At 35.5% G+C, this 72089-nt stretch overlaps 1 protein-coding gene across 1 annotated transcript; it reads left to right on the forward strand.

The window, feature by feature from the left end:
* Window positions 1-34530: 34530 nt before the first annotated feature.
* LOC101891223 (homeobox protein Nkx-3.2) lies at window positions 34531-41486 on the forward strand. The gene is made up of 2 exons (XM_011292975.3): window positions 34531-36185; window positions 40290-41486. The coding sequence occupies exons 1-2, from the start codon at window positions 35159-35161 to the stop codon at window positions 40742-40744; spliced, it is 1482 nt and encodes a 493-aa protein (XP_011291277.1). The 5' UTR covers window positions 34531-35158; the 3' UTR covers window positions 40745-41486.
* The last annotated feature ends 30603 nt before the right edge of the window (window positions 41487-72089 follow it).

Below are 72089 nucleotides of genomic sequence, written 5' to 3' on the forward strand. Positions count from 1 at the left end.
CTGCTTGACAACGAATGTATTCTCATCGGAAAAAACAAATTCGGCAGTTCACCACTTTCAGCCAAGCGAAGCAACTCTTTAGCTCTTTTGGGTCTATTTTCTTTTAGTTGCGGTGTAAGTTTCTTTAAAACATGGTTTATGCAGTTAAAATCATGGGAGGTAACCCTGCTTCGAGCAACGACAATGAGAGTGGACTCTGTCGCCACAGTCAACTTTGGCAATAAAACAACAAATGCAAAATTATGTAAATACCAACAAATCTCTGGCACGTTCATATATATCATTGATGATGATACCACTAAGACTACAAACCAATATCTCGCTCTCTCTCTCCCTGCTTTCGGTTCTATGAATAAAACGAGTGATTTACGGTTCCAAATAAATTTCAACGTTAATTAAGACATTTTTATTGGGTTTTTCTAATTAATTATAATTAAGTCGTTTAAGGTAAACAACAACAGCAATAAACGGCGGCTAAAAAAAACAAAAAACACATCGCTACCGTATTTAAATGAGCAGCTACCGATCATCGACCACCACCGCCGCGGCCCAAAACTACACAGATTCATTTCGAAATAATTAATTTTAATGGATTTTTCTAAAACGTTGATGTTGATAGTCGAACAACGGAAATATTTAAAGTAATCCAATTTCATTTCGATTTCATTGCCTCTTAGCTAATGGAGTTTTAAGTCACCCATCCATTTGGACGTGGAGTAATGGGGAAACTTAACTGATTTTTTTAAGCGCATTCATTTAGGGACTTGTGATTGATTAGAAGAAATTAAAAATTTGAAAATATTTCTGTAGCTTTCTATTCAATTAAGAATCGTTAAAAAACTGTTTTGATGACATAATGAACTCTTGAATGCATTCATATGTTGCCCTGCATAGGAGAACGAACCTAAGGATATATTTGTGTGTATAGGCGACTTTATCATGCACTATGCAAATTTCGACCCATATATGTTTTTTTTTTATATTTCACATTTCAGCTATTGTTTCATGCCTCATTCTTATCCTTGTTTTGTTTAGGTCTTGCTTTGGTTTTTAGGCGTCTTAAATAAAATTCAGTGGTTTTTATTATAGGCATATCAAAGGACTAACAAGTCCTGCAATATTTCCAAACATTTTTTTTTCAAACGAGCTGCTATTTTTAATTTTGCAATGCTCCGATTTCAAAATATCGTTTTGTTTATTGCTATTTTTCACATGCCTAATGAGGATATTTGACTCGTTGTTTCTAACCAAATCGACATAATTACATACATTCGACTGGGGTGGAGGGTAAAAACCCGGCATGTGATGAACTTCATTAGAGCGTTACGGCCGATAATATTTCGCATAATTTCTCTATGGTTTATTTATTTATTTTTCTATCTTCCACCTTTTTTCATTCATGTGATATGATTAGACTCTGCTAGACGTCAATCGCATATCACATGTAGCTGATTTTATTTTCGTAATAAAGGCGTAATTAATACGACTTGAAATTTCATTGGAATACCCATCTACACATGCCGCCTCAACGAAATACAACACATGTGATTTTTGGTTTTTAATGGCCCATCTAATATTTAGTCTTTAAATTAGAAAATATTTCAGTGCTTTTTTTATTATTTGTTAATAATTGATGGCTTTTTGCGGATTGGCAACAGATTGATTTCAAATTTAATATTAAATTTAAATATGACGTTTTATAAATACGAGAAATAGAATTTCATTTTTTTTTTAATTTGGATAATGACTCTAACTGGGAATTCTTAATTTGCAACACGTGCATAAATATCTGGAAGGTACTAATAATGCCCACTTATGAAATAGCAAGTTAGAAAGTATCAGTCGGCTTAACGACAGATATATTGTCCGCAATCTATTTTTTTTCCATCAGCGTTATTATTATTTGAAAGATAATTAGTATCATCCTTCTGCTGTACAAATGTGGTTGTGCATACGCTGGAAAATATCGCGACATCACTTTGAAAATCATGGTAAGGTTGCAGAATAGGTGTGAACGTCATTTTGGGGGGTACAGAAACCCCGCAGGCATTCATTGAAAAGCTAATACATCCAATACAAGTCGCTGTTTGGTGTGCATGTCTGTCCAGATATATAACTGAATCATTTTTCTTCTAAAAACAAAGTGTGGGCGTTACATTCTCAGGTCATGTTGAAGGAATTTTTGTTCACAAAAATTGAAGAGAATATTGGCAAAAATTTGGTTTCAGTATTGGACGGCGCTACGTGCTATATCCTTTTTATATATCCTAATCATAGGGTTCGGCCTATGTTTCTTTTTTTATTTTGCTATCATTTCTAATCCACTCGTCCGACAGCTGTTAACATTTTTCTAGTGACATTATTATTATTCCACTAAAAGCGTACAAAAGCATTTCGGTGAGAATTTTCCAGAAAAGAAGTTATTCGTGATGGAATTCAAGCGTGATAGTGTGTTTTATTTATATTTGTCTGCAAAACCACAAGTAGCTATCGTTAGAGAAATCAAGCATTGAAATGTGAACAAATCTTTTGTGTATCGTACCATCGTTTGTTACCGTGATACTGGTAGCGTAGCCCGACGTCAAGGAAGTGGACGGAAGAAAACAGAAACATCAGCAGAAATGGTTCGAAAAGTAAAGAAGCGCCTTGATCGAAACCCGCGTCACAGTGGCCGGAAAATGGTTCGTAAGCTGAGCATATCGCAATATTCCATTCGGCAAATATTAAAAAATGATCTCGGGATAAAGCCATTGAAATTCCAAAAAGCCTAAATCTAACACCGCAACAGAAAAAAAATAGACTCAAAAGAGCTAAAGAGTTGCTCCGCTTGGCCGAAAGTGGTGAACTGCCGAATTTGGTTTTCTCCTATGAGAAAACATTAATTTTCCAGCAGTTTGTAAACAAACAAAATGATCGCGTTTACTTGCCAAAGAGTTCAGCTGAAAATGTGCACCTTCAGTTGGTCACCAGAACTTAAGCGCCGGCCATGGTGATTGTTGGGCTGCCATAACAGCCGATGGTCGCTCTCCGCTCGTATTAATCGACCGTGGCATCAGAATAAATACCGAATATTATCGCGAAAATATTCTGGAGTGTTTATTAAAGCCTTGGGTACGCAAACATTTTGTCCGCAGACCTTGGACATTCTAACAGGACTCAGCACCATCGCACTCAGCACGCGCCACCAAAGAATGGTTACACAATGAGGTTCCTCGCTTCATTCCCAGCGCACAATGGATACCAAAATCTCCGGATACCAATCCGTTGGACTATTGTGTCTGAAGTATTTTGGAAAGCAAGGCTGGCACTAAAAACTACCAAAGTGTCGATCACCTCAAGCAAGCGCTTCGCCGGGAGCAACATTCGGGCAACATTCGGGCAGCGTGTGACGGTTTCATTGACAGTTTGAAGGCCATAATTCGTGTCAAAGGTGACCAATTCGAACAAATCTAAGCTTATTCTAAAATTTAATGCTATTTCCGGCATTTTTCGCTTTCATTCGATAAAATTAAAAAAAAAATGTAAAAATTATGGCGTTTGACTTTGTTGCAGCTTTTTATCTCACGCTGTATATATATATTGCACTTTTTTAGGACTGAGAACTCACAAAATCAAAATGTTTCAATTCATATTAATATTTGGGAGGGTTCTAAATGTTCCATTCGGTATTTTTGAGGAAGGCTATTAAACCAGCACCAATAATATTTTTCTCTTGAATCCGCCATCCTTAGACATATTGAAGCTCAAATTAAATTTCCGATATTATTGAAACTATGGTGTTAAGTGAATACTACTATTATTACGACTTCCTGAGGATGTGAGTTTTTTCTCTTTAAAATTTACTTTATCAATCCAACGCCTAAATTGGAACAAAATGTTAATAATTAACAGAAATTCAAAATACTCTACAGTGAATTTGTTTACACATTCAAACGGGCCATAATCTGTCAAGAAATAAACAAAATTGTTAATATCTGGGTATCGAATTGTATTCGCTTTTGAAATGAAATAACAAGTGCAATGCGGCAACAGATTATGGCAATTTTAATATTTTGTGGCCGTAATTGTTTATCGTTGGCAAGTGGCAGGCACACCAATGCCTCCTCCGCCCATGCTGCAACCACGCCAACCAACCAACCCATAGTGTCCACAAATGCCAAAGAACTTCGGAATATATCATCAGCGAGCACAAAAAAAAAATGTATAATTGCCGCTTATTTCGAAGGCAGCATGAATTTTTGCGGAAAATTTAACGTGACGTTGCATTGGCAATCATGGCGTGGCATACCGCACCGCCACTGTGTCTTTTCGTTGCAGAATAGCAGCCACTACATGAAACGTCGAATCATAGCATTGACTCACTGCCCACACACACAGTAGGTTGGTGTTGTTGTTGTCTGAAGAGACTCAGCTCGCCTGCCCCACACACCGTTTTTTGTCATTAGCAAATTTGTGGCGAATAAAACGGCGATTATCGGCACAAATGAAAATCTCTATTAAAACTTAGCACCAGCAGCAGCAATAACATCAAAAAAATAATAAAAAAAATAATGTTTTTTTCTCGGATTTGTGGTACAATGTTATAGCCACGAGGCAGACGGACAGACACTGACGAATCCATGCCATGTCACTGCACTGAATGTCGTTGGTTGGTTTGTTTGTTTTTCTTTGCGTATTTTTTACCGGCATTTTTATGCTGTTTGCATTTATTAATTAGCTGACAGAGTCATTAATTTAAATCAATGATTAAACCTCGGCAGACCAAAGCAAATGCAAAAAAATTAAAATAAAATAAAACAAAACAAATACTGCCCACCGAATTTCGGGTCCGGACAAAAGTGTTGCGACGACTATTTAGGCGGTAATTAACATGTTCGCCATTCATTGCCTGCAATTTGTGTCCCCCAATTATTTTGTGCAATATGTAACACCGGGGGTTGGCATACTTATAATACAACAAAAATATAGAGCTCAATTTACTGAGAAGTGAATGTAAGAAATAAATTGCGTTGGCTGATTTGCTAGGAAAATATATTAGGCAAATATTAAATAAAAAAACCGAATTCTTTACCACGTTATAAAATTTACAATTAAATCAAGTAGTTTCACCATTCCGCTTCATTCCGTCCAAGTGTAAAATTTTGAATAAATTTTGCAAAAAGTACACTATTTAGAATTTTAATTACGAAACTTCGTTTAGGACTTATTTTTTTGTACTCTACTGTCCATATTAAACCTTCTTTTCTCCTGTCTGTCTGGCTGGTGCTTACGACAATTCTCGAAGGGAATATCCAATTTGGTCCGAACTTGGTAAAACGTAATATTATTTTCAAACTTAGATCGAGTTCGGAGATGGGCAATATCGGTCGACTCCTTTTGGTACCTCTTCCTCAAAATTATGTCTGAAAATCCATAAAAGGAGTTCCATCCTTGCACCCTGGAAAAGTATTAAAGTATTATCCGCGATATCGTGTATCCCCCATACAATGGTACCTCCCTATATTTGGTATTTTGATGATTCCAGCTACATTTTCCAATGGAATTATCTAAAAATCCGTACATGAAGTTTTTTTTAAGCCCTTTACCCCCTGGAAGAGAAATGTCTACATACATAGGTCCACTATATTGTATAGACATTCGATGTTTTGACGATTTTAGGGACATTATTTACCGCACTTGTTTCAAATTCGTCATTAGAATTCGTAATGACAAGAAATTACGTATAGCCTCCATATAAGGGTACGTACCAATATTCGGTATTTTGTCGATTTTAGGTACAATGTTCACCGAAATAGTTTGAAATTTCGTATTTGAAGTTTCTAATAGGTACTGCAGCATGTGACATGCGGGTCCACGTCTTCGTATAACTTCCATACAACGGTACCTACCAATATTCGGTGTTTTCACGATTTTAGGTACAATGTCCACCGAAATTGTTTGAAATGCCGTATTGCAGTACCTAATACGTACTGCAGCCTGTGACAGAAAATTGTCCATGCGGATCCACGTCTTCGTATAGACAGTATATTTTACTTCTGACATTTTCGCACAATAATGGACCAATATCTAACATTACTGGTTCAAGCCTATTTCTCCAGCGTGTTTTTTGCGTATTCAATAACTTCTTTATTTACGTATCCCGTATTCTTGGGTATGTCACATTTCTCCATTCCGCAAAGTTATTTACGGAAATAGCCTTGTCCAGACAGCATCTGTGTCAGTTATTAATTGACTTCTCCCACTTTCGGTTTGTACCTTATTTCGGCATCTGGAATTATCTTGTGCTTTCATCTACCCTCAGCCATATGGCTACAGAGCCTTATCGAAATAAATATTTTAGGTCCTATGTGTCTTTGGACCAAATCAGTTTCCGTCTGTCTGGCTGGGGCGTACGATAACTCTCAAAATAAACGGGCATTGGTGGCAAAACCGGCTGTCACTCTTCGTGCCGTGTATAAAATTTGATGGGTTTTTTATACTTTGTTCTCTAAGATTACAAAATTACACAAAGACACAAAACAATGCAAATTGCTTTCTAACGATCGACAAGAGGTAGGGTTTTGAAATTTTGAGTGAGGGTCTCTCCTGAATGGTGTAAAAAGAGATTTTCGGAAATCCCTACAATAAAGTATTAAAGTGAAGAAATCGCTTTCATTAAATAATTAGTAAAAGCTTTAACATCGAAACTTTGAATTCGAAACAGAGCTTAAGAGACAAATTCGCTCTTTTTCAAGCGAGTAGCCTGGGAGTAGAAAAAATAAGTCGAGCATACTCTATTATGTGATGTTCTCGAATAAGAGGAAGTTTGTTTCGCTCGTTTGGATTGGGATCATAATTCGCTAGAAATCGTGTTGTTGCTTTTGTAGTTTTTGTATACAAAATCCACCAGTCCCTTGTTTCTGATGTATTTATATACACTCCAACATTCTATGATTGATATATTAACTTAAAGTAAATGAGCGACATTATTTACCAGAAATGTTTCAAATTTGTATTTAAAGTTCGGAGTCGTTACTATAGCCTATGATGTAGAATTACTTATATAGGCTCACGTCTTCGTAAAGCTCTCATATTACGGTTTTATTTAAGCAGTATTTTTCGACGTAATATTTTGAAAAATTGCAAGAGCTCTTTCACTTTTGAATTTGGTACATGTTCAGTACGTCACCCACAGTTCATATCAACCTCAAAACCGGTTGATGTTAAGCCCAAAATATTTTTTTTTCCCCTCGAAACAAACTCTTACTCTATTTGAAGCTCCCACTCTAATTTTTCAGCACGAAGTGACTCGGGAGCGCTCCCACATAAAACAAAAGAGTGAAGAGTAGACTCCGTATAAAAGTCCCACTCTTTTGGCACTCCCGCTCGCGAGCAAGTTTCACTCCCAAGTTAAACGAGCAAATATCAGTTCTGATTTGGCCTGAGATAAGACGGGAGTTTTGCACAGAATCGCCCTTTTTATACCCTAAGCCTCGGTCAAAACGTGCCTAGTCGAAATAACGGTTTTAGACCCCAGGTCTCTTTGGACCAAATCCGTTTCAGGACATTTGGAATCGATCTAGCGATGTCCGTCCGTCCGTCCGTCTGTCTGTCTGTCTGGCTGGTGCGCACGATAACTCTCGAAGGAAGTACCCGATTTGGTCCAAACTTTTTACATCGTAATATTTGCCAAACTTAGACCGAGTTCGGAGATGGGCAATATCGGTCCACTCCTTCTGGTACCTCCCCCAAAAAACGTAGAAATTTTTTTCTGCACAGAAAAAGAAATGATGATCCGATTTAGCTCCAACTTTGCGAATCCTAATATTTGCAACAGCACAAGGTCAGGTGCAAAAATGGCCAATATCGGTTCACTCCATCAAGTACCTCCCCCACAAAAGGTCGAAATTTGCAAAAAATATATTTTCTGCACAGAAAGAGAAAGGTTGGTCCATTTTTGCTCAAACTTTGCGAATCATAATATTTGCAAAAGCACAAGGTCAGGTGCGAAAATGGACAATATCGGTCCACTCCATCAAGTACCTCCACCACAAAGGGTCAAATTTTTGAATAATTATAACTCTTATAAAATGTGATGTAAGGATCCAAACTTCTTAAATTTCACACATCCCAATATTTCTATGAACCCAAGATCTGGTGTTAACATAGAATACATTGGTCCACTCCTTCTGTTACCTCCCCCACAAAATGTCGAAATTTTGTATGCCCATGTAGCTTATAAAACGCCAAATTAACATCCGATTCCATTTAGACTTGGCACATCTGAATATTTCTATCAACACAAGATCTGTTATAAAGATGGTATAGATCGAACCATTTCTTCTGGTACCTCCCCCATACACAGGGTTCAAGATTTTGAAAAACAAAACTCTCAAATAAAGCGAAATAAGCATCAAACTCTCTGCAAATTTCAAACATACAAAAATGTTTGCTAATACAAGATTTGTCGTGAAGTTTATATACACTTCGAACACCTTCAGGCACTTCACCCACATAGTGTCACAATTTTCAATAATTTTATCTGTCATAACATTCGAAACAATTTAGCAATTCTTTACTAATTGCTATGCCCAAATATTTCTCTCAATAAGAAGCCTGATATGAATATGAAATTTATCAGAATTTATGATTTCGCATAAAATAGGATATAAATATCCTTTCTTGTAATTTTACCCAATATAAAAACGGAATATTTCGGTAGACTATATCTGGTACATCACGCACATTTTAACAATTTCTACAATCATTACATTTTTATATAAGGTGAAGGTGTAAGTCAATATAATCCATACCAGGAACGTCGCAATATTTATATCATATTTTTGGGTCCGATACGAAATGGACAATATTGACCCATTCATTTGGAACCTGCTGCATAGAGGGTCAAACCTTTGAATAATCGTAACACTAGCCAAAATATATTTAAATAATCTAACGTAGCCTGAGGGTATATATCTGTCGGCAATACCGACTGATACTTTTTAACTTGTTCGTAGATTGTTCAAATATTTCTTATTTCTGATAACTTGATCAATCGATAGGACCTAGAATATTGAATTGTTTTCTTGATATATCATAGCAGTATAACTTTATTTCCTTTAGTGAATTAAAGAAAAATCTCTTGAAGAATATGTATTTAGTGAATTCTTACAAAATTGTGTTTTGATAGAGAAATTGTTCGTCCTCTTATTGCACATCCCCCCAAAGCTTTTTTTTTTTTTTTGGATTTTGAAGGATTTTACAAATCAGCTGTAATATAATATTATGAGTTCTGTATATTTTACAAATTCCAAATGAATCAATATTGCTAAAGCCCCTATATAATGGAACCTGTCCGAACTCAAAGTAGTTTTTAATTGTTACAGTTTCGCATAGAGTTTCAATAGAAACTTCCGACATTGTTAAATTATTTTATCTTATGTTTCAAAAACCTATTAGTTTCGAAGACTACCAAAAGTTGTAGCTACAACTTAATTTTGTTCGGATTCTTGAGCAATGAGGACAATAGTGAACGTCAAATCAGCGGCTGACTATTTCATTAAAACAAATCATTTCGAATGTTCAACAAATTGCAACTTCAAACACAGGGGAAGTGTAGTTGTAGTTGTCACTAAAATTAAGGGACTCTCATCGTTCTCTTTACTTTAGCCATACCGAATGTCGGCAAAGAAAAACTACGTTTCATTAACGTGCAATTACCAACGACAAGAGAAATAATTACCATACAAATATACAAACCGCCAAAGCTATGCTTAACACTGCTCAAATGAAATAGAACTTCAGTGATTTTTCAAGTTTTCATTCAAAAAAGACAATTACCGTGGCAAGGCTCCTTAAGATGTTTATTTCCCTTTTTTATTGTTTGGTACCGTGGCCGTTACTGTCCTGACGAAGATTGCGGCTGTGTGGCTTCGATTCAGCTCTCACTGCTGCTGCCGTTGTTGTTGTAGTTCATTTGGGGCTTGAGCGCCATCTCGTTTAATGCCTTTAAGGCGTGACGTTGGTATTTTATAATGTGATTTGATCAAAGGACGCCGCCACATTTTATCTTGACCGCCACCGATGAGTCAAATGCCTTTGATGCACCCAGGTCAGACGCCCTGTTTTTGGCGAACCACATACCACATAACTGCGATTGGAAGTAAATTGAAAGGAACTTATTTTCTTTCGTTTTTGCTTCCCCTTTCTTGTAGGGGGTTCTTTTTGCAGGTTATGCTTAGCATTCTATAACTTTAGAATTGGATGCGGTGCAAACGCCATAAAGCCCTGAACATAACTGGCAGTGCAAGTAAACTAGCAATTATTGCTGTGTCATGTTGTACGAATAAGTGTTAATACCTTTTTGGAGAGTCATATATTTAATAGTCTCTTTTTTGGCGGTGAAATTCCGAAAATACGGTTTGTGGAAACTTTGTATGTCCTTTAGATGTAAAGAAATCTTTCGAGGACTATCAAAGCCATAAACGCGAATTTTTTAAAAAGAATATTTCTCAGGGACCAGAAAAGCCATAAACGTGGATTTTTTAAAGAATATTTCTCAGGGACTATTAAAGCCATAAACGTGGATTTTTTAAAGAATATTTCTCAGGGACTATCAAAGCCATAAACGTGGATTTTTTAAAGAATATTTCTCAGGGACTATCAAAGCCATAAACGTGGATTTTTTAAAGACTATTTCTCAGGTACTATTAAAGCCATAAACGTGGATTTTTTAAAGAATATTTCTCAGGGACTATTAAAGCCATAAACGTGGAGTTTTTAAAGAATATTTCTCAGGGACTATCAAAGCCATAAACGTGGATTTTTTAAAGAATGTTTCTCAGGGACTATTAAAGCCATAAACGTGGAGTTTTTAAAGAATATTTCTCAGGGACTATCAAAGCCATAAACGTGGATTTTTTAAATAATGTTTCTCAGGGACTATCAAAGCCATAAACATGGATTTTTTAAAGAATATTTCTCAGGGACTATCAAAGCCATAAACGTGGATTTTTTAAAGAATATTTCTCAGGGACTATCAAAGCCATAAACATGGATTTTTTAAAGAATATTTCTCAGGGACTATCAAAGCCAAAAACGTGGATTTTTTAAAGAATATCAAAGCCATAAACGTGGATTTTTTAAAGAATATCAAAGCCATAAACGTGGATTTTTTAAAGAATGTTTCTCAGGGACTATCAAAGCCATAAACATGGATTTTTTAAAGAATATTTCTCAGGGACCATCAAAGCCATAAACGTGGATTTTTTAAAGAATATTAAAATTTTATATCTTAAAATTTTCAATGAATACGTCGCATGCAATTTAGAAATCCGGGGTAGCATTTTGAGTAGAAAACTTTTATAATTTCAAAATATATCAATCGACACAATACTTACCCCGCTCATCATGCCCAATAAAATAATTACTACTTCATTGCAAGCGTTAATGAAGTGCTAGCCAAGAAACATTTAATTTGAAAGCGGGACCTGGTGATAATGAATGCAATAAATTCATCATTTTTAACATAATAAAATTCAAATTTGTCACGCCTTTTGTCAAAGGTACTCTAAATCACAGCCATTGTCTTCTGCTGGCAGATTCTCAACCACTAAACCGCCATAGACCAAAGAACACTTCAGCTGTTTGTGCAACAAAGGCCGAGAACATGCCACAAACATGTAACCACCAACAGCCATCCACACGAAACTCTCTCTGACTCCCTAGCCAAATACAGAAACAAATTAATTTTTGTGATTTCACTCCCTCCCCTTGAAAGGGGCCAAACAATGTTTCGAGCGTTCCATCCACCCGTCTAATGGAAATAGTTGTCAGCAGAGGCCATCATCATCACAACATCAACATCACAGACACTAAAAATTGTAATTTTTCATTGTCACCCGGATAGGAACAATGAAATCTCGACAATAAAAATCTCAACCCTCGGAAGGTACTACAGAATATCCTCACAATGAAACATGAAAACATTTAAGGCTGTGCGACAGACTATGTTTTGGTTGTCAAAGTAATAAACTCATAATCATTTCACACTTTTGCTGTTGACTTTATGAAGTGTCTGTCTATGAGTCCCGGTCGCCTCAGTGATAAATGTTCATTGTTTGGAGAGTAGAAACGAAATTCGTTGACTGTGTCGGGAGAGCATCTGCTCTCAAATCAGTCTCATTTAAACTATTAGCCCGAGTTAATGAATTTTCGATGAATTTACCATTTTCGTTGCCAAATTCATGCCATTCATTTGTAATTAGAAGTGTTTAGAACACAATTACAAGAGATTCGTTCAGGTCCTTCGGGCAAAATGTTTTGAGTTTCCAGAAGAGTGACATATTTAAGTACATTTGCGAAAGTAACAGCTGGATTTGAAAGTCGTAAATACAGCAAAAGGAATATGAATTCAATACTTCTGCTAAAAACCCTGCAAAAATAAGAAATTATAGAACCATGTTGTAGTTTTTACAGTTTTTAGTATATTCTTGAAGTAGAAGAGTTTTCGGAGAGCATCATTATGTAATGTCCTTTTAAATGCCTTCTTATATTTGGAAGACCTTCTAAAGTTTTCCTACAGGTAGACCACTAAAGGACAAATCAAAGGATTTTTTTATTAGAAAAGCTTCTACATGTCTTCGATAGATATAAGACTAGATTAAGATAAAGATTTACCTAAATCTATTTTAAAGGCCATATAACCGCTATAACCGTAGATTTTGTTTTTTTCTTCAAAAATGCTTAAATAAATTATTTCAAAAAATATCAATACATATTTATTAAGGACTATTAGTACTATAATTGTGAATTTTTAATCTATTATTTTTTAAGCATGATTTTGTGAAATATAATTGTAGGTTTCTCATACAAAGTTCTTCACGTGTCTTCCAGTTTTATAATGACAAGAGATCTGGCATATGCCTGGCGCAGCCTTTCGCCTTAAAATATCGATATCGCCTTGATTCAGAAGACCTATTTTTAACAACAGAGTATCTAGGCTAAATGGTAAAAACTACAAAAAGGGGTTTCGACGCAACATATTATGGAAAGGTGAGAAACAGTATGGTGGCTAAAAGTAACTTATATCTAATAACTCTTTACAATTTCTGTAAATGAGACATCCCCAGCGTAAGGCTGGATGTAGTAATAAACTACTATAGATATCCTGACTCTACATGCCTTCTGAAGACCTGGACCCAACCTACTAAAGAACAAGTAAAAAAGCTGTAAGTTCGGCCGGGCCGAACTTTTAATACCCTCCACCATTTGGTACGAATTTGGCAATTTCCAAAAAATAAAATCCGTTAAAAATTCTGTTAAAATCTTAAGAATACCGAGTGCTTATACGACGACATGGACCTGCATAGGCTACTTTTGTCATAAGTTATTACAATAATTTAAATGTGAAACTTGAAAAAAAATCTGTTTATAATGTAGCTAAAATCATTAAAATACCGAATATGGGGGGTACCGTTATATGGGGGCTATTCGAAGACGTGGACCTGCACAGACAATTTTCTGGCATGGGCTGAAGTATCCATTACGAACTTCATATGCGAAATTTGAAACAATCCCGATAAATAATGTCGCTAAAATCATCAAAATACCGAAATATCGGGGGGTACGGTATATGGGGCTATATGAAGACGTGGACCTGCACAGAAAATTTTCTGTCTTAGGCCGTAGTATCCATTACGAACTTCAAATACCAAATTTGGAACGATTTCGCTAAATAATGTCGCTTAAATCATCAAAATACCGAATATCGGGGGGTACCCTTATATGGGGGCTATATGAAGACGTGGACCTACATGGCTCATGACTTAGGATGTAGTATCCATTACGAACTACAAATACCAAATTTGAAACGATTCCGGTAAAGAATGTCGCTAAAATCGTCAAAATAAAATCGTCAAATTTCGGGGGGTACCTTTATATGGGGGCTACACGAAGACGTGGACCTGCACAATTATTTTCTGTCTTAGGCTGTAGTAGTCATTATGAACTTCAAATGCCAAATTTGAAACAATCCCGGTGAATAATGTCGCTAAAATCATCAAAATACTGAATATCGGGAGGTACAGTTATATGGGGGCTATATGATAACTTGGACCTACATGGCCCATTTACGAACTTAACCTGCCTACTGGCAAAATATAAATGTGTGCAAAATTTTAGCCTTCTATCTCAATTTGTTCGAAAGATAGCGTGATTACAACAGACAGACAGACGGACATGGCTAAATCGTCTTAGAATTTTACGCTGATCAAGAATATATATACTTTGTTGGGTCTGACATGAGTATTTCGAGGAGTTACAAACGGAATGACAAAATTAATATACCCTCCATAGTATGGTGGAGGGTATAAAATGGGCAGTACATACGACGTTATTCTAGGATGTGAAGCAAACAACCATTACTTTTACACAGACGGGCTGGAGAAGCAGTGATATGAATGTTTATATTCATTTTCATTCTCTCAAAAATTTAAGAACTTTTAGAAGAAAAAATTAAGAAATTTTAGAATAGCGTAAGAGGGAAAGTCATTGACATCACCCTCTCAAATAAGGACGTCTCTGACATAAGCAATTGGATGTTATATGAAAAGTACACCTTCACACATTACAAGATAATATTCTTGCGGGTGACTAAATGCGGTGTCAGATAGAAAATTATACAAACCCAAGAATTGGCAAATTCAAATCCCTTACTTCAGGATTGAAACATGAATCTCGAGGTGTGAAATTAAGCAACGATGTGGAAAGAACTGTGAATGTTTTCACAGATTTCAAAAATGATGCATAAGTCCATAATGCTATATGTGAGACTTATAGGAAGGATGAGTGACTTATAGTAGGATTCCCCAAGATTATATGGGCTAACCCCACCTTACTTGGTCCTGATGGCAATATACCAACAATGTTGCAAAATGCATCTGAAACGATGCAGCCAATCTTGCAGCAGATTTTTAAGGCTTGTCTTAATAATGACCTACATTCTCAAAGCCGGGAAACCTAGTCACAAATTACTCAGAAAATTCAGAACGATTAGACTTTCTTCCCTTCTAATGAAGACCTTAAATGTGAACGACTTTTCAGGTTCAGTAAGCTTTCGGACCTGGAGATTCGTTCACATTTAAATGTAAATATAATAAGTACATCTCTATCTCCTATGTCAAGGGTCGGTCAGTGGAGACAGCACCACACGCAGTTGTCGGTACCATTGAGAAAAATATGGAAAACTCCAACTTTACTTTGGCAGCTTTCCCCGATATAGAGAGTTTTTTTTTTTAATGTGAAGCTTGAGTCGGTCCATATTGCTCTGTATGCATCTGGTATTTCATCTAATTTCATCCTAATTTCATAGATAATATACCCTCCACCATAGTATAGAGGGTATATTAAGTTAGTCATTCCGTTTGTAACACCTCGAAATATAGATTTTAGACCCAACAAAGTGTACATATTATTGATCAGCATAAAATTCTATGTCGATTTAGAGGTGTCCGTAAGCCTGTCCATCTGTGCGTCTGTAGAAATCACTCTATTGAAGTAGATTGATAAAATTTTACTTAAATGTATATTATGTCTACAGGACTTTTATTATTGGAAATGGGCCATGTAGGTCCACGTTTTGGTACAGACCCCATATAACGGTACCTCCAGATATTCGGTATTTCCATGATTTTTGCGACAGTATTCATTGGAATTGTTTCAAATTTGGTATTTGAAGTTTGAAATGAATTCTACAGCCTATGACAGAAAATGGTCTGTGCAGGTCGACGTCTTAGTATAGCCCCCATATAACGGTATCTCCGGATATTGGGTTCTTTGTTGATTTTAGCTACATTATTCACCAATTTTTTTTAAATTTCGCATTTGAATATTGTAGTGGCTTATGACAAAAGTAACCTATGCAGGTCCAAGTCGTCGTATAGACAACTACATTCGGTATTTTTAAAGAATTAAACGGAATTTTTAACGGATTTTATTGTTTTTGAGAATTGCAAAATTCGTTCCAAATGGTGGAGGGTATTCAAAGTTCGGCCCGTCCGAACTTACAGCTTTTTTACTTGTTATCACTAACTAACCACGAAATACAAAATTCCCCAATACAAAAATTCAAATGTTCCAAGTTTAGTACCATGTAGTACCCATAAGTAGGAATTTCTAAAACTTGCTACATATCCCGATCCCACACTCCGACTTATTTCTTATTTAGAAATTACAGAATTCCAACTCTAACGGTTATCCCAAAATTTAAATTGATCAAATTCAGTACACATATTTAGTACCTTTAATCTTATCTGACACTTTCGAACCAAGAGTGACCCGCACCCAAAAAACTCAAGATTTATCTTCAGTCGGGGCGTTGATGAATCATTAAGTCAGTCAGTCAATCACTTTACACTTTTATTAATATAGATTTTTTTCCAAATATATTCAATGTCTAGAAACGTGAAGTTTTTTTTTATTAAAAACCATCAGAGCTATAAACCTCTATAATTTCCTCGATATATCGTTCTTTGTGAAAATAAACTTCCAAAAACTTAAGCATTCGACAAAATAATTTACAATGCCAATAAATGTCATGGTCCTGCAAGCCCTAATCGGCGGATAATATCATTTGTCTCGGACACTTGTAATTGTTTTTTTTTTTTCTCGTTATGCTTCAATGCAAAAAACACTTGTCCTTATCCCGTAAAGGATGTTTCCTGCTGCAACAATAAAGAAGGGTTGTTTATTTTCCGAAATCCTTAATGGCTTTCACTTTTGGAAAGTTCATTTATTGTTGTGACTTTTTGGAGTTAATGAAAGCTATGGGTTTAAAAGTGCACACAGTTTAAAACACCTGCCATGGCATGACCAATAATGGGCGTTTCTTTACGAAACAATTGAAAATTTCAAATCAGCAATTTACTCATAAAGAGACGTTTTGGTTTTTTAGTTCTTTATGTGTCTCATGTGATTCTGAACTAACGAGAATACAAATTAAAAATTTCGAAAATTGCAAATTTGTTAATTTTAGTTGTTTTGTTAAGCAATTTTATGATATAAGACCCAGTAACCATTCCACCGGGACTTATTTCCTCAAAATATTTAATTAGATACCTCCGAGCATTTCACACTGACTTCAAACTCAATTTAGGAAAACAAAAGCTTTATATCAATCGTTTTTGCTTTATCAATTTACCTTTGCTAATGATTCGTCGTTTACCAGGTATTTCCAAACCAATCTAGTTTCCTTAATTCCATCGGCAATTAACATCTGACGGTGGAAGTTTTCAACATTAAAACTTTTGTTTTTGCCTTTGTTTTTTTTTTTTTTTTTTTTTTTTGTTATGTTCGAGTATCGAATAAACAGCGAGTAATTATCAATAAACAGCAACCACAGCAGCAGCAGTAGTACCAGCAATAACCATTTAGTAGAGAGATTTCACAACGTCAAATACATTAAAGCCAATGAATATACAAAACAAAGAAAAAAACTCAATATGTCTGTCTTCGGGTCAAATAAATAATAATAATAAAAGAAACAACAATTTAACAATAAATGCCACAACAAAAGAAACAATACACATTTCAGACCCATATATTGACAACTGACTGACAGCCAACCGCACTACCGACTCGCCGAGCAATGGAAAGGAAAGTTGGACATTACTACATAATGGGGAAAATGGGCTATTAAACAAAGCGAGAAAAAGCCCAATCGTGATAAACAACAATACAAAAATCTCAAGATGATAATTAATTTTTTTCCTTGTTGTTGTTGTTTAATATTAACAATAAACCGTGGTTTGTGGTTGGCCATAATTTATCAATAACCGAGAAGCGAGAACAGTAGGAACATTATAAGAGACAACATTAACTCTTTCAATTAGTGGAAAAATGTTCAAAGATACTATTTTCGGGCCAAAAATGTACTTTGCTAATTACCCCAGTTTCGTATGGTAGACAAAAACAATTACACATTTTTCGTAATTGTTATTATTATTATTATTAACATCAAAGAAATAGCAATTGACCGAATTCATGTCTTGGCTGTCGCGGCATCGAAATTTGTAACATTTAATTACTTTTTGGCAGTAAATTATCAGAACAAACAACATTTGAATAATTAATTTAGGTGTGGCTGTCGTCCCAACATCCACCCATGTCTATATGGCTATTCTAAAGTCTTTGTTCATTATATTTTTTGTGTGTAATATGTTCAAATCCACATACATGACTAGACTAGTGTGTACTTACATGCCTGCGTCATGTACAGCAATTTATTTCAGTCATCATTGCCGCTGGAACTGGACATGTCTCTAATGAGCTTTGACTGAGCATAAAATTTATTTATGCTATGTGTTTTCCATATATTTTTAGCTATGAAAAATCTGTATTAGGATCATATCTGTATATAAAAATTTTGTTGCAGATATTGCATCCATGACATAACTTAATTACAGACATAAATTCTACTGAATTTTATTCTGTTGTAAGGTATTTTTAAAAATATTCTTCTAAAATGCATATATAAAGTTTACTACATGAATTTCATATCCTAATGAATATATATTTTGACTTGCGTTATGATTATTCAGGATTTTGAGCCTTCATGGCGAGGTTCCGAAATGATGTGCAAAATTTAAAAAAATCGAACGCTTAATTACAATTCTATAGAGATGAAAAGCTTTATCAGAAGGACTTGACCGAAATACCTATTAGTTCTATGGTTAACACGAATATTAAGAAACACAAAATTTTATTAAAATCGCTGACTCGTATGTTATGAGAGTTATAATTATTCAAAATTGTAAACCTTTGTGGGGACGAAACCAGAGCAAATGAACCGATATCTACCATCTTCACAGCAGATCTTATTTCAATAAAAATATTGGGATCTGTGAAATTTGAAGGTATTCGGATGCTTATTTCATGACAGAAATTATTATATATAAGTTTGACCTTTTGTAGCAGAAGTGCCAAAGGGAGTGGTCCTATACATTCCATCTTCACACAAGCTTTTGTTTTGGTAAAAATATTGAAATGTGTGACATTTTAAGTGAATTGAATGCTCAATTCGCATTTTACGATAGTTTCGGTTATTCAATGTGTTGACTATTTTTAGGAAAGGAATCAGAAGGAGTGGACCGATATCTACCATCTTCACAACAGATCTTGTGTTGATGGAAATACTGAGTTGTAGCGAGACTGAAAAAAATCTAATGTTCATTCGCATTTTACGAGCTTAATTGTCATTCCCCTCGTTGTAGGGAAAGTACCAGGAGGAGTGGACCGATATATTCCATTTTCACACCGGACCTTGTGTTAACAAATACCTTGTGATGCATAAAATGTGAAAACAATCGATCGAAATAACAGAGTTAACAGAGTTAAAATTATTCGAAAGTCGTTGGTGTAAAGTCTGGATTTTTGGAAATTCGCACTAAAAGGGTAGGAAAAGTGAAACAATGTACTAAAAATTTAAAACTTAGTATTTTAAAAATGGAATGAGATAGAATTTATAGAAAACTTGGAATGAATTTAAATGATGGAGTGCAGGAGAGATGTAGATGTAAAGATTTTTTGAAAATTTGAACTTTAAGGTTACGGAAAATTCTAAAATAGTACATTTCTAAAATTATACAGTTTGGTAATATGTCAACGGATAAAGCTAACAACTTAAATTTTCTTTGAGAATCAAGGTTGGAAAACAAAATTTTTATATTTTTTCACTTTATTGAATGAAAGCAAAAAATGTCGAAATAGGATTAAATTTTAGAATTAGTTTAGCTTTGTTATAATTGGTCACCTTTAGCACGAAACGGCCTATGAAACCGTCACACGCTGCCCGAATGTTGCTCTGCGGCATTTTGGTTCATTCCCGAAGAAGCGCTTGCTTGAGGTGATCGACACTTTGGTATTTTTTAGTGCCAACTTTGCTTTCCAAAATACTCCAGACACAATAGTCCAACGGATTGGTGTCCGGTGATTCTGGTGGTCATTGTGCGCAGGAAATGATTTCTAGCTTCATTTCCAGCACAATGATCATTCTTGGGTTGCGCGTGCTGAGTCCTGTTGGAATGTTCAAGGTCTGCGGACAAAATTTTTGCGTGTCCAAGGCTGTCATATACCCTCCAGAATATTTTCGCGATAATATTCGGCATTCATTATGATGCCACGGTCGATTAATACGAGCGGAGAGCGACTCTTTGGCAAGTAAACACCATCATTTTGTTTGTTTACAAACTGCTGAACCGAATGTTTTCTCATCGGGAAAAACTACTTTCGGCCAAGCGAAGCAACACTTTAGCTCTTTTGAGTCTATTTTCTTTCTGCTGCGGTGTAAGTTCTTGCACTTTTTGGAATTTCAATGGCTTTACAACGAGCTCATTTTTCAATATTTTCCGAATAGAATATTACGATATGTTCAGCTCACGAGTCATTTTCGGCCACTGCGACGCGTGTTTCTATCAAGTCGCTTCTTTACTTTTCGAACGATTTCTGCTGATGTTGCTGAATTCTTCCGCCCTAATCGAGTTGAAATCAGATAAATATATATATATGGGAGATATATACATATCTGAACCTATATTGACCAAATTTGAGTGGTATTTCTGAACTGTATATGATATCTGGTACCAAATATCTCTGTTGTGGAATGCTTATTGCGAATTTGGGGGACTTCAACAACAAATCGGATGAAACGTGAGCTATATCTAAATTTGAACCGATTCTCACCAATTTCACTCTAGGTTACGAACGAATTGAAGTAGATTGACAAATTATTACAAATTATAGTATTAAAATGTATATTATGTCTGCAGGACTTTTGGTATTGAAAATGTGCCATGTACGTCCACGTTTTGGTATAGCCCCAATATAACGGTACATCCCGATATTCGGTATTTTTATGATTTTTGCGACAATATTCATCGGAATTGTTTCAAATTTAGTATTTAAAGTTCGTAATGCATACTACAGCCTATGACAGAAAATTGACTATGCAGATTCATTCGTATAACCCCCATATACTATACCTCCCGATATTCGGTATTTTGATGATTTCAGCGATACTTTTCACCGGAATTGTTTCAGATTTAGTAGTTGAAGTTTGAAATTAATACTACAGCCTAAGACAGAAAATTGTCTGTTCAGGTTCACGTCTTCGTATAGCTCACATATAACTGTACCTCCCGATATTCGGTACTTTGTTGATTTTAGTGACATTATTCGCCGGAATTCTTTCAAATTTGGTATTTGATGTTCGTAGTGAATACTACAGCCTAGGACAGAAAATTGTCTGTGCGGGCCCCTTCGCATAGCCCCCATATAACGTCACCTCCCGATATTCGGTATTTTTATGATTTTAGGGATATAATTCACCGATATTTTTAAGTTTCGCATTTGAATATTGTTATGGCTTATGACAGAAGTTGCCTATGCAGGTCCATGTCGTTATATAGACCCTAACATAACAGCTACATTCGGTATTTTTAAGATTTTAACAGAATTTCTAACGGATTTTATTGTTTTTGAGAATTTCCAAATTTGTTCCAAATGGTGGAGGGTATTCAAAGTTCGGCCCGGCAGAATTTACAGGTTTTTTTCTTGTTTGCTTAAGTTTTTTTTTTTTAAGTTGACTTCGTTGAGTTTGCAGATGTTTTTAAAACAGTAGAAGAATCAGCATCTCTAAAGTTACTAAAATGACGTTGTGGTATACATGTTTCCTCTTCTGGAATATGATGTTAGGGCAATAACTAAATCTATTCAGATTGTTCTCGCGATTTACTATAAAACATTATACCAACCACATTGCCTCATAGTACTTTACTATATGGATTATTGTTTAGTATTTCTTTGCCTCATTGTGAGTGACTCATTGACACATACTGAATCATTATAAACAGCATATTGTTTAAATAAAACCCACCTGCCAATATTTACAATTATAATTAAAACGCCAACCGTCACCAACCTTGCAGATATATAATCAGCTTTAAACATGACATTGTTTATTTTAGATAATTCGTTCATTCGGCTCTTTTCAAAAAGCCAATCTTTTTTGACCAACGCTAATGGACACATCAAACATTGCGGTATTTTCTTTAAAAAGAAAGATACTTTGTTAACTCTCGACAACTCTTTACAAGTCAACCGCTGCGTAACTATTCAAACAATTGGTAATAAACCAAAACAAAAAAAAGAAAAGAAAAACGAGTGGCAACTCTGGCAACCCTGTCAAATAGAGATCTCACAATGTACAAATTATGATGGACAACTGAGTGATGAAAGGCGAACAAAGACAAACACTAATAAATATTTGTAAGAAGCAATCAATCGATAAAGTATCCAAATATAAACATTTCCAGAATCATTCATCCATGTGCAGTGCAGCAGAACATAGGGTGTTTCGAAGGAAATATATTTCTGGCACTTTTTTTCTTTCCACAAAGCAGGGAGATTAATTTGAATTCCCAGAACACCCCAATAGAGTTATGACTTGCCCACATGTGATCGAATGAATGAATCTATGCATAAATATACAATAACCAAATACTAGATGGCCACAATGGGCTGCGGTGTGCTATGTAAGTATGTATGTGGTACATGTGCTACCGAATAAATACCAATATTTATTTTACAATAGAATATTGAGGCTTATGACGGCCATGTGCCCGCGTGGTTGCCGCTACTCCGGTGGTGATTCCGACCTGGCCTATGGGTATTTAAATATCGCATGTGATCAATCGAGCGGCACGTTTGATCATCTTTGATCGGACGGCGGAAAGTGTTATGACCAACTCTTTGTTTTTTTATTTCTTCTTTGTTAAGGTGATCCGATGTGAGTGTGTGTGGTTTTGATGTCCATCGACTGACTGGCTGGTGGCGGTGTTGATGTGTTTGGTTGGTGGTATTTGAAGTCTCAAACAAATTAAAAAAGATTTAAACATTTCAATTTTCTCAAAAGAAATCTTAAATAAATGTTACTTTAATTAGCAGTTTTAAAGATTAGACTCGAATGGTGGCTGTGTGGCGGTTGTGTGGGCTGGATTAATGAACAACTGGTGTATGGGAGATGCTGATGGTGGTGGATGAATGGATTGATAGATGGACTGTTAGATAGTCGGGGCATGATGTGGAGTTTCGTTATATGTATTAATACATTAAGTCATTAGCTGGCACAGCCTAAAGGCCGAGGTACATATTTATATATTGAAACGACTTAATAATTTTAATGATGATAAGACATCAAAATGGAAGTTATAGGGGTTGTATATAAAGGATTTTGAAGAATATGGTAAAATAATCCAGGTCAAATGAGGGCAAAAAATGCATATAAAGTAACTAATTTGGTGGGGCAGACACAGTCGGTATTCGGACAGATATGTACTCTCTACTAAAAACTTGAAACTTGGCATGAGAATCAAGGTTGAAAAGTAAGTTTGATGTATGAAGGTGGTTTCGGAAATGAGTACTAAGTGTGCGAACTGTAATAATTGGTGCTTAATTTGGGGAACTTTGAATTGGGGAGTGCTGATGAAGTGGGTATTTTAAAATTTTGTATTGGAGTTCCTGTGGTGGTGGTTTTGTGATAAAAACGTGGTTTGGGAAATGTGTACTACAAATGCACGAAAAGTACTAAATAGTACCACATATGTTACAGTTTGGTATTGGATGAATATAAAGTGCTTGAAATCTGAAATTTGGTTGTCATATGGAGGTTGTTTCGGTGATGCGTTTTGTGAATGTGGGAAAAGTACTGAATTCTACCATATTTGGTATTGGGTAAAGGGATACAGATAAAATTCCGAAATGTTTGGCAGTGGTTTGCAAATTCGTCCTATATTTGTTCGAAAAGTACTGAATAGTAACTAATCTGGTATTGAGGGAAGGGATAGAGTTGAAACCGTGAATTGTTTTATACCCTCCACCAGAGTATGGAGAGTATATTAAGTTTGTCATTCCGTTTATAACACCTCGAAATAGACATTTTAGACCCCACAAAGTATATATATTCTTGATCAGCATAAAATTTAATGTCGATTTAGCAATGTCCATCCGTATGTCCGTCTATTCGTCTGTGGAAATCACTCTAGCTTCCGAACGAAATGAAGGAAGTTGATAAAAATTTACTCAAATGTGTATTTTGTCTGGAGGACTTTTGGTATTGAAAATGGGCCATGTAGGTCCACGTCTTCGTATAGTCCCCATATAACGGTACCTCCCGATATTCGGTATTTTGATGATTTTAGTGACATTATTTACCGGAATTGTTTCAAATTTAGTATTTGAATTTCGTAATGGATACTACAGCCACGTCTTCGTATAGCCCCCATATAACGGTACCCCCGATATTCGGTCGGCCGGCCGAACTAACAGCTTTTTTACGTGTTATATTTAACTGATAGTGTTGTAGGATTGTGATATGTAACGGTTCTGCAAATGAGTACTAAAGTACTACATAGTACTAAATTTGCTATTGGGTGAAGGAATAGAGTTGAAATAGTTATATTGCGTTAACTGGTGGTGTATATGATCAAGATATGGAACGGTTTTGCAAATGAGTACTAAAGTTATACAGTAGTTCAATATGAATTATTTACCAATTGAGGCAAATAATTCTCATTTACTTCATGAGAACTCGTGAATAAGTAGTTCAGTAATTGACTTCAGGATTCGTTCTAGTTTTAGACCAAGGATACACGAAGTTTCCTTGTGGCAGTGTGAGCACTTCACATGGTACCCAATATAGCCAAAGCTTCCAGCGATCCGTTCGTTTCCGGCGATTCGTTCAATTCCCAAGGTTCGTCCGATTCCCACGATTTTTTTCTTCCCGACATATACGATTTTTTCTTCTCAGATTAAGTAAACCGCTGCCTCACAACGAATACAACCGTACAGAAGACAAGAGCCGATCGCCACAAAAAAATACGTCTCCAATAGCCTAGGGCCAGCCCCTGAATATAGCAGCCGAACGAACATACCCAAGCGAGTCTACCGCCTACAAGAGCCAAATATTACAAACCAAGTATAGTCGACTGAACTAAGCCCAGTCCGGGTCCGCACCAATCCGACCTGCACTTTGAGTCATTAGCACCAGCACCGCTCCTCTAGACAGGTTACTACAGACCGATTAGTTCTACCCGAGCTAGTCCCCGTGACATCCTACAGAGCCGCATATTACTATCCAAGCACCATCGAGCCGATAACTACAATATCATCCCTCTATTGCTCTCATCAAGCAAGTCCTCGAACTATCCAAGGAACCATTCCAACCTCATTCTAAGGGATTTTCAGATAAGAAGATTCCCCACATCAAAATCCGTTCCAACTTGGTCAACAACCATAAGAAGGCGACGTCTGTGCAAAATATTTACTTGTTTGTAGTGGAAGATTCATTGCTGACGAGTCGAACCTTGTAAAAAGGTGTGAAGGCTTCCAAACTAGCTCTCAATCCCCAGAAAGAAAGTTTCATCTAAAAGAATGTAGGAAGTATAAAGCGGGATCCTCAATTGTTCCATAGTGGGAAAACGAAATTAATCATCCGCTGAGAGGAGGGACTAGAAGGATCCCAATCCGCTCTCCTCATACAAGAAGATGAACCCCATCAAGAGCACCAACCATGGCAGAGTCGATGGTATCGATGCTCCCGTTCTAGCAAGGATTTAATTGTCATCCTTATTTGAGCACCTAATAGCCTATAAAAATATGTGTTGTGGGTATTGTAAGTTTGAGTGAGAGATCTGCATAGAATCACACTCTGAGTCGATTTATGCATGTCCGTCCGTTCGTCCGTTTGTCTCTCCATGTATTTTTGTAAACAAGGTACAGTTCGCATTTATTGCCCGATCTAGATGAAATTTTGCACAAATCATTTGTTTGGCCCAAGGACGAACCCTATTGAAATGGGAGATAATCGGCCAAAATGTAGATATAGCTCCCATATATATCTTCGTCCGATTTGCCTTTTATTGTGCACCAAACGTGTAATATCAACCCGAATTTTATGGAATTTTGCATATACACCCAAATTAGCCCTGAAAATATGTATGCCAAGTTTGATCGAAATCGGTTCAGATATAGCTATAGCTCCCATGTATACTGTTCATCCGCAGCCGTAATATGCAATCTGTAACAACAATATTTGGGGAAATATATCAAATACAGCTCAGAAATACCTTTGCTACACTTTATCGAGATTGGTTCAGATTTGGATATAGCTCCCATATATAACTTCGTCCGATTTACTTTTTATTGTGCATATTGTTCATCCGATTTGTTGAATTTGCCCTGCATATATTGTGCATATTGTTCATCCGATTTGATGAATTTGCCCTGCATACCCGTAATATGGACAGCTCAGAAATACCTTTGCCAAATTTTATCCAGATCGGTTCAGATTTAGATATACCTCTAATATCTATCTATTCGATTTCAAGTTAATTGTGCACCAAATGGATAATGCAAGTCCGAATTGAAAAGGCGCATGCTCGCCCATCCATCTATCTGTCCGTCTGTCTGTTGCGCTCGATAACTCCCAAAGAGAGTATTCGATTTCGTCCAAACTTAGTGCATCAAAATATTGTTATCAATCTTAGGAAGAGTTCGTTGCTTGGTAATGGACCCACCCTTTCTGGGACTTCTAAAAAAGATGAAAATTTCAAAGAAAATAATTTACCTCATAAAAAAGAAAGAATTTTCTAATTTTTGTTCCAACTTTGCAATACTCATGATTTAACTGTAGAATATATTACTCCTATACATATCCAATTACAATGTTTTAATGAATTTTCTATTGCCACGAAATACACACACTCACTTAAATCGATCAATGAAATCGATAACAAAACTTTTTGGCCAAAATTTGTTTCATTCATATGTTTTTTTTTGTTAGCAATCAAACAATCAGCATGACTTTGTCGATATGGGTGGTCCAATATTTCGTAAGAGGATTACTCTGATGTAGAGCGATAAAAATTAGTCATTAATATTTTGCGTACAAATAAAAACAGTTACAAAGTTTCTCTATTATTTTATGAACAAAAAAATTGGTGAATGGCAGAGGGAAAACACAATGAAAGACAGATCATTTAATCGTATTTAGAAATGGATCAATAGCATAACATACCGAAATATGCTATTGCGAATTTTGGGGTATTTTGAGACAAATATATATATATATATATATATATATATATATATATATAAATATATACATATATATATATATATATATATATATATATATATATATATATATATATATATATATATATATATATATATATATATATATATATATATATATATATATATATATATATAGACCGTTTGATCTAAGAGCATAAAACTTGCGGTAGTCTTATCCCTTGTAGGTTACTCCTTCTATGTTATAAATAATTCAAAAAAAAAAAATAATTTTAACAAAGAAACTCTAGCCTGTTTACTTAGTGTATTTTCTTCAAACCCAATGGTGGCGTCTAAACGTCTCAAGCATTCCTCCAGCCGTTTTGTAAACAAAGTAAGGACAGTCAACAACAAACACACGATGATATTGAATTACATTTCAAACATTTCTCCGGCTTTCCCTAAACAAAGTCAGGACAATTTAGAACGAAACAACAAACATTTGAAGTAGCGCTGGCTGTAAAGTAAATTTTGAAACAGAGGTCAGCATTAGAAAACCCTAATGCATTAAATGCAGCACCCCTTTGCGTGGCAAGGCATTAAGGCTGCCTTTGCTGCTGGGACAGCAAAGGGTCTACTAAAGGTAATTTTCCTCATCAGAGGTAGCCGTATTTTATTGTTGTTGTCGCTGTAGGTTTTAATTGAAGAAACATAAAATTAACAGCCTCGGTTGCTACCGCTGTGTAACGCCGATTGCTTTAGTGGCGGTGGTGGTGGTGGCAGTGGCTCTAACAAAGTTCCGATGTTCTCCCTCTCCATTACAGAGCCGCACAATACTGATAAGGGCTAATCACACAAATATTTGTGAACATCTTTCGAACTGACCGCGAAACAAACGCATCTATGATGCAACATCAAAGCCATGTGCCGCCAATAGACAATTTGGATTTGTCGTTAGCGCTTCTGTTTTCTATTTGACCATTTGGACAGTGGGTCAAGAAAATACTTTTTTGATACCCTCAGTCATATGGCTACAAAGTTGATATGGCCAATACGTACCCCATCGAAATAACGGTCTTAGACCCTAAGACCATACCTGGACCAAATCCGTCTCAGAACATTTGGAGTCGGGGTGTCCCTCTGCCTGTCTGATCTGCACGATAACTCTCGAAGAGGGTATCCGATTTGGACCAAAATTGGTGTATCATAATGTTATTGTCAAACTTAAATCGAGTTCGGAGATGAGCAATATCGGTGCACTCTTTCTGGTACCTCCCTCACAGAAGGTCAAATTTATCTCATACAAAGAGAAAGGTAGTCCGATTTCATTCAAACTTTGGAAATCTTACTATTTGTATCAATGCTACGTAAGGTGTTAAAATGGACAATATCGGACTTTTTGTTCTGGTACCTCCACTACAAAGGGTCAACATTTATAATAATCACAATGATTATACATTGTGAGAGAAGAACTTGATTGCCTCGAAATTTCGCATTTCACAATATTTTTTACATCCCTAGATATGACATAAAGATGGGATAGATCGGACCAATCCTTCTGGTACCTCCCACACAAAGGGTCAACATTTTGGCCCAACCCATGAAGCTCCTAAAACGTGAAATTAACATCCGATTTTATTCCGACTTGGTAAATCTCAATATTACCGTCAACACAACTCTTTTATAAAGATGGTAGAGATCGGACCATTCCTTCTGATTCCTCCCCTACAAAGGGTCAAAATTTTGAATAACCAAAACGATTATAAAATCCGAAATAAACATTCGACAATTTTCATATTTCACACATCCCATTATTTCTACTAGCACAAGGTCTGCTGTGAAGATGGGATATATCGGTCCACTCCTTCTAATACCTCCACCACAATGGGTCTACCAAAGATCTGAAATGGAAAACGATTTCGGTGTGAGAAGTAAAAATCGAAAATACCTTTTTAACTGATTAGACGACGTCGATAAACCAAACAAATGACTTTTTATTGAAGATATTATGACTTTATGGCTATTCTCAAAATCCCTAAAATGTCCAGTTTCGTAATTTGTGAGGTATACCTATGTTGCATATTTTTGGGAGAAGCTAAACTACTCACTAAAACGCCGACCTATTCAATAATTGGGTCGGGAATTGGTGCGGAAATAACGGAGGCCATTGTCAACATAGCTTAGGAGTACTAAAAACAAACTTTATGGGTTCTTCAATGAATATTTCGAGGTATTGCGAAGGTATTATTATTGGGTAATGACAAAATTAATATCCTCTTTCTTATGGTGAGGGGTATAACAACAAACAAATATCAAGGCGAGCAAAAATTTAATTTATTTATTTTTTTTTTCTTTTTTTTGGTTTGAATTTTAAATTAAGTAATTCGAAGTACAAATGAAAAATTTCGAATCTCAAAAAAGTAGAAATTAAAAAAAATCCAATTGAAATGATTCTAATCTCAAAAAAAAAGAATTACGAAATTTGTATCAGACACCTTTCTGAAAAAAAGCACCAAAACCACAATTTTTCCTTTTGAACCCAATGTGCGCACCTCTACCAGTGGTTAAACGAACGTTTTCTTTACGGATGTGTAGACAAAAAGGTTTTCATGTTTCATCTCTTTAGCTGTCTTATAATCTTAATTTTCTCCAAAAAACCTTATCCCCTGCCTTGGTTGGGAATTGCGTGGGAAACTCTTCCAGGAAAATTTTTGTTTGGGGAAAGTGTTAATTATCCAAGGCACACACATTTTGTTGTAAGGATTTTTATCCTGTGGTCACCATTTGATTTGTATTTTGCCTTGGATTCTACTATTTTCCCGCGGTTTCCCCGCTCTGAGTGCGTAGCCAACGCACTACACACACACACGCTTTACACCTGTGCCATGGTTTAAAATGGAAATTTATTGGGTGATGTTAGCGCTGGCTGTTGTCGGCCTTCCCCACTGATGTTGGTGTTGATAGCTGCCGTTGCCGTTTCAGTTTTAATGGTTATAAATGAGATTTGATTGTGTGTGAGCGGTGGAAATTGTGGAGGCCCAACCATACCCATTTACATCCTTTTGATTGCTCCCCTATTCGTAAGGCATGTTCCGTTGCAGCAGCAACGTGTGTGGTTCGCTTCCCATGCTGATAAATTTGAATTTAAATTAGATTTTGATTAATCCAACAACTGCAGCCACAACAGCATCATCGTCATCGACAAAAGGTGAAAGAAAACCCACACAAAGTGCCTCCAATTTTCTCCACAGCGGATAGAGTTAAACGTCGATTGAGCAACGGTAGTTCTGTAAAAAAAAGCCGCCACCAATGAAAAGGTTAAAGTGTTAGACTAAATTAATACCTTTCAGTGAAATAAATTTATGTATTTCATTCAGTACAGGTGGATCGTATGATAAATAGTTTCATTAAAGGTGTTGGACCATGAATGAAAGGAGTACGAGTTAAAAAGGGTTTATTTGTGAAAGTGTTATTCAATAATAATAAGGAGTTGCTTCAGCTGCGTATTGTAAAGTAGTTTTAAATATGTTTCATGTCACTGTAATTTTTTTTTTTTTGAATTTACAAGTAGCTTTTCTCATTGGCCGATATAAAAATAGATGCTAACACATTGCGGTCTATGGCCGTTTACTTTGGATATATCATCTTCACTTTGGCCTTTGTTTATAGAAGCCAAACTAAAAGTTAAAAAACAAAACCAAGTTAAAAATTTAAAAGATCGACCTGACCGAAATTTTTATACCATCCACCATTTGGAAGGAATGTGCAAATTTTCAAAAAAAAAAAAAAACTTAAAAAAATACTGCAAAAATCATCAAAATATCGGAGACATAAACATATAATAGTGGTACATTTATTTCATTTTATGGTGCCTTGCCATATCGTGTTAAATGATTTGCTACGTTCAGATCAAAACCGATGGTTCCATTTTCTCCTTAACTCACTTTACAAATACAAGAAGAAATATCGTTGACCATTACAATTTTTGACTAATATATTCTTCTTATTTTTATTTGCAATATTGCCGAAGACACTATATACCTAAAAAAAAGAAGGCTTAGTCTAACATTGGTGTAAAACATTTGAATTTAATGGGACATAGAACCCTTTTAGGGTGGAGGCACCAGAATTGGCAGACGATATTGCCCTTTTCCAAACTCGAGCTAAGTTTGCGTTTCGCCGTTGGTTGAGCGGCTCGTTAGACATATTTGGTGTGGATGATGGCTTTCAAGGGTCGTTCTTTGGTAAGAAGTATTTACTTTAAATTTATTGCGATTAAGTCTATGTGAATTAAACAAGAGAAGCCCTTCAAGTTGCCTAAGGCTCTACTAGCAAATCTTTTCCAGAGCAAATAGAATAAATCACATTTTCTTAGTAAAATTCGAAGCTAATATAAACTTCTTTTTTCACTAAGTTATAAAATTCTTATTTATTTGAGTTTAAATATATTGCTCTTAGCCTACAATAGGAAAGAAAATATTTATAATTATGAAATTCTTTTGGATGAAGGACTCACCATTAACTAAAAACAAATTTAAAAACAAGTAAGCAAAGGCTATTAATTAATTATACTATTAATTCTCCTCTCGTGCAAAATTCCGTGTCGATTGGTTTGTAATTGTGACCCGTAGAACAACTGTAAAATCAAGGAAATTTTTAATTTTGTGGTCCATTTAAATATACATCTTTAAAGCAATAGGCTTCCGTTCTGACCCTAACCCTACCTTCATGCAAAATTTCGTAAGAATCAACACATGTTGTTGTTGTACAAAATTGTAAGTCAAATTTAAAGAAATCGCATGCGATGAAAAAAATTGACAGAATAATATTCACTATTTTATTGACATATTTTTGAGCGATTTTCTTAGTTTTATCTTCATCTTCTTTTTTCCATTCTGGGAAGAGGCCATTCCAAATTGTTAAGAATTTTCAAAATCAATCCAGCGGTTCTTGACTTATAGCGAAAAAATAACATAAATTTCTGTACATATAGATTATACCTATCTTGCTATGTGCCCGATATCTTGGCTATCAGTATCACTGTAACAATCAGAAGTGATATTTTTATGTATTTGTGATTTCGCCGGGGTTAAAAATATTTACGGTTTAGTGGACATTTTCGTATTTATATTGTATTATTTATTACCCGCTAAATATTGTCCGATGACCAAACAAAGTGTTAGGATTCTGTAAAACGCTAAACTCTAGCCCCATGCAAAAATTCCGCGTCGATTGGTCTATAATTGCGACCTGTAGAGCTGAAAATCTGGATATTTTCTGTTTTTGGTCAATTTCAACCTCTTTAAATACTTTGCGATCATCTCCAAAAACAATAAGATTATATTCTGAACCTCACCCCACCACCATTCTTAATTTCTTGATGATCGGGTCATAATTGCGACCTGTAGCTAGATTACAATTTAATATGGACACACGACAGAGGGACGGACGGACATACATAGCTAAATCAAGAAATGGTGCCGTCTACTGGCAAAAAACGCTATTTTAATAAATTTGCAAATTCTACAAAATTAAAAAAATAAAATTATTCAAACTATGGTTAATAGTTCGAAAACTTAACGACAAAAATTAAAGAAACGAAAATCCAAAAAAAAAAAAAAATTAATTAAAAGTTAAATGGATACCGATTGTCCCGGTAATGCAGGGGCATTTTATTTGACAAAAGTACTTTTGTAATAAAAACAACAACAAGTTTGATAGTACCCTGTTCATGCCTGTTTGCGTATTCGAAAAAAACCTGATGTTAAGAGTGCAATCCATTATTGTTTAATTAATTTTGTGATCCAAAACTACCGAATGAAAAGAAAAACATGGAGCTTTATTTTTATAAAAAAAAATCTAATTTTCTCCAAAAGGGAGCACTACAATTTACATTTTATTTAATTCAACTTTATAACATATTTTTAAAATTACTCCCTTTAATATCACCGTTATCAAAGATTCATTATTTCACAGATATATATTCCTTTCCACAGTCGCGCTTTTTGCAAAAACACAAATTGTAACAATCACCGGCAATTGCCTAATTAATTAATCCTGCAAACATTCCACAAACCAAACGTCAAACTTTCAAAGTTTCTGCAAAAATTAACAACGGAGGCGACGGTAAAAACAAACGCAGGCAAATAAATTAATTGCCCTTGACAATTTGATGAATAGCTTTAACATTTTGTTGGTGGTTTTGTGTTGCTTTTCAATAGATAAAACTTCAAAAAATTGAAGAGTCGTTGGTGTGTGTGTGTTAAGTACGAAAACAATATTGAGTGGTTGGTTGGATGGAGGGGAAAGGGAGACCAACTGATAATTTTGAAATTGACGAATGACTGGAGCTAACAAATAATTACAATTTGCCTAAATACAAACTTGTTACAAAAAACTAAATTGAACTCCGGCTTGGGCCAGAGATTTTCAACAGCAACAGTAACGTTAGAGAAGGGCAATATGGAAAAGTAATTATTTGCTTCTCGTTCGTGTTTATTCGGTGTTAAGCAGGCGGCAACAGCAACCAGCAACAAAGCAGAAAACTAAAACAGACGCCAATCATTAAATTAAGCGTTTGAAGTGATAACGCTTAAATTTGTTTGCCACAGCTACGGTGATGAACGCCATAATTACCGTTACATGAACCACCATTGTTTTGTGTACGCATACAAACACACACACTGCTATGCTGTTCTGTGATTGGCCGGTTAAGCTAACGCCTCTGAGAAAAAAGAGATGGCATACATGAGAGCTTAGTGATTACTCCTCAATACCGAATGGGCGAGAGAGAAAGAGAGATGTGCATGCTGTTACTCCACTCTCTTGCAAATCACAACTGTTTGCTTGTTTGTTGTTTAAAGACCTCTCTGCTCATTGCTGTTTGTTAATCACCCCGTTGTGTGTTGGTGGTGTTGTTGTTGTTGTTGTTTTGGGTGGGCATGTTTTTTTTTTGTTGTGCTATACCTACATAGCCCATTTGTCTGATGCTGTTTTGTGTTGGTCGCTCTCTCACTTCATGTTGCCTGTTTGTGGGTATTTCATTTATGATTTGCTTGAGCAGCAGTTTCATTAAACAACGTTAACCACCGACAAACAAGGCAGACGCACACACGAACAGCAACTCTTAACTAAACAACCACCACCAACACCACTAATGAGAGCAACAACAACAACGACAACCCAAAATGTAATCAGCTTCTGCGGCACCCATTTGAACCCAATCAAGCAACCAACCAACCATATGTCTTTTGGCCAGCACACACACACACATCCATACACACACCCATCCATCCATACCCCTGCCTGTTTTCCGAAGGCACTCTCTCTCTCACACAGCAGTTAGCAGCAGCGAAGCAAAAAACAAGAAAATCAACTTGTCTAGTTAGCAATCTTTCAATCTAGTTTCGAACAGTTGACTGTGAAGCGTCGAATGGAAAGGTCCTACAACTCAGTCGTTGGATTTCTTGTTTTTTTTTGTGTGTTTGTATCAACATTTCGAACGTCTGTCGTTTATCATCATTGTTAAGAAAATAACAGAGGCGACGACGACGGCAAATAGTGTTTTCAACCAAAAGAGAAGTAAATGTTCTCTCGCTCTTTTGCTGGTTTTGGCCATATCGCAAAGTGTTAACAAGAAGAAAAACAAATCATACATCCATACATATGTGTACAACAAAAACAACAACAAGAAACTGTTACAATTTAGTGAGAAGTTAAACAGCACCCCTCGAGGCGAGAGGAGAAAGAGAAGTGACTTGAACCAAATTGAGCAATGATTGTGCTTTGATTGATTTCAGTATGTGGTGAACATTAAGCGAGATCGGTTGTTAAATGCGCGCGTTTGCTAAATACATATATTGTCATACAAACAACAAGAATACTAAAAATCAAGTGAAATATTGAATAAAAAGAAAACATATTCCAATAAATAAAAATTAAATGGAAATATAAAAAAAAATTTTGAAATAAAACTAAAAAAGGAAAAAATTGTGAAAAATTTGGAAACAAAAAATCCAAAAGTGTTTTGTTAAGTGGTGTTTCGCCAAATACTATGCTTTGTCCGCCCACCATGCGTCCCGCCAGTCCTGCTGAATCGGAAATATCCGTTGGTGGTGCGCCCAGTCCCCTGCCTGCGGCCCACAATCGCTCGGCCATGGATTTGATACAGCAACAACAACAATTGATAATGCATCAACATGCTGTGGCGGCGGCCGCTGCTGCCGGCCTAACACGGGCTGCCGTCGGTGCAATGCCTGAGGAATACTTCCAGCCATTGAAACGTTTGCGTATGTCGGCCGAGGACAGTGATGCCAAAGAAAGATCGCCCAGTCCGGTGCAACAACAATCAAATCAATCCTCTTCGGCAGCCAGCACTAAATCCCATTTGGAGGGGGTCAAGAGTTTTTCCATTGCCGATATTTTGGGCCATGAGAAACAGAGGGACTCCTCGGTCTCACCGCCACCAGCAGCACCCGCCACCACCAAACATTTGCACAGTACCACTTCCTCAAGTGGTTTGCTTCAACCCCGCACAGAACCCTTGGATTTGGTGCCACATCCTGCAGCAGCTGCCATGCTACTTCCCGGCTCTGGTCATGTTGTGAGACCCTGGGACCATTTATTGGGACCCATGCCCGGTGTACGACCCTTTATCCCCTCTGCCCTGTTACATTATGAACAACGTCTGGCCTTGGATTATCATCGGCAGCTGCAGGAGCACTTCAATGCCCAGGCCCAGTTGCTGCGCCACATGAACGGCATGGATATAATACCCTCCGAGAGTGGCAGTGATCGTTCCAGTTCGGCAGCCAGTGATTGTTGTTCGCCCGAAATTGCAAATCGTTCATCGTCCGAGGCTCATCATCCCCGCCATTCACCACAGGGTAGTCTGGAAAGATCTCAACATAATCGGGCCAGCAGCAGTAGTACGGGCAGTGCTGCTGGTAATGCGGGTCAGTCGGGAACAGCTAACAATGGCAGCAGTAGTGGCAGTTCAGCAAATGGCAGTAAAGTGAAAAATGACACACCATTGGATGCTCTGTTCCAGATGACAACCAAAGATTTTGATGAATCGGATGGTAAGTGGCAAGATTTTATTTTTGGGGAGGATTTTTTATTAAAATTTTAGAGGAGGCAAGTTTTGATGGGTTTGTGTGGTCTTCCGTCGGTAATGCGTCTTTGTGAATGCAAAGGCAAGTAATAGGGTATATTTGGGAGGAACTTATTTGAAATTCTCACTTTTCATATAGGGTTCTTGGCCAGTCACCTCTCTCCTAAAAATGTTCGATTCAGGTCCAATAATTGTTATAGCCCACATATAACGGTATCTCCCGATTTTCAATATTTTGAAGGTGTTAGCCTCAATTTCCAACCAAATCAGCTGAAACTTTTCCACATAACGGTTTCTGACATAATTTCCAACCAAATTGGTTGATAATATGATATTTTTTATTTTATTATTAAAGCGGATTGATTTTCTAATTTAGGTAAACATAGCACCGGCCGAACTTAAACCCCCTTTTACTTGTTCGTCTAGAATTTGTGACAAATTCACTTTCTCATTACTCAGCCAAATTCCCAGAATTTTTCTCTACGTTTAGCACCTTCTTCCCTTGCTTTTCTTTCGCATTGTGGCGTTGAGTTGAATTTCATTTTAATTGCATTTATTTGCTGAAAAATTAATTAATTCCCATTAAAATGGTCTAAATACGGCAGACATGAAATCTCTGTAAATATTTGCCACAATTTTTCACATTAGCCATAATGACCGACTGGCCGGCTGGCTGGCTGGCTAGCTGTCAAAAATAAAGTAGAAAACAAAAAATGAACAAGATCTATAAAAATTAATGAGGAATGTCAACTGCAGCACAGAACGCAATGCCATTTACCTCTTGAAAAAAAAAACGAATAAAAACGGCAAAGAAAAATGTCTTAAGAAAATAACAAGAAATTAGCATCGAATAAATTTAATTGTTAAATAAATGTTTATAAATTTGAAGATACGAGCCAGCAAACATTCATAGGAGATGGTTGCCAAAAAAATATTTGCTTATAAATAAAATATTTAAATTGTTTATAAAGTGTTGACGAATGAAAACAAATGAGGTTATTTTTGAGTTGACATGAGAATGATTGGTCTGAATGAGGGAGAGGAAGAAGAAAGATGGGTGAAAACTTAATTTCAGTTTGAAATATTTGGGATTTTTCTAATATTCCAATATTGGCCTAGCTTAAATTGTCAGATTGGAACCAATAGGGCATTCAGATAGCAAAGTTTTCTAAATTTCCAAAGAAAATTGGGTTCTCCCTTAAAATTTTTGAACGACCGAAAATATTGCTACAAAAACAAGTTTTTCTCTGAAATAAGAACTTAAGTCAAACTTGGTTTGTTCTGGAAATTATTTCGAGAAAGGCTCTTGAAAGTCATCATCCCCACCAAATTGCCGCTTAACTAACGGCTAAACGTGTCGCATAGTGGTGAGCGTGTGATAGTGTCTCTCTGCCTTTCCTTTTCATTGCAAATTTCAGATCATTTAGCTCTTCTCGAAGAAGAGGAGAAATAAAAAAAATGTTTTTGATAATTTTCTGTTTCGGGTGATAGAGTCTCTATGACTTTCCTTTTCATCACAAATTTTACATCATTTATCTCTCCTCGAAGGAGAAATGAAAAAAAAATATTTCATAATTTTCTCTTTCAAGTTGAGCTTACAATGACCTAAGAAGATAGCAATGAAAATTGGAATCTAGTGAAGTCCCATGCATATGTACAGTATGGGTCTCGTTACGCCGTTGGTTATTATATTTTTTCCCATTTTATAATTTTTATTTGTAGGCATGGAACTCATATTGAAGTTTCATAACTTCAATATAACAAAAATAGTAAATTATTGTTTATTTTTTCAAATCAAAAGGATTCAAATAAATACTTTCCTTAGCTTCTCGTCAGCTCCCTAATTTCCTCAGAGCAAAATTTTCAAATAAAAAAATCCCAGATTATCTCTACAAAGAAAAGTGTTGAGATTAAATATTTGGATAATGAGTTTGGAAATCAATAACCATTAGGCACCCAACGACAATTAGTAATAATCTACTGAAAAATCTTAAAAAATATTTTGAAATATTTCATTTTGGGCCTTTGGGAAACCCGAAAAAATTATCATATAATAAAATAACTACCAAATGATAAGGTTTTATTTCATACTTTTTAAAAAATACAATAAAATTTGAACTTGCCAGACATTTGGTCACCAAAAACTCATAAATTAATTTTTTTTTTTGTTTTGGGGATAAAATTGAAAAATTGAAATTTAGTCATGGTCCAAGTGACAGCAAAGATTTCTTCCAAAAACAAATGTTCACAAGTGTCTCTGTTCGAATTACTAGGAAAATATTCTTAGCCCAGAGTGACCCTTTTCAATGTTGATGAGTGAGAGTAAAAGGAGTTCTCATATTTCCCAATTATGTTTTAGTTTTCAACGACAAACCAAAACAAAACTCCTTCTTTTTTTCACTTGAAACCCAGGGCTGGATGGAGGCACTTGACATAAATTAGTTAATGTCATTGTTGATTAAATATTTTAGTTGAGCATTTACGAGTCTCATACCCTTAGCCATTCCCAAAGGGCACTTCAAATTTTTGAAGTGGTACATCACTTGGAGATTATGGTTACATGAAACAAATGTTCTTTTTTTTGATTTTAGATAAGAATTGGAAATTTTGGAAAAATTAAAGAATAATGTTTTCCCCTATTTATTTATGGATTTCCATTGACTTCTTGGCTAATTAAAATATCTTGAAAAAAAAATTAAAATCAAAATCGTGTTGAGCCACTGTTCACATCATAAAATAAACATCATAGAAAACCTGTTGGTTATACCAAACACACTCGCCCATTTAAAACCGAAAAAAAGTTAGGCCAGAAATCGGGGCAAACGGGAAACATCAAAAGCCACTAAACAGTAGCCAAAAATCATTCAGTTTGTTTTCAACATCAATGCGCTATGCGTGTGATCTAAGCCGCCACAATCGATGTTAAGCGTTAAAACCAAATCACTTTAGAGCCACAACAACAACTGATGAGCTCAAGCTCACAACAAACGCTTATGTTAATTGTCTTAATAAAGAAAACAAAAAAAAAAAAAAATGAAATAAATACAGCATAATGGCCAAACATATCGTTTTCCAATTAATTGGAAATAATGTAACTGTTTCGAAAGGGGTCATGTGAAAACCCCATGCCAAGGGGGCCACAGCAAAATACTTCCACAATAACAACAATAATAATAATGGAAATCAATGGGATCCAATGAAGGTCGAATAGCTTAAACCCTTCACTGGCCAAGTTATTACTTCAAAAATCGGGGGAAAATTACTAACTCGAAAAATTACTATTTTCAGATTCCTCTTACCCGACAATGAACTTAAATTATCTGCCGTGGGTAGGGTACCAAAGCAAAGTTTTTTTATTGACATTAAATCAAGCTTAAATTAATTACAAAGCAACAGCGGCAAGCCAGCCAGTCAGCTAGCTATGCGCCCAGCACACGATCATTAATCACTTGTCAATTGATTAGGCAAAAAGGTGCTAGAAAACAGCGGCAAATGTCTAAGACAGCCAGCATATTAAGACACACTGCCATGGTAAAGCTAAGTGTAAATTCATTAAAGCACCAAGATTTGTGTAATAAGATTGTAATTAAACTTTGAAAAAATATAAATAAACACATATGAATTAAATATGTTAACAATCAACAACCCACAGCTTCCTCCACGGTGACAGCTTGACATTGTTAGCCAAGCTGGCTAGCGTTTTCTGCATGGAAGTCATTTGAAAGTGACAAGTTTGCAAACAAGCGGCATGGTTAACTCCTTAAAACGTATAACTGCAATTAATTGCAAAACATGATGTGGTTGTTGTTGCTGATTTTTTTTGCTGCTAGAATTATTTAGAAAACAAATGATTTTTTTCAAACTAAATGCTATAATTAACTGCAGCCATTTATGGCCAAAGGGTATTTAGAAAAATGTTAACACTTGCCAAATGCTTAGCATTCAACCACACAACCGGGCAATGATCAATCAAATACAGGGTGCCTCCAATTAAACTTGCAACAATTTTTATTTATTTATTTTTTAAATAAAATAAAATACTAATTTCTCCTCTCATTTCTTCCTTTTACAGAAAAATCCCACATTGATCTCTTCTCAAATCGGCCGCAACCCAAAAAGAAACGCAAGTCCCGCACCGCCTTCACCAATCATCAAATCTTTGAGCTGGAGAAACGTTTTCTCTACCAAAAATATCTCTCACCAGCCGATCGTGATGAAATTGCCTCCTCGTTGGGCCTGTCCAATGCCCAGGTTATTACATGGTTTCAAAATCGTCGGGCCAAGCAAAAACGTGACATTGAAGAGCTCAAGAAAGACTTTGAAACCGTCAAAGTGTTTTCAGGGCAAAAATCATTCCTGGAAAATGTCAATGATCTCAGTATATTGAAAAAGAAACCTCTACATCCCGATGCCGTAGTTATGGAAGGTTTGGCAGCGGCAGCGGCGGCCGGCATGATGCCCGGCTTGTCGGCCCATCCATCACATGCCTCATCAGCGGCAATGCAGGCCCTAAGTCCTCAGAAATGAGTAAAAATCATACGTAAATATTTCAGCAAAACCAACAGATATCTGGGGAACTCCCCGGATATTGCATACAACTGAAAGCTTTAAAGGATGCTTCGGGTACAGAGCAGATGGAACAAGGAAAGTCTCAAAAGTTGCTGGAATCAATGCAACCTGAAGAGACTTTTGAAACCCAAAGTCTTCTCCCCCACAACGATCTTCAAATCCTAAGGAAGGCACCCAATCACCCCAATCCTCTAAAAGGAAATCTCTATTCACACACCTCATCACCATTTTATTTTCGGCGAACAAAAATAAAAAGACTTAACACAGCTGGTCCGCGTTTTGTCCCAGAACCTTTCGGCAGATTACTCCTAATTTGGCTAAATTGTTATTTATATTCTTTTTTCTTTCATTTTCATGTAAAATTTTTTCTTTGTAAAAAACCCCCCACACTTTATTATTGTAAATATTGTAATTTATATAATTTATTTTGTTTGATAGTATTTGTAACACACTTGTAATTGTATTATATTTAAAACTTTTTTTTTTTTGAAAAAAATCAACATGAAATTAGCTCTTATATCTTATAATGTCATGGCAAGTAGTTTGTAATTATTAAAACTGAAAAAAAAATAAATAAACAATCTGTGTATTATTAATTGTAACGTAGCCTGTAAGTAAAGCTAATTGTATTGTAAATAAGTTGGAAAAGATCAATTGAAGATAAATATAACAAAACATACAGATACAAATGATAAAACAATTCAATTCGATGTGTATTTATTTTGGTATTGGGGAAAACCTAATAAATGGAAATTGCAATGTACAATAAAAATACTATACAAATGACTAAACAAGTTAAAAAACAGTACCCTCCACCATTTGGAACGAATTTGGAAATTTTCAAAAAATAAAATTCCTAAAAAAATTATTTTAAAATTTTAAAAATACCAAATATAGCCGTTATATTGGGGTCTATACGACGTGGACCTACATAGGCATTGTTTGTCATAAGCCATTACATTATATTCAAATTCGAAACTTGAAATAAACAGTGGATAATGTAGCTAAAATCATCAATATATCGTATCCTCCCTATATACGATATATTGATGATTTTTACCGTTATATTGGAGCTGTGCGAAGACCTGCACCTGCATAGACAATTTTCTGTCACAGGCTGTAGCATATATTACGAACTTCAAATACCACATCTCAAACAATTTCGATGGGCATTGTACCTAAAATCGTCAAAATACCGAATATAGGGAGGTACTGATATATGGGGCCTGTACGAAGAACTGGACCTGCATAGACAATTTTCTGTCACAGACTGTAGTTCTCATAACGAACTCCAAATACGTCATTTGAAACAATTCTGTTGAATAATGACGCTAAAATCATTAAAATACCGAATATTGGGAGGTATCGTTATATGGGGGCTATATGAAAACGTGGACCTACATGGCCCATTTACGAACTTAACCTGCCAACTGGATAAATAAACATGTATGCAAAATTTTGGCCATCTATCACAATTCATTCGAAAGTCATCGCTAAATCGACTTAGAATCTTACGCTGATCAAGAATATATATACTTTGTTGGGTCTGACATGAGTATTTCGAGGAGTTACAAACGGAATGACAAAGTTAATATACCCTCCATAGTATGGTGGAGGTTATAATAATGGGATGGAAAAGCAAATTACAAATATTTAGGACATGTCATATATGTTCCACTTGTAAGAAACGTCTACTACATGCTTTAACAAACGGATAGAAGGATGGGAAAATTGTAGAGATACCTTCGGATTTGGGTCCAAGATTTGGGTCCAAGTTATCTATGCTATATAAATGATCATATATTGGCAAAGTTGATTTTCCACAGCCGTACAAGGATATTGGCCGTAAAGAGTACACAGAAAAAGAGGTTGAGAGAATTCTATCCAGACTGAGTAAAGTGAGGGCTAGGATTCAAATTAGTCTAAAATTTCTGAAACAGTCCACATTACACAGATAAGTCCAAAAAATATCATGTAGGACGATACCAACATTAAAACAAACATATATTTGATCTGTTCCAGAACCTGCAAGAATCTACGAGTTTTCCATTTTTTTTTTCGATATCATAAACGGAAAATCAGTTATCGTTGTAAAAACTTTACATTCTTGAAGTTTCCATTTATAAGCTCAACTTGAATATCTACAAATGACCTCCGTCTTAGTAGGGCAAACATTTCAAAATAAAAAAAGTTTAATCTGGCAGTAAATATGGACAGAAAAGAAATGTCGATACTTACCAAACCATTGCTGTGGAAAATAATATCGCCTTCGCTAGATTCTTAAAAGTTTTGCAAACGATAAATATCGTAGGGAGTATCCAATTTGGACGAATCATTGTACATCCAAATAATTGTCCAAGTCAAGCACAGGCCTAGTAAAGTTGGAATATGGACAATATAAGAGTTAGACATTTTAAATATAAATAACACTCGTAAATTTGTAATGAATAGCATATGTTTTTTCAAATTATAACTTGTCCAATATTTCTGTCAAAATCAGCTATAAGACAAATATGAGCCATATTGGTATATTCCTTTTAGTACCTGCACCCAGAAATTCAAAACATTCGAAAAACTATAACATAGTAATATTATTGCCAAACATAGATCGAGTGCGGAAATGGACAATATCGGTCCACTCCATTAAATACCTCCCCCACAAAGGTCAAAATTTTTAATAAGTATAACTCTTATAAAATGTGTGTTCGATTGTCTTCAAATTACATACATCACAATATTTTTATTAATCCAAGGTCTGGTATGAAGATGGAATACATCAGTAAACTTCTCCTGGTACGTCTCACAAAGGGTCAAGATTTTGAATATCCTTGAAGCTCATAAACTACGAAATAACCATCCGATTTCACGCAGGCTTGGTACATCTCAAAATGTTCATCAACACAAGGTCTGTTATAAAGATGGGATATATCGGTCCACTCCTTCTGGCACCTCCCACAAAGGGTCAACATTTTGAAGGTCATAAAACGCGAAATTAACATCAAATTCCATTCAGACTTGGTACATCTCAACATTTACATAAAAACAAGGTCTGTTACAAAAATGGTAGATATCGAACCATTTCTTCTAGTATCTTTCCCACATTGGGTTCAAAATTTTAAAAAACAAATCGTTCCACGAAAGCGATGCAAGCATTCAACGCTCTTCAAATTTCACACATAAAAACATTTTTCCTAACACAAGATCTGTTGTGAAGATGATTATATCTGCGAAACCCTTCAGGTACCTCAATTTTCGGCTGTACAGTCTGTATTGGTTAACAGGTCCACGTTCAGGAAAAACACTAATAAAACAGTTCCTCTTAATGTTGCAGATAAAATATGTATATAGTTTTTTCCTGATGAAATGTTGCCAGTACACTTCCACTTTTATATACAGACTCCATTCAATGGAACCTCCAATTTTTTTGTTTGTCTGAGGGTTAAGATAATTTGTATACCCTCAGTCATATGGTTACAGTGTGTATAAATCATTTCATACGATTAAGACGTGCCTCATCGAAATAACGGGTTTAAACCAAATCCGTTTCAGTAGGGATGTCCGTCCGTCTGTCTAACTGATCCACACGATAATTTTCGAACGGAAGTATCCGATTTAGACTAATCATGGTACATCGTAATATTATTGTCGAACTTAGATCGAGTTCGGTACCTTCTGGTACCTCCCCCACAGCGGGTAACAAATTTCGGTTAACCACGAGTCTCATTAAATGAGACATGAGCATCTTTCAATCTCGACACATCCCAATACTCCTATTAACATAATATTTGTTGCGAAGATGGAATGTATCGGACTACTGGTTCTGGTACGTTTGGAATAATTATAACTCTCATAAAATGCGAAATAATGCATCCGATTTTTTATTAACAAAAGATCTATCGTGAATATGGAATATATCGGACCACTCGTTCTAGTACCTCCCTCCAAAGGGGTTAAAATGTTGAATAACAAAACGATCATAAAATGTGAATTTACATCCAATTCTTATAAAGCGCGAAATGATCATCCAATTCTCTTCAAAGTTCAAACATTGGGATGAGCCAATCCTTCTCGTACTGCCCCCACAAATGTTGAATAGCCATAGAACACATAAAACTGAAAATACACACCCGATTCTCTTCAAATTTCACCCATCTCAATATTTTTATTCGCACAATATGATGTGAAGCTGAAAGATATCAGCCCACCCCTTCTGGTACTTCCCCCACAAAAAGTTACCATAAATCAATTTTAGATTTTCTTTAAATTTTACACATACCAATATTTTTTCAATACAGAATGAAGTGTAACACTTCAATTCACTATAATTGGTGCTCTTCACTTCTTCAGTGAACTTATTAGCTGAATTTTTGCCGAGTCAGATTCTCAAAGGATGACGTTCAGCTTTGCAAAAATTTTGAATACTGGTGGCATCGACCCCTATATTGGTATATTCTGATTTATGCCATTTCACAGAATTTAACACAATAACCAAATGAGTTCATTTGACATTTTGAGTTTTCACGGTCCACGTTTTGTAATTCTAAAATCTTAAAGAGTAGAATACATTCTTGCTTTGGAACTTGAAAATGTTGCCCATTGACGTATTCAAGGAGTGTCCCAGGGGGCCCGGAACCAATCCGAAATGATACATTTTTATATATATTTACAGTATTTTGCATGAAAATCCCATATTTTGTCTCTTGGGAGCCCTCGAAATGGGATCGAAGGAAATTTCTGGCTACATCGGCACTGTAGCCTCCAATTTTCTGCTATGTTGAAAAATTAACGATTTCAGGACTCAAAAAATCAGTCCGGATAACAAAATTAAAAGTTTACCGTAGAATAAATAGGATATTGCTTTCTGAGTATGAAAATGTTCGAATTTTTATGAAGTAACTTATATATTTGTGCCTATGTCTCGACGATTTTATAATTTTTTTTTTTGTGTGGGTGGGACACTATCGGACAAATTAAGATGGTAAAATGATTCATTTATAAGCGTCATAAAATTTATTTGCAATGTGTAAAGTACTTTGAAGTTCGCAAGCTACAATATTGTTTGAGTATGTCCTGATCTTCAGATTGATGCAATTTTTTATGTATGTAATTTTCTTGACTTTTAGAACAATTACGTATTTAGCTTTTTAATATTGTACATTAGTTTACAACTTACTAAGGATAAGGTAGCCATAAAACTGGGAGAGCAAGAATAAAAAAATACCATAAGTAAAATTAAATTAAAAGTGTATTTGGTATGTGTTGAAATGTTGAAAAAAAATGTAATGCAGTACTTTGCGTTATTTTCCTTCATTAGTTTCAATTTTAATTTAACAGAAATAATTCGAATTTAAATAATTTAATGACGGAAAATTTAGTTTTTATCTTAATGTGTTTAAACATTCGATCAACCGATATCGAATGATCTACTTTCCACACATTCCATTTTTATCATTTGGTTTCGAAAAACAAAGAAAGAACTAAAACAGTTTTTCGTTTGACAAATGTCAATGGTGGGCGGCCACAAAATACCATATCCAGAGGCAAGTTTTAAAGAAGCAGAGATTAAATATCGAAGTTTAAGTTTCATTCACAGTAGGCAAGACAATGTCACATTCATTCAGAAAGTAAACCACAAACAAAAGGAAACGATGTTCCATATACATAAATATACCACAGTATCAAATTGGTTAATTTGAAATTATAATGATTGGTAAAGGTAACCCAGCAAACATATTTGTAGACAATTGTTGGTGTTGGGTCAAAAGGAAGTGACTGCTGTTTTTTTCAAGAATTGTTATAATTTGTTTATAATTTTCATCTCACGTTTCAATCAGACATTTTCTTTTCCAATCATCAGCTAGGAAAAGAATTCGAATCCTTTCTACAAAAATTGCGTTCCATGGTCATATTTATCTGTGTTTTCTGCCAATTGTGTGTCAGCAAATATATTACATTGTCCTTGCAAAAAAATTAAATGTTTGGCCACAAAGCTCTTTGGCGCACAAAGTTTCACTGGGTTATTCAATTTGTCGTGTCCCATGTGAGAACGTTAAAAAGAAGTTGAACCCAAACAAAATATTAGCCATGGGCTAAACATTGTGTGGTAAAGTGTTTGATGATGGTCTGATTAAATTATTTGGAATGAAATAGAAGCAGCTACACTGCACTGATGGTTAGTGGTTGGGTTCATTTCATTCAGAAGTTGACACAAACTCACACACGAAAGAGAATGCGTTTTTTCGGAGAGGGAAAGAAATAAAAGAGTAATTTGTATATCTGGAAGATAAATCAAAATATTATCAATAATCAAATCGGTAGCTGTTCATTTTAAAGCCGTTAGCTATAATTTGAGGTTATCGTTATTCCATTTCTTTGAATACCAAAATGCCACCATCAGACAGACGACGTTTGCACCGACAGACTTGTGGTATCCAGCTTTACGACACTCTGTCTGCTCTTTTTTCATTTGGGAAGTTGTCTGTCGGTGTCTGTTCGGCAGCATAATTAATCCCGTATGTAAATTACGATTATTTTGGTTCAGAGATTGAACAGCCAGAGGCTATAAATTTTCGGTAGTACGACTGGCAGACACTTTGTCACATGGCAGCAGCAGCAAGTAACTGTTGCCGATGATGCTGGCTGAAGTCAGTAACACATCCAATTTCAATTCCATGCCGTGTTACTGTTTTCGATGTGACCACAAAAACGGATTGAATGAAAGGCAACATTTGTAGCATTTGTTTTGTGACATTATCGTCTTTTTGTGGCTGGCATTTCGTTTCTTTCGTCGTCTTTTACAACCGGCATAAAACATGTTCGTTTCGATCATATTATAAATGATTAAAGTGAAATAGTAAACGGTCTACAGTGGTGGAGAAAAGTTTTGAACAACAATTTCAAAAGTTGAAATTGTTGACCCTTTATGGGGTAGTTTCCGAAGGAATGGGACAATATTTTCCATTTCGTATCGGAACTAAATAAATATAATAAAATATTACCTCGTGCCAGGTTTGGACTGTATTGCTTACTTCCATCACTTTATATGAGATATATTATAATTTTAAGAAAATGTTAAAGTCTTGAGGGTACCTTGAGGTACCCAAAGGAATGGTCCAAGTTCTTCCATCTATACAAAGGATCTAGAATTAATGGAAATATTTAGATGTGAGAAGTCTGAATGGAAAATCGGATGTTAATTTCGCGTTTTATGAGCTTCAAGGATATTTTAAATTTTGATCCTTTACGGCAGAGGTACCAGAGGGAATGGATCGATATTTCCGATCTTAGCAGCAGATCTAGTGTTAGTAGAAATAAAGGGATGTGTGAAATATGAAGATAACCGGATATATATCTCGGATTTTGTAATCGGTTTCGTTATTCAAAACTTTGACCCTTTGTGGGGGAGGTACAAGAAGGATTGGTCCGATCTCTACCATCTTTATAACAGATCTTGTGTTGATGAAAGTATTGAGACGTACCAAGTCTGAATGAAATCAGGTGTGAATTTCGCATTTTAAGTGCTTTATGGGTATTCATAATTTTGACCCTTTATGGGGTAGGTACCAAAAGAAGTGGATCGATACTTCCCATCTTCACACAGATCTAGTGTTAGTATATATAATACGATGTGTGAAATATGTAGCGATCCGGATGCTTATTTCGAATTTTATAATCGATTTGGTCATTCAAAACTTTTACCCTTTGTGGTTGAGGTACGGAAAGGAATGGTCCATGTTCTTCCATCTATACAAAGGATCTAGAGTTAATGGAAATATTTAGATGTGCCAAGTCTGAATGGAGTCGGGTGTTAATTTCGTGTTTTATGAGCTTCATTTTTAGACCAGACCTTGGGTTAATAAAAATTTTGCGATGTGTGTAATTTGAAAACAATCGGACTCTTACATCACTTTTTATAAGAGTTGTATTATTCAAAATTTTGACCATTTGTATGGGAGGTACCAGAAGGAGTGGACCGATATTGTCCATCTTGGGTTAATATAAATATTGGGATGTGTGAAATTTGAAGACAATCGGACTCTTACATCACATTTTATGAGTGTTGTAATTATTTAAAATTTTGACCACTTGTGGGGGAGGTACTTGATGGAGTGAACCGATATTGTCCATTTTCGCACCTGACCTAGCACTGATGCAAATATTAGAATTTGGAGCAAAATCGTTTTATCCTTACTCTTTTTGTCCAGTACAATTTTTTTAAAATTTCGACCTTTTGTGGCAGATTTTCCGGAAGAAGTGGACCGATATTATCCATCTTCGAACTTGATCTAAGTTTGATAATAATATTAAGATGTACCAAGTTTGGATCAAACGGATACTCTCTTTGAGAGTTATCGTGCGCACCAGCCAGGCAGGCAGACAGACGGACGGACATCGCCAGATCGACTCCAAATGTCCTGAAACGGATTTTCTTTGATTCACGTTTATTTATTAGTGGAGAACGTTGGAAATGTTTACCAGGAGGTAAGAGGAAGAATACAATGCTTTGGACAAATAACAACTGTAGTAAAATGTGATGTGATATATCATTTCCTTTTGGAACTTTTTTTTGACGAATTTTCTTAATTTCGAGAAATATGTAAAATAAAGTCAAACCATATGCAGGGGGTACATATCTGTCGGCAAACCAACTGATACTTTCTTTGCTTCCTTACTTGTTAGTGTAAACTTTTTTAAATGTGCTCTTCACAGACACCATGATATCTGTTTAGGTGGTCCATACAATACCACCAACTGCATCAAATCGCTGGCAACAAGAAATTATGAAAACGAACAACTAAATTACAATTAACATTAAAGGTAATCACAGAACATAGACTTGAGAGAAAAAAAAAAAAAAACTTAATGAGCCGACAAAATTCATTCTTTCATCCGCAATCTGTATACTTATCTGTATCTGTAGTAACATGAGCGAGCGAGTGAGTGAGTGAATGAATGAATGATTAGACATTACAATTTATTTATGGAAATTACCAGTATTTGTATTCAGCGGCCACAAGAAGGCTGGAAGTACATATCTTCTTCTAGGTATCTTTCTCCACACACTGTCTATAGTGGGGAAAAAACTCCGGATAATGGATGATAATGCCGGGGGTAAAAAACAAAAACAAACGCTGTAGATGAAACCGGCAAATAAAACAGGAATTCCTGCAAGACAAATAAATCTCATTAAAGATGTGGAAGTGATTGTGCAATATTTTAGTTTTTTTGGTCGTCGTTGTATTCTTTCCATGTTGCCACAAATGATGATTCTTTGCCAATAATCACCGTAAATATACAAAAATAAAGGAGAGAACATAAATGAACAAGTCGAAAAAACAACATCACAGGAAAGAGCCGACCTGTAACACCGATAGATGTTTGAATGAATGAATTCTTGAATGAAAACCTTTTTTCGATGAATCATGGCAATCGACATTGACTCTGGGGTATTGGGATAGAAAAGGAAGAACATTTATCTACAGTGGTTTGAAAGATTTTGAATTGAGGTATTTGTCACTTCCCTGTTTCGTTTAAATAACAGGTCATTAAAATTTTTTTCAAATGCATATCGTAGTTCCAAGGTTTAAACTTTTTTTTTAAATTTAAAGAATGTTTAAGTGACTAAAGTATTAATGTTAATACAGATTTGGCTTTTGCGGCAATATAATAAAAAAGGTAACAGTTTCTCTATATCTCTATACATTCACCAATTACCAAATTTAGTACTTTTCGAACAATTATAGTACAAATTTCCAAAACCGTTGCCATATTTTAATCAAGATACCAGCAGTGACATCCACACAAAATGTTAGGATTTTTTTATGTTTGACAATTTCAGCTCTATCAAGAACTAACACCGTTTTCAATTTATTTCAAAATTAGGACATAACGGCTGTATTTGGGTGTCGGAATGCCCTGAATTCAACATTTTCCGCAGTATTGCCTAAATTTTTAATTTTATTTTTTGTATACCCTACAACACTATATTTTAGGGGTATTATAAGTTTGATTGGGTCAAAAATTTTGTAACACCTCGAAATATTGGTTTCCCACATAGGAAAGTAGATATGGATCTTCCTATCTCACCGAGATGAGTAGACCTAGGGCTAGGACTATTGTTTTCAAAGATGTCGAAAATATATGTAGGGGTTGAAATGGACCAACAACTAAGAATGTTCCTGATTTTGCAGCTGTTATAAAGGTCACAAATAGAAACCAAAGGACACGAAATCTCGCTTAAAGTTAGAGTTAAGGTCAGCGGATTGAATGGAACACTACTTTTGTGTTAAAAAATACCAAAATATCCATTCTACCGAAACGATGAAAATATCGTGCAGGCGATATCCAAAATGCACAAAAAGGCGAACTTCTGTCTCTTTATGCTGATTTCGTTGACGAATATAGCTAAATATCGTAGACAAGCAAATCATGTGGATGACTCTATATTTGGAGATACAGAGAGGCCCCTAGCTTTTGATCGCAAAATATTTAATTTAAAAAAAATTAAAAATTCGAATGAACCAGTGCTGGGAAGAATTCTAGCATTTTGAATGACCATTGGATAATATTTAGCTGTAAAATGGATCAGAACAACTAACAGCACGACGGAGTGCATAAACATTGGGCAAATGGTCAAAATACTAAGGGTAATATCTGGGCAGAGTTCCGTTACATAATTTCAAAAGCGAAATCTTCCAAAGTGGATTTTGACATAAAGGGGCTTCTAACATATTGTAGTGTTGTAGGGTGTCAAATCATTTTTTTTTTTTGCTTTTGCTTCGAAATTTCATAAGAAAGGCTCAGTCATTAGGATCTAAAAGTTATATTTTTCAAGAGATCGCCATTTTTTGGAAGAATAGAAGACAGAATATCAAAAGAGAATAAGCTTTTCGATAAACAGTCAGCAGAGGCAATAGTCGTGCGGCCTGCCTATGTTACCCCACAATACAATAATATATTGGAAACCCCTCTTAGGTTCAAACTCATTTTAGTATAGTTTTTGAAATAATGCTATACACTCCTGCAAAAATGCTGCCTTTGTTTTTGTCGGGTAGGATTTGCCCCATAGTTAAGCCTCCGTCATGCTAATAGGTATTCAAAAAATTATCACTCAAAAGTTGTGGTCTATTTTACTTGCCAAATATTATCCAATGGCCATCCAACATCATTAGATTCAATAGGTTCAAATTGGTAGGCTTCTGACCTGTGTTAAACTCTTACCCCATGCAGAATTATCGTGGGCCAATGTTTCGAGGTGCAATAAACTTTTTGGTTCAAAAAAGCTTAAAATATTTACAACCCATAGTCTTAAAAGCTATAAAACGTGTGATCTCTTAGACACCCTCCATATTTTATAGAGGAGGCTTTATTAAATTTGTCATTCTGTTTATAACACCTCGAAATATACATCTTAGACCCAACAAAGTATATATATTCTTGATCAGCATAAAATTCTATGTCGATTTAGCGATGTCCGTCCATCAATCCTTCTGTAGAAATCATCCGAATGAAATGAAGTAGGATGATAAAATTTTACTCAAATGTATATTATGTCTGCAGGACTTTTGGTTTTGAAAATGGGTCATGTAGGTCCACGTTTTCGTATAGCTCTCCCTTTTTTCTGTATTTTGATGATTTAAGCATTTATCCACCGGAATTGTTTCAAATTTGATATTTGAAGTTCGTAATGGATACTATAGCCTGTGTCAGATAATTGTCTGTGCAGGTCCATGTCTTCGTATAGCCCCCATATAACGGTACCTCCCGATATTCGATAGTTTGATGATTTAGCTACATTATTCACCGATTTTTTCATATTTAAGTTTCACATTTGAATATTGTAATGGCTTACGACAAAAGTTGCCTATGCATGTCCACGTCGTCGTATAGACCCTAATATAACGGCTACATTCGATATTTTTAAGATTTTAACAAAATTTTTAACGGATTTTATTTTTTTTTTAAATTGCCAAAATCGTTCCAAATGGTGGAGAGTATTCAAAGATCGGGCCGGCCGAACTTACAGTATTTTTATTTGTTTGATATTACTAAATTTATTCCATCTATACCACTGTATGGAAAGGAATGAATTAAGCCCCTACTGAGATAAAATGGTTGCTAATTTTATGAATTAAAATACCTATTCAGAGTAGAAAAAAACTAACGTGTCATTTATACGCAGCTATAAGTATTTTTTTTTTTTGGCACATCCTTTCCCACACATTTTCTTATGCAATCTTTGCACTATAGTATTTAATTTTCCTGTTGACGTGTTTAAATCTTAGGTAAGAAATGATTTCTCTCAAAAAATAAAAATCTTAAGCCCTGATCCTGGCAAGAGACAACATAATTTCCTCATATTTAATGATCCACAAAAATTCCACAATTCGTAACTTAATTCTTATTTTTTAAGGAAAAGTGTCAATAAAGACGATTTTGATTTTTCTCTAACGCTTATTTTTCCCATATCTCATCTATGGATATAAATCATAGTTGATCAATATTTTCTCCAAATTCCAGTTTTCCCCCATAATTCACACCTAATACGAAACTAATTATAAAAGAAAAAAATTCTAAATGGAAAACAACATCGAAATCAAAAGAAAAAAAAGAAAAACAGTATCAAAATGTCGGCACAGATCAAAGAAATGATGTGCGGCTCCCACGAATAAATACCACATAGAATCGACAACAAAACGAATCAACGAACTAACCGAATTGATTAATACCAATTTTACACACAACAATGGACCCAAAAAAAAGGGCCGACAACTCTGGCCAACAACAAGAAAAGAGCTACGCTGTTGCTAATGAAAATACAACATTAACAACGATAACAATAATAACAACACCCATAGAAAGCAAAAGAAAAGCCTATAATTATAACAAGTTCGGGAAAAACAAGCCCGGCTTTTGGCCACGACTGAAAACTCAAATCGAATTCGGAGATTCGTCGTGTTCATCATCCACTTGGCCAAAGAAATAATAAGAAATTATTTTTATTTTTTTTAATTTTTTTATTTTTTTAATTGCCCATAAAAACAAAGCTCGCCGTAAACATCAGGGAGGTGATTGTCGGAACAACGCAAACCAATAAATCTCGAATGAAACGAAACTACTACTATCATTGACCCCAAATGGGAAGACAGACCGACAGACAGTTGGAGGAATAGATCGGCCACAATCACACATTTGACTGGTGGCTACTGGTGGTGGCTGGATGAAACTGCCGAACGAAAGATCGATAGACAAGATACCTGAATGAAAGGCGACCATTCGGTTTGTTTTTATTGTTATTAATTGATAGAAATTAACTCTGAATATATACGTTCGTCGTGATATATGTTTGTATGTATGTCTTTGGTGTTGTTGTTGGGGTGCGTGTGCTCAAGTCTTCTAATGATTCCGAGGCAATAGATGTCATCAAAAGAAAAGAAATACAATATCAATTTGTGACAAATCATTAGATTTCAATCAATCTATAAATGATTAACGTTGATGACAAGACCAGCAGCAACAGCAGAGGTAGCAGCATCACACCAACAATGTATGTGACAGTAATTGGAGATTTGAAAATGTTTCAAAGCAAATGTCAAGTGATTTTCCTAACTAAAATGAGCATAGAGTGACCATCGGCTGTTATGGCGGCCCACACCATCACCATGGCCGACGATTGAGTTCTGGTGTCCAACCAAAAGTGCACATTTTCAGCTGACCTCTTTGGCAAGTAAACACGTTCATTTTGTTTGTTTACAAACTTTCGGCCAAACGAAGCAACTCTTTAGCTCTTTTGAGTCTATTTTCTTTCTGTTGCGGCGTTAGTTTTTGCACTTTTATGAAATTTCAATGGCTTTATCCCGAGCTCATTTTTCAATTTTTGCCGAAAGGAATATTGCGATATGTTCAGCTCACGAGCCATTTTTCGGCAACTGTGACGTGGGTTTCGACCAAGTCGTTTCTTTGCTTTTCGAACTATTTCTGCTGATGTTGCTGTTTTCTTTCGTCCACTTCTTTGACGTCGAGCGACGCTACCAGTATCACGGTAACGAACGATGGTACGAGACACAAAAGATTTATTCACATTTAAATGCTGGAGTGCTCTAACGATAGCCACTTGTAGTTTTCCAGCCAAATTTAAAGAAATCACTCTATCATGCGTGAATTCCATCACGAAGAACTTTTTTTCTGGAAAATTCTCACCAAAATTCTTTTGAACGCTTGTAAACAATATAAGGAACTGTCACTGGAATAATTTTAACAGCTGAGGGATGAGTGGCTTAGAAATTGCACTAGTCTGAAGTTGGATGCAGGTTTCTAGACTCAATTTGGGCTAATATCGAAGGATGATATATATAGGAGCTATATCTAAATCTGAACCGATCTCGATAAAATTTAGTAAATGTATTGCTGAGCTGTATTTGATAGAATTCCCCAAATACTGCTATTACAGCGAGCATATTACGGCTGCTGAGGGGAAAAATAAAAAATCGGATGAACAATATATATATCTAAACTATAGCTATAGTTATATCTGAACCGATTTGATCAAATTTGGCATACTTATTTTCGGGCCTAATCTGGTCGTATTTGCAAAATTTCATACTATTTAGCCTGATATTACACGTTTGGTACACAATAAAAAGCAGATTGGACGAAGATATATATGGGAGCTATATCTAAATTTTGACCAATTATCTCCAATTTCAATAGGGATGGTCCTTGGGTCAAACTAATTATATGTTCAAAATTTCATCTCGATCAGGGAATAAATACAACCTGTATTTTTTTACAAAAATACATGGACAAACTTAAGGACATGCATAAATCGACTCAGAATGCGATTCTATGCAGATCATCCAAAGGAACTATGGGTCTACCTCGTTTCCTTTTGCCTGCCACAAACAAATGCACAAAGACATAATATCCTGACCACATTGTGGTGTAGGGTATAATGACTGAGTGACTGACTGATTCATCAATGCCTAGGCGAAACGACGGTCCATTTCCGTTTTGGTTGAAAGGATTCATCTGGAAATTTAAAATGTTGGAATGTTGGGTATCTGCTGGTGGCTATGGTTAAGATAAAGAGTTAGGTGTAGAAATGCGATCAGCAAGCGTACGAAATTTACTAAATTGTACTGCCTGAACGGAGGCTTGAAATTTGAAGGTGGCTTTAGAAATACGTACTAAATGTTACTAAATTAAGGCAAATTTGGCATTTTTTGGCGGGGGATTTGGCAATACGTACCAAAAAAGTATGAAAAGCAGTAAAAAGTATTAAATTTTGGAAAGGAAGGATTAGTACTAATTTTAGTGCTGGAAATTTGGAATGAGAGGTTTGATCTTGTTTTGGATATTCCCTCAATTTTTTTTTCTAAATTCGAACAATATTTGTACCAAAAGTACTAAAATGCACTAAATTTAATACTATTTGGAATTATTGAAATTTTGTAGGTGAATCATATGTATATAATGTTCAAAATGAATCCACCACAATTCCAACATAATGGTACCTCCCTGATATGTCGCAGAGATTTACTATCTATTTTTGGATCCCGATTCTTAGGTCTACTACCTATATCAGAACGGAATTACCAGTTTATAGAAATTATGAATTCGAAAAAAAAAAAAACTGATCAATAATTTTATTAAAAACATTTTTCTTCCAATCCAATTTTATTCCATTTACTTCCCACGAATTTCTTATTTTATTCTTTTTTAATACCCTTTAAATGACATTTCCCATTTTTAATGGCTTGGATCTCCATTTTAATAACTCTACAGAAGTAATTTTGTTTCTAATACCCAATAAAATCGAATCGAACAAAAACAAATGGGTATGGAATTAGAAAACACACTTTAAAAAGATTTTGATATTTGAGTAGATTAAACTCACAGCATCAGATCATCAGATTGATAAATCGATCAAGAACACCGAATGCCTATCCATTTGTTCTTCGATATCCACTGACTAACTGACTTTCGCAGTTATCTAGCGGTCGCCGTCACCGCCATCTGTCCATCTATCCGTGTCTATCATTTTGTAACATTTTTTTATAACACCATTGATGATATTTAAAAGCATCGGCAAAGTATCGCTTAGATTCGAGTTAATGCCAATGTCTTTTTTTCGAGTTTATCCCTTTTTGTTTATAAATCGATCACGAGATCAAGTTAAGTGATGAGTGCGTGTGTTAATAACGTAACAAAACGTAAGACGTAATAATCAACAGCGACAGAGATGGGAGCAGCAGTAGTAAGCAGTCGCAGCAGCGTCATCAATAGCAATCCCGACTGAGGCCAACACTCAAGCTATGGCAAACGACCTGCAGCGAGTAGTTTACGGGACGGGTCGGCATTATCGTCAATATCTTTGATGTTTAACCGCCAGCGGTCAGTTACGTTTACGGTAGCTGATGATGCTCACCTTTAACAGTAGTAGACAGTGGATAGTTGAGATGGATGATTGTGGTGATGCTCAGAGACAGACGAAACACAAAAAAAAAGATAGATGGTCGTTCGGTCAGATGGATGGATGGCTATTCGGTTGGTTGGTTGGATAGATAGACAAATGTGTTACTTGACCCATCAGAAGTCTAATTTCTTCACCTCGAGGTCTCTCAAACTGTGATGATGAAATATAAATTTATCAAAACTTCTCTTGTTATTGCTGTTGTTGTTGTTATTGTTCTCGAATCACAGTGGAGTCCAATGAATTACAAGTGTAACAACATCGTTATAATACAAGTCAATGTTAATATTTCCTGAACGCTTCTAGGCATCCGTTATGTTCGAGTACACCTGTCAAATGTATTAGTTGCACACCATGGTGTTACACCACGTTGTGTCTATTCTTTGGTGCGTTCTTATTTCCCAATGAAGCTCATTACATTCCTAATTTATATCAGAGTACTGATATAATTTTACAGGTGTAAGATACATCAGTTGGATCACTTTAGTGTATTAAGTTTGTCTTTCGGTTTGGAACTCATCGAAAAAAATCGTTTTAGACCCAACAATGTATATAAATTCTTGATCAGCGTAATCACGGTAGAGTCTGTTGTAATCACGGTAGAGTCCTAACTGCATATGATAGTAAGCTAAAATTTTACACAGAGTTGTCTTTTGTCTGCAGTCAGGTCAAGTTTGAAAATGAACTATATCGGTCAACGTTTTCGTAAATTTCAAAATATTCGAAATTTAATGATTTTAACCACATTTTCAAACAGAATTGTTTGAAATGCGGTATTTAGAGTCTATATTGGGATCTACCTCCTGTGGCAGAACTCTGTCTTTGTAGATCCACCTTTTTCGTATAGTCCCCATATCCTTTCTACATTTGGTATTTTGACGATTTCAGCTACATCTTCAAGCGAAATAGTTTGGTGTTAAGAGTTCGTATTGGTATCTGCTGCCTGTGACATAATATTGTTAATATAGGTCCAGGTATTCCTATAGCACCAATATAAAGGTAAAAATCGATATTCAACATGTTTCTTTCTAAAGGAATAGTTTAAAATTAGGTTTTTAGAGTCTATAATGGGGTATACCTCCTGTGGCAGAATTTTGTGTTTATAGATCTACTTTTTCGCCATATAATTGTACCCCTCGATATTCGTAATTTGACGATTTTAGTCACATTTTCAAACAGAATAATTTGATATTTAAAGTTTGTAATGGGATCTACCTCCTGTGGCATTATAATACCCATATAAGTTAACGTTTTCCTATAGCCGCCAATATAAAGGTATAACTCGATATTCGATCTTTGACGATTTTTACCACACTTCCTAACGGATTAGTTTTAAATTCGGTATTTACACAAACGTCTCAGCTTTGGTTCCAACATAAATTTTCAAGATTTTGGATATATCCGTTTGAAAAGATTATGGTACCAAAAAAGTACCTTTCAATACTTTCCTTACGTTCAAATTTCGAATTTCCTAAAAATCCGTTGGTACGTCTATGCACTTATTTCCGAATTTCAGAATTCAAGCTCTATCCCTTCGCCTAAAATAAATGCTGCCATATTTAGTAGTACCCTTTCAGTGTGAGGTCTAGTGCCTCCTAATAATTCTCCCTCAATAATTAGTAACTTTTTGTAGCTTGCGTTCCCTTATAGCACGGAATTCCAAAATTCCAGCCTTATCTCGCAGCTTCCCCCAGGGCTCACCCACAATTTCTAGCTTTAGCCGTTTCCTCTAATTTGTATTTGTATTATTATAATACTTTATTGTGTTGTACCCATTATTTTAATATGCCCAGTTTGTGGAAGAGGTATCAGAAGAAGATCTCGGTCTAAGTTCGATGAAAATATTAAGATGTGCTTAGTTTGAAGCAAATCATATATTTTCTTTAAGACGCCGGCCAGTTAGTCATGTGCGGAAAGTATGCCCAGCAGAAATGCTCATTAAAAATCGAATTACTAACACATTCTTTTAAGAAGGATATTGCACTTAAAATAATTAGTTGATCCTTGTTAAAAAATGATGAATACATTTGCTGAATGATTTTTGAATTGTGATAATTTAAAACTACTAAGTGCTTGAAAAACACCATCAGGATAATTTTTGGAGAGAATCTAAAGATGAACAACCTTTGATAAAAGTTTTTTTTTCGAAAAACAAAAATAAAATAAAAAGAACCTAAGTTAGGCCGGCCCGAACTTTTAAAACCCTCCAACATTTGGAAGGAGCTTGGAAAATTAAAAAAGGTCGAAAAGGTCGTCGAAAATAGATTTTAAAAGAAAACCTTATATGTGGTGTTATACGAAGACGAGGATAAGCATAAGCAATTTTCTTTTAATAGGCTGTACCACCCATTAGGACCTTTAAATACGAAATTTGAAAGAGTTCCGGTGAATAACGTCGCTAAAATATCAAAATGCCGAATAAGGCGAGGTGTCGTTATATGGTGGTCATACGAAGACGTGGCCCTGGATAAGTAGTTTTTTATCATAAGTTGTATTACCCATTTAGATCTTTCAGTACAAAATTTGAATCGATTCCGGTCTATAATGTCGCTAAAATTTTTAAAATAACGAATATTGAGAAATACGGTTATGTGGAGGCTCTACGAAAACTTGGACCGACATGACCCATTTACGAACTTAAATATATACAAAAATACCCATGTGTGCAATAATGTTTGCCTTTTATCTCAATTCGGATAGGGTAGATAGGGTGATTACAACAGACCGACACACAGAGATTCGGACATTGGTGAATAGACTTAGAATTTTACGCTGATCAAGGATATATATACTTTGTTGGGACTGACCCGAGTATTTCGAGGTGTTTCAAACGGAATGACAAAGTTAATAACCCTCCATAATATGATGGAGGGTATAAAAAGTTGACCTTTAACCCGTTATAGCTGTTCCCACGCATTAGATCATTGGTAAGAGTCCACCCTAACTGTCCATCAACATTTAGCCTTTTGAGAACTTGTGCAATTTGACCTAAGCTTAGTTGTTTTATTCGCTTTCATCAGCATTTGGCATCGTTGTGACTTCCAAAGAAATGGGCCAAACTTCATCTAGTTTCGGTAAAATAATATTAAAAAGTAAGTTTGACAATAAATAAATAATTAATAAATCATGTTATTTAGGAAAAAGGCAGAAACAATAAAATACAACTATTTTTAAAATTTGTGTCGAATCGAAATTTCCCATTTTCCCTTATCAAATTTAGTTTGAAAATAGTTCTGTGAACCATCTTATAAATTGGTTCTAAATATATTGCAACGATATTAATATTTCTTAACTATATATTTTGCATTAATAAACAATTTTAAAATATTATATTGTATTGGGATTATTTCAGTACCTTTAGAGTCTATTTGTATGATTGGTTGGTAACACCGAATTGTTGTCTATTTTACGTGGAGAGAGACCGATTGATGCTAAAATCCCAAAATTTAGGTTGAAGGCATCATTGGTATGAAAAAATCATTGGTGTAAATTCCCATCGAATGTAAAAAATTGTAAAAAGAACTTTCATATTGAACTTATTTGGTCACCTGATAAAGAATGTATTCTTTTCATCGAATTTGCAACATAAAGTCTATATTATCGACTCTATAATAAAATTAATCCACATTTGTCCCCATGTAACCACTGTCCACACACGTTCGTACGTGTTTCTTAATAGATGTGATCACACACCATATATATACATTTTTTATTTTTATCTACCGTCTAACGTTTTATTTATTAACAAGGTTTATTTATATTTTATATTCGAATCTAAATCAAATATTAAAAAATTCATATTTGAATTCATGTTTTTTTATCTCTTTGGTATTTTTGGGTATTATAACCGAAGAAGAAAGAGAATATCATTACGGGCATCATTAGCAATAGCGGCAACTTTAACATATTTTAATCAAAAAATCACAAATTGGTTTTCCAAATTTCGTTTGAATTTTAATGGATTTCACTTTTAGCGGTTTTGTGATATTTTTATAAAATATAAATTGTTTTTTTGCTCATTTCAAAAAATCGATGCTTTTGGTTTTGTCCTCTACTTTTGATGCAAATTAAATATTGATAATCACCATAAAATATTTAAATAACTTATGGGTATTTTGGTCATTTGTGTTCTGTCGGACAAAAGAACCAATGACAAATTAAAATCGACTATGGATCATTTGGAAGCGTGGAAGCGATTTAATTGAAATTGCATTTGGTAAGCCATAGTTAGATCGATCATTGAATGTGAAGTGTTACCAAGTGTAAAAGAATAGGACAAAATTAGTATTTATAATTAGCAAATGAGGCCATCACGGTAAATTAATAGTACTAAAATTCGGTACATTTCTGCAGCTTACAAGTACAGTATGGAGTTTTATTCCGAAAAATTAAATATTAAATGTTATATAGAAGCTATACAAAAAAAAAAAAAAAAAAAAAAAAAAAAAAAAAAATGAATCACTTTTAAATTTTTCAGGGATTTCAATCTGTCATTACAAATAATTAACACAACACGCCACGTTGTGGCACAGGATATCATGTTTTTCCAGCAAGTTGCACTCATTATTCAAATTCGAGTGGGAGTACTTCTGCGAGTAAAGCGAGAAATCGAGTATACTTTTCTTTCTGTGCCACTCGAAAGACCACATGCTCCTGGTCTTTGAGAGGCAGAATACGATCCGAGTGAGCATGCGTATTTTCTCAACCCACATTTGATAAACGAAACAAAACCAAACGCATTGTAGAGCATTTCCGCGTATACAGGATGAGGTACAAAAACTGCCAGAAAATCAAACGACATAATTTTTAATTTTATTGAATGAAAGCAAAAAATGTCGGAAATATCATCACATTTTAGAATAAATTTAGATTTGTTCGAATTAGTCACCTATGGCACGATTTATGGCCTTCAAATGGCCAATGAAACCGTCACACGCTGCCTGCATTATTTTGGCCAATTCGCGGCGAAGCCCTTGCTTGAGGCGATCGACACAAAATACTTCAGACACAAAATCCAACGGATTAGTATCCGGTGATTTTGGTGGCCATTGTGCGTTGGAAATTTAGCGGAGAGCCTCATTTTGTAAACATTCCTGGATGGCGCGTGTCCTTTTGAAATGTCCAAGGTCTACGGCCAAAATGTTAGCGTGCCCAAGGCTTTAATAAACCCTGCAGAATATGTTCGCGATAATATTCGGCATTTATTCTGATGCCACGTGTGACTAATACGATCGGCTGTTATGGCGGCCCACACCATCACCATGGCCGGCGCCAACCGAAGGTACACATTTTCAGCTGACCTCTTTGGCAAGTAAACACGACCATTTTGTTTGTTTACAAACTGCTGGACAACGAATGCTTTCTCATCGGAGAAAACCAAATTCGGCAGTTCAACACTTTCGGTCAAGCGAAACAATTCCTTACCTCTATTGAGCCTATTTTCTATATGTTGCGGTGTAAGTTCTTGCACTTTTTGGAATTTCAATGGTTTTACCCCGAGCTCATTTTTCAATATTTGCGGATAGAATATTGCGATTTGTTCAGCTCACGAGCTATTTTTCGGCCACTGCGAAGCATAAAATTCTATGTCGATTTAACGATGTCCGTCTGTGGAAATCACTCTAGCTTCCGAACGAAATGAAGTAAATTGATAACATTTTACTCAAATGTCTGCAGGACTTTCGGTATTGAAATTGGGCCATGTAGGTCCACGTTTAGATATGGCCCCCATACAACGGTAGCTCCCGATATTCGATATTTTGGCGATTTAAGCGACATTATTCACCAGAAATGTTTCAAATTTAGTATTTGAAGGTCGTAATGGATACTATGACAGAAAATTGTTCGTGAAGGTCTACGTCTTCGTATAGCCCCCATATAACGGCACCTCCCCTCAACTTCGGTATTTTGATGATTTTCAAATTTGGTATTTGAAATCCGTAATGGATACTACAGTCTAAGACAGAAAATTGTCTGTGCAGGTCCACGCCTTAATAAAGCCCCCATATAACGGTACCTCTCGATATTCGGTATTTTGATGATCTTAGCACCGTTACCCACCGGAATTGTTTCAAATTTGGTATTTGAAGTTCGTAATGGATACTACAGCCCATGACAGAAAATTGTCTGTGCAGGCCCACGTCTTTGTATAGGCCCCATATAACAGTACATCGGTATTTTGATGATGTTAGCCACACAAAAGTTTTTTTCAAATTTCGCATTTGAATATTGCTATGGCTTATGACAAAAGTTGCCTGTGCAGGTTCACGTCGCCGTATAGACCCTAATATAACGGCTACATTCGGTATTTTTAAATTTTAACAGAATTTTTAACGGATTTTACTTTTTTGAAAATTGCCAAATTCAAAGTGTTTTGAAAATTGCCAAATTCGTTCCAAATGGTGGAGGGTATTCAAAGTTCGGCCTGCTGAACTTACAGTTTTTTTTCTTGTTCGACTTTTTTTTGATTATGATTAAAAATTCTGATCGAAGAAATCGATAATTTAGACAAAACTCCCAAATCATTTTAAGTTACCCCATAATGTGGATAGGTATTTTCATTAGATACCTATATTGTCATTATTATACTTTCCTGTCAAATATCCAGGTCCGTCCCCCAAGAAAGAAGTACTTTCGCGGAATCAGGATACAAATACCTACCTCTGTAAAAAATTAAAAAAAAAAATCCTCAAAAACTCGAAAAAATCCGAGAAATTCAAATAAATCCAAAAAATTTTAAGAAATCCGGAAATTCAAAGAAGTCCGAGATTGTAATAGAATTGTTTCTACCACAGTCAGATAGACAATCTTCTTAATCTCATCATAGTTTGACGGTTATTACAAAAATTCCCTTTGGAGGACACATTGTATTAACCTTAATTTAATTTCCAAATAAATTATTATTCTTTTTAATTGTTATTATCATTTTCTTGAAACTTCAATCAATTTCCAATTAACAATGATTCGAAATATGACGATTGGTTTTTGTGTTCAAAATGTAGTTTGTTTTTTCTTATTTTTGTTATTTTCAATCTTCTCCGTTTCTTGCCTGGCATTGCTTTATCCAAATTTAAAAGTAATTAATTAATTTAAAATTTATGTTTTAACAGTTATAAATAATCATTAATAAAATTGAAATTTATATTAATTTACGCTAACGAATACCGCAACGCTCTTGGCCCTACCGCCGTCGTCGCAACCACTCGATTTGAATTCCCCCGAATTAGCAAAATAACGAAACCATAAAAAGCTCAACAAAAAAAACACGCCGATCGATTGTCATCGCGTTTATTGGGAGAAATTTATTAAATTCGATGTGATTTGGCGACGTTAATCTAAACATGTTTCAATTTATTATGTAGCTTGTTTGTGAGCGGAAGCAGGCGAGGAAGCTAAAAGTCGCCAACCATCAAGCAAGCCAGCCGTCTAAAGCCCCCACAATAGATCGCCATGAATATTTGAAGAAAACGAATGCCGTTTTATTGTTGCGCTGTTTATGGTCAAGAAATACCAATTTTAAGACCTCCACGCCGAAAAAAACCAAGTAGCCGAAACAATTTGAATATTTATGAAATTTAATAAGTTTGCAGATTAATAGAAATATTTTCTATTTTTATATGGACATTGCTTTTGTTTTTCAGTTTTGGTGTGGTCTATAACGAACAAACAAATTAGTCTAAATTGCTTTCAGAATTTACACTAGGCGACTAAAAATTCTAGATTCCAAATGTTTATTTTGTGATTGAGAATTAAAGGTCTTTAGTCCAGACTTTTGGAAAATTTTCTTTTAGATATAAGTTATTTTAAAATTAAATAAGCAAAGAAAAATTAAACAAGTAAAAAAGCTGTTGAATACCCTCCACCATTTGGAACGAATTTTGCAATTCTCAAAAACAATAAAATCCGTTAAAAATTCTATTAAAATCTTAAAAATACTTAATTTAGCGTTATATTAGGGTCTATACGACGACATGGACCTGCATAGGTAACATTTGTCATAAGCCATTACAATATTCAAATGTGAAACTTAAAAAAATCAGTAACAATGTAGCTAAAATCATCAAAATACCGAATATCGGGAGGTACCGTTATATGGGGGCTATACGAAGACGTGGACCTACACAGACAATTTTCTGTCATAGGCTGTAGCATTCATTACGAACTTCAACTACCAAATTTGAAACAATTCCGGTGAATAATGTCGCTATAATCATCAAAATGCCGAATATCGGGAGGTACCGTTATATGGGGGCTATACGAAGACGTGGACCTACACAGACAATTTCATGTCATAAGCTGTATCATTCATTACGAACTTCAACTACCAAATTTGAAACAATTCCGGTGAATAATGTCGCTTAAATCAACAAAGTACCGAATATCGGGAGTTACAGTTATATGGGGGCTCTACGAAAACGTGAACCTACACAGACAATTTTCTATCATAGGCTGTAGTATCCATTACGAACTTCAAATACCAAATTTGAAATAATTTCGGAGAATAATGTCGCTATAATCATCAAAATACCGATTTTCGCGGGGGTACCGTTATATGAGGGCTATAGGAAGACGTGGACCGACACAGACAATTTTCTGTCATAGGCTGTAGTATCCATTACGAACTTCAAATACCAAAATTTGAAATAATTTCGGAGAATAATGTCGCTAAAATCATCAATATACCGAATATCGGGAGGTACCGTTATATGGGGGCTATATCAAAATGTGGACCTACATAGCCCATTTTCAATACCAAAAGTCCTGCAGACATAGCATACATTTGAGTAAAATTTTATCAATCTACTTCAATTCGTTCGGAAGCTAAAGTGATTTACACAGACGGATAGACGAAAGGACATCGCTAAATCGACATAGAATTTTATGCTGATCAAGAATATATATACTTTGTGGGGTCTGAAATGTATATTTCGGAACGGAATGTCAAACTTAATATACCCTCCATACTAAGGTATACCCTCCATACTAAATAGTTTGACGTTGACATATTGCGCCTTACCACTCTCTCTTTCACTGCTATGAAGATGTCAAAAAAAAACGCCACCAAGTTTATCTAAATTCTCCTGAACGTTAAAGAAATTAATTGCATAATTACTGTGTTTATGAGACATTTATTGTTGCGCACCCATCAAAAGCCGCCGTGGAGGTTATTAATTGGACAGGAAACCAAAATCACATGGGAAGCAATATCAACAGCTTCCCGGCTTCAAATTACCGTGGTCTTGAGAAAAAAAATGGTAAATGGCAACGACAATTGTTGCTGTGGCAAATATTAACCACAACATGGCAAGGGGGGCAATCTTGGGAAAGGGAGGACAATGTTGTAGCGGAATGGGGGAACTCTAATTCCTCTGACACTGGGCTCCACTCCACTTCACTTCATAGTTGTAGTTCGTTGCATGTGTAATTAATGAATCGAATGTTGAGTGCGTTAAGATACATGCGTGATCTGCTGGGGGGGGAGCAGAGCAAAAACGCTAAAATGAACAAAACACAACTTTTACAATGCGAATGCATGGATGTGAATAGCGCATGCGTACATTCCATTCGCTCTAAAGACAACAATCGTTTAAGGTCTACCATAATGAAGGATAATTTGCTGATATCCGAGATAATTCAGCCCCACCATCGTCAAAAGGGTAGAGAGTCATGCCTGGCCAGTGGAAGTAGTCATTAGCAAATGAGATTTTCCATTAGTGGACTCAGCTATAAATCAAAAATATATTTGAATGAAAATGTACTGTTTGCATTTGGCGCTTGTTTTCGATGTCATAAAATAACAATTTTATAATGGCAATTACAACACGCAGCTACAAAATTTATTAAATCAATTACATTGTACGATGTACGAGGGTCGAGAGTGGTTTGACTGATTTACGAACTTTGCAATGAGTGGGAGAGGGAGATGAAACGCTACTAAAATAATGGTTAAAGGCGTAAGGTAAGCCAGGTACGGAATATCTATTTAAAATCAGGATTTAGGATAATTTTTCGTTAGATTTTATACACATTCTCAGGAAGCCGAATAACCCATTAAAAGGTAATGTAAACAAACTACCTTCAATATTTCTAGTAGTTTGAAGGTAATGGGTTATTTCGTAAAAAAAACAAACGTCGAGTAACGTTGACATTGGCTAACTTCAAACTCGAAGATCGAGATATCGAGACTCGGCTTCGGCAAACTTTGAAAAAAAAAACAGTTAAATAAGGTCAAAAGTCGGGCGGAAGGATATTTAGTTGATCTATCCGTATCAATTAAAAGTTTATATTGGAAATTTACTTGAAGTAGTTAATACCAATTAAGAACCCTATTTGAATTCATGTTATGGCTTCAGAGCAATTATAATTCTAAATCAGAATAAAATAATATGTGGGAGGTGTATCCGAATGTGGGGGGCTGATTTTCACATAATTTGACACTGTTGCTTCTAGGCAAGAGTATACGCCACTTATTTTTAGCTGACATTACAAATCTAAAGCACAATATACTTGAAATCCGACGAAGATATATATGGGAGCTATATTCAAATCTGAAGAGATATTGATAAAATTTAGCAGAGGTATTCCTGAGCTACACATGATATCTGGTACAAAATATCAATGTTGTGAAGTGCATATCGCAAATGTGAGGAAATTAAACAGCAAATCGGATGAAGCATATGGCGTATGCTATACAAAAATACGGTTAGTTGCTGATGTAGTTGTAACACTTTTAAATAAGTCATTGTTCGCCACGGCGAACACTACTACAAATCACAAATTTGAAAGCAATATTTTTTCCACTTATTTGTCGAAATTTAGTGGCCACATAAAAACTTCTTATTTCGGGTGATAGGCCCTTGCGGAAAATGGCCCAGTAGATTGCTTTGTAAGGAGAAAATCGGTCGATAGGGTATTTTTCGTAAGGAGGGTTTATACAACTTGAGAACTCTCTTCAAAATAATTTACAAAAGACAAATAAGAAAGCAGCTATGTTCGGCCGGGCCAAACTTCAAATACCCTCCACCGTTTGGAAGTAACTTGAAAGGTTCAAAAAAAAAAAAAAAACGTCGTAAAGTAATTAGTCATAGGTTGCCGAACTGCAAATACGAAATTTCAAACAATTTCGGTGAAAATAACGAATATCGAGAAGTATCGTTATATGGGGGCTATACGAAAACGTGGACCGCCATGGCTTTTTTACGAACTTAACCCGTCTAAATACACATGTGTGCAAAATTTTAGCCTCCTCTCTTAATTCTGTTCAAAGATAGTGTGATAATAATTATTCAAAATTTTGACCATTTGTGGGGGAGGTACATGATGGAGTGGACCGATATTGTCCATTTTCACACCTGACGAAAATTTCGACCTTTTGTGGGGGAGGTACCAGAAGGAGTGGACCGATATTGCCCATCTTCGAACACGATCTAAGTTTGATAAAAATATTACGATGTACCCAGTTTGGACCAAATCGGATACTCCCTTCGAGAGTTATGGTGCTCACCATCCAGACAGACAGACGGACATTGCTAGATCGACTCCAAATGTTCTGAAACGGATTTGGTCTAAAGAGACCTAGGGTCTAGGTTATTTCGACTAGTGTGTATATACAATCTGTAGCCATATGGCTAAGGGTTTAAAAATAAAACAATTACTTTTGCGATTTCCAGTCGACTTAAAATTTTACGCTGATACCAAAAGATGTTGTAGGACAGTTCCAAGCAGAAATTTGTCCAGCAAAAATTTGTTAACTCTGTCAAAATATATGTCTCGGAGAGCTCTATTTTGCAGAACAATTGTTACAAAGTTAATGTTAACTTAAAATATCAATAAAAAATACCTAAATAGCAAAGCCCACACTATCATCTAATTTAGTTGGAGATTTTGCCAGAAACTTTCAAAATACCGAAAATCGGGAGTTACCGTTACATGGGGTTATACTTATATTTGGACCTGACGTGTTGCTACAATAGAACAGAAATAACAAGAACCCCAATTGTTTAATGTCATCAAATTTGTTTGGAAATTGTGGCAGAAATCTTAAAAATACCGAAAATCAGGAGCTAATGTTATATTTGGGTTATACCTACAAGTTGACCAATATATCATATAATATAAACCTTTGTGCCAATTTTCAAAGCTCTATATTAAATAATGATGAATATCGTAATTTAAACAGACAGACGGACATCACTGAATCGCTTTATAATTTTATTTTGATCAGGAATAAATATATTTTTTGGGGTCTCCGATAAATATTAATATTCGAGGTGGTGCAACCGGAATGACAACTTTAATGTATCCTACATGGTATGGTGGAGGGTATAATTGAAACATATGTCACTTTCTCGGAAACAAACCCAAATCCCCGATCGATTTTCGTACTACGAAATGTTTCATATTTCACTTCTTAACGCAAGTACACCTCGTACGTACCTCGTTGAGCTAGTACCCAAATAAACACTACAAATTGCAACTTACGGTGCCACAACGATGAAAAAGTGAATAATGATGACGCTGTCATATTAACGGAAGTTGTCTACTTCTGCAGCCACAACTGCAGCTGTTACTTCAGCTTACAAAACTGTAATCCCTTACCAAAAAATCACAATCTTCATGTAATCTGCAAGCTTGCTTTAAAACAAAATTCAAATCGGACACCAAAGACTCCAAAGTTGCGTACAACAACGAAAGTTGATGCGACGCCAGATCATTAGTCATTAGGCCTCAATGCCTCCATGAGTGAGTGAGTGATTCCGAACACATTTTGTGTGTGTATGGGTGTGTGTTGGTCGGACTGCCTGTTGCATAAGCCGGCTCAATTGTGTTGCCACACTGCAAATATATTGGGTATTCTTTGGCTTTTTTGTCTTCTCTTTGACTCGGAAATTCTTCTTTTGTGAAAATAACAACGGAGAGGGGTCTCCCAACTGCCTTCAATAGAGATATAAACGTTAAATTGGTAACTCGTTCTTAATTTGTTGGCGGCTTCTTTGAACATTACTTCCAATTAGCTTGTGTAGCCGACACCTTAAGGCTTCAACTAACATACAATACAGCATCGCAGTACTCATACAGACACACGTGAAAAGGCACATAGACACATTTTGAAAAGTTCCAGAGATATAAGAGAAGTTGAAGCGGCATATCGACTTGATTTTGGTTGCTATTAACAGAAATATTTTTTTTATATATTTTTGGGGACTTATGTTAGAACATATGCATGGATGAATCATTCAGGATGATGTTTATTTTATTGTTCATTCTTCATATATTGGGAAATGCAAAACTTGATCGCTTTTGTTACAGAAACTTCGGAATTGTTTATCCATAGAAAAACAAGTTTAATAATGTGCCTGGCATTTTGTTAGCAGTTTCGATTTTCCCCAAAGCGAACCCTGAGTGAGTGACACATTGATTGACTTGATGGACCACCATACCGAAAACACACACGTAGTTATGCACGTAGCTGATGATGGTCGTCTTAGCCACATGTCTACGGCTTGCATGACGACCAACAAGCTTTGTCTTCAAACAGTTTTTATTGCCCGCTCTCTCTCTCTCTCTCTCTCTCTCTCTTTCTCTTTGCGTTTTTTGGTGTGTGAAAAGATTCTTCACACGTGAGGGATTATAGAATGTGCATTTGCACCAACATTAATGATGTTATCTGAATGTGTGTATGTATGCGTGAATGTTAGGAAGGGAATAGTTTTTCCATTGGATAGTCTCCGAGTACTTTTGCTAATGACAATGATTGTGCGAAAAACCCCATAGTTGAGCTAACAAAAACATTGTTTCATTTCCTCTGAGTTCTATTTTAAGATCACTGCTGTGGTTCACTCGCTCATCACCATCGTCATGCACAGATCAATGAATGATGGGGAAATGACTAATATCGTATGTCCGTCATTAATGCAACAATGCCTTGTTTTTCTTCTGTTCAAATGTTTGTTTTTTTTTCTGGGATTGATATGAGAATTGTGGTTAATTGCATAACTTACATATATTTACAATTCAATGTAAAGCTAAATTTGAGGAAAATCTGATTTGAACTAAAAAACCCACTTAAGGTATAACAAAGTAGTGATCCTGAAATAAGAGGTCCAGAAATAGGAAGGCAGCAAACAAGGTTTAACCTTTAAGTAACGAGGTGATAGTAAATTTTACCCTCCCTCCACAATTTTCTTGAAATTCTCTTTTCTGAATGAACATTGCATGTCTTGTTAAAATATACATGCTTATATTTATAGAGCAAATAATTATAAAAACAAGTAGAAACGTGTCGGTCAGTTTTGCCGACAGACTATATTCGACTATTTTAAACTATGTTGACTTCTGTAGTGAAACCCTTCTGGTACCTGGGAAACCTTTCTGGTACCTCACCCACAAAGGGAAAACATTTTCAATGCTTTTATCTGTCACAAATTGCTAAACAACTCAGCGATTCTTTACAACTTGCTATATGTAAATGTATGCCTGAGATGAATATCAGGATTCTGGATGAGAGACATCCGCTGAGTTGTTTCGTAATTTATGACAGATAAAAGTATTGAAATTTTTGTCCCCTTGTGGGTGACAACAGATCTTGTGTTAGGAAAAATGTTTGTATGTGTAAGATTTGAAGAGAGTTAGATGCTTATTTCGCTTTCTTTGAGTGATATGTTTTTAAAATTTTAAACCCTATGTGTGTGGCAGGTAGCAAAAGAACTGGTCCGATCTCTACCATCTTTATAAAAGATCTTGTGTTGATGGTAATATTGAGATGTACCATGTCTGGAATGGAATCGGATGTTGATTTCGCTTTTTATGAACTTCATGAATACTGATATATTC

The sequence above is a fragment of the Musca domestica genome, unplaced genomic scaffold, assembly GCF_030504385.1.
Source record: "Musca domestica strain aabys unplaced genomic scaffold, Musca_domestica.polishedcontigs.V.1.1 33, whole genome shotgun sequence".
In the NCBI taxonomy this organism is placed as follows: domain Eukaryota; kingdom Metazoa; phylum Arthropoda; class Insecta; order Diptera; family Muscidae; genus Musca; species Musca domestica.

Bases quoted from the DNA above. Each gene is read 5' to 3' on its own strand.
- LOC101891223 (XM_011292975.3), top strand. From the start codon at position 35,159: ATGCTTTGTCCGCCCACCATGCGTCCCGCCAGTCCTGCTGAATCGGAA. The intron at 36,186-40,289 runs GTAAGTGGCAAG...TTCCTTTTACAG, and splicing joins AGATTTTGATGAATCGGATG to AAAAATCCCACATTGATCTC.